Source organism: Gobio gobio (genome assembly GCF_949357685.1).
Source record: "Gobio gobio genome assembly, chromosome: 10".
Lineage (NCBI taxonomy): Eukaryota > Metazoa > Chordata > Actinopteri > Cypriniformes > Gobionidae > Gobio > Gobio gobio.
The window spans coordinates 7,386,517-7,458,605 of NC_137116.1; the positions used below are offsets into that span (position 1 = coordinate 7,386,517).

The following is a 72,089-nucleotide window of genomic DNA, read 5'->3' on the forward strand; positions in this document are numbered from 1 at the left end:
TATTTTAGTTACTGTACATGAAAGAATGGGCTATTTTAAAAGTAAATGACTGTATATAGACAGAGCAGCTTTAATAAAAGCCATACATTTATAGAGAATAATCTGAAAGGTTTTTTTAATGTATTTTGACACAATTTATCTGTTTTTCTATGGTTTAAAATAATCAAATCATGAAAAATAATCAACAGTGGGTAATATACTATAATAAACTGTAATTTCATTAATTGTGACCACAACATGTGGTAATTTTTATAGTTTATTGCATGTCATTTTACAAAACTGTAATTACAGTAATTTACCGGGATCCATTTGGAACCTTTGCTTCTAGACTTTTGTTAATCGTTTGTATCTTTTTTTAATTTCTATTTTCGTTGTTTCAACAGAAGTGATTAAGAATCAACATCACAGTATAATGTTGAGAAATGAGTTGGGAGATTAATTTTTTTAATACCATGGAATTTAATTGTCGACCAGCTTATGTAGTTATGTTTTTATTAAATGTCCCTAGACTTCCTGCTGGCATCTCTAATGTTTCTTTGTCAAGACCAGAGAAAACACCCTGCTTATCTATTGTTGCTTCAAGAGAGAATAGAGGAAAGTTACAGTCACATAAGGAAACTCATAGTGTAAAACTCATGATTACATAATAAAGCAGTGTAATGTTTAATCTCTTAACAGCCTCATGCTTTCTTCTGTGAAATGTTCATTTCATGACAGAGCGCAGGAACAAGGAACAAGGAAGGGCTTATAGGCCCTGTCCAAAATGTCATTGGCGGACTGTGTTTAACTCCACTTTTAGACACACTCTAGCAAACTTCCCTAAGCACTTCCCCTTGCGGGAATCCCCACCGCCATTTTGAAGTGTGTTCAACTTCGTCAAGTGAACGAGGGAAGTTTATATGTACAGACCCTCGACCCCTCGATTTTGAGTCGACTGAATGGCTGCGTCCGAAATCACATACTCTCTTGAGTAGGTACTTAATTTGAATGAGTAATGACTTCACGACCGCTAAAAAAGTATGTCCTATATAGTATAAGTGTGTGGTATGAATGTAATCCAGGCTGCGTTTAACTAGGGCGACCATATTTTGATTACCGAAAACCAGGACACTCGGCCCGGCAATGAGATGCTCAAATGATACTCGAAGTTTACTCAAAGATTCCTTATTAATTTCAATACATTTAAAGTATGCCCCCTCTGTATGGATAGAAAATTGTTATATTATTGCCAGGACAGGACTTGAAAACAGGACATGTCCTGGGAAAACAGGACGTTTGGTCACCCTAGTTTAACTCTCTAGTGTGTCCCTTTAAATGCAAATGAGCTGCTGCTCCCGCCCCTTTCAGGAAGAGGGCGGAGCTTCAAGAGCTCGTGTTAGCAGCTCCGATTACCTCACACAGACACACACTGAAAATGTCAGAAACTGCTCAGCCTTTTGTGTTCAAACCGGAGTCAGACAATGATGGAGAGACTCAAAAAGTGACAGCATGTAGAATGAGACAGAACGTTTCTGAATGGTTAGTTGATGAATTTATGAGTTAACTATCTTCAAGTCATTGATTAGCATATTCTGTCATCATAATCTATAAATCGCTGGTGTGGGAAGACAATATATGCTGCATGAAGAGAGAACAGGGATAGTTTAGTTTAATTTTTGGACCATTATCTTGCTTTTATGACATGCTATTGCATTTGTGTTCGTACCATAGACTGTACAAAAATATGGATGTAGTCTCCGTGACGTCACCCATTGGTTTCTGAAGAGCAGTTTTGAAGTGTAAAGTAGGGTCGAGCTGGCCGTTGCCATTTTGGCAGCGCGTCACTCACGGATAACAGAAAATGGGCAAAGAGGTGGGACGTGGGCGGAGCTGAGGTGACATGATGATTAATACCGCATTCCAGGCAACCTGTAACCCGTGTTTTTCCAACCTTCTACCCATGAAAGTGCACTGGAACGGCAGTCAAACCCGTGACTTCCCACCCGTGAACTCGTACTAGATCGATGTACTCCGAGTTACGCGCTCTGACGTCACATAGCCTGCGAAACAACAACGGCAGCCCCTACAGATGCGGTGTTGATTAAACAAATATACAAATAACGTAAAATTAAAGGTATAACAGCTTCTCTTTCCGTATGTGCCATTTCCCTCAAATAAGCAAGGAGTAAGTAACCTTTATCGATAGAAATGATTGCAAATGAGCATAAGCCCCGCAGAGTCCGCCCTGCTTTGTTTACATCTAGCTACCACAATTCCTTGCGCTCAGGCAGTTTGGCGTAACTTTGCCTGGAACGCTACAAAGCCGTGAGTCGTGGTTTGAAGTTGTAACTCACAGGCTCAAAAACCTGCCTGGAACGCAGCATAACAGACAGCAGACAAACGACAATCCACCTGTCACTCAAAGTGACCACGCCCTTAATTATGCAGAACTATAAGGCTTTATATAATGTTGTCATGAAGGGCAAAATTAGATATATAGACGAAAACCACAATTTGTACCAGGCTGTAAACATGTGTTTTTCTGCTGTAAAGTTGGGCATTTTAACATGGGGCTCAATGAGATTCTGCTCCCTTCTGGAGCCTGTCTCTAGTGGCCAGTCGATGAATTGCAGTTTAAGTCACTTCCGTATTGGCTTCAAGAGAAACTGGGGGAGGTTTCCGCTTGGTTCGTACTGCAGGGCTCGACATTAAAGGGTTAGTTCACCCAAAAATTATGTCATTAATTACTTACCCTCATGTCGTTCGACACCCGTAAAACCTCCGTTCATCTTCGGAACACAAATGAAGATATTTTAGTTGAAATCCGATCGCTCAGAAAGGCCTCCATTGGCACAATGCACGTTACACTCTCAAGACCCTTAAAAGGTACTAAAGACGTTGTTACAAAGTCCATCTCATTACAGTGGTTCTACAATAACTTTATAAAGTGACGAGAATAGTCTTTGTGCGCAAAAAAACCCTAAATAATGACTTATATCATGATGATCGATTTCAAAACAAGGCATCATGAAGCTTCGAAACGTTATGAATCAGTGAGTCGATTCAGCAGTTTGAATCGCCAAAGTCACGTAATTTCAGCAGTTTGGTGGTTTGACATGCGATCCGAATCATGATTCAACTCGCTGATTCATAACGCTTTGAAGCTTCATGATGCATTATTTTGAAATCGGTCATCACTATATAAGTCGTTATTTAGGTTTTTTTTGCGCACAAAAACTATTCTCGTCGCTTTATAAAGTTATTGTAGAACCACTGTAGTGAGATGGACTTTGTAATGACTTCTTTAGTACCTTTTATGGGTCTTGAGAGTGTACCGTGCATTGTGCCAATGGAGGCCTTTCTGAGCGATCGGATTTCAACTAAAATATCTTCCTTTGTGTTCCGAAAATGAACAGAGGTCTTACGGGTGTTGAACGACATGAGGGTAAGTCATTAATGACAGAATTTTCATTTTTGGGTGAACTGACCCTTTAAGCTTGTTCACGTGGACGGGTAAAAAATTGGCTTGTCTGAAAAAAAAAACTTTTTTTGTGTGTGTTGCAAATAAAATTTGTGATATTTTTACCTTTTATAAAGGGCATTTTCCCCCTAATCGTATTAAATATAGGCTATGCTTCAGCTTTCCTTTTATATTCTTAAATTTGATCAATAAATTAAATTAGAAGAAGACACTATAGGGCTGTTACCAATCAAATTACATAATTTACACAGACAAATTACAACTGCATTGAATAATGTTATGAGATTGTTTTAAATATTTTTTTGAATATACAAATAAGAAAAGTTGGAAAGAATGTTTAAACATGAAACTAAAATGGCAGTAGGTGGCGGCAGGTGACCGTCTGAATGAGTGAGTCATTGAGTCGATTCGTTCAAACGGCTTAGTCGTTTACTAATAGTTCATTGAATCTTTGATTCAACCGATCCATTCAAAATCATTCACTGACACACTGTTGCGGTTCTGCTGTGATCTTTGTTTGGAACTATTTTCGCTACTGAAATAGAACAAAAACACTCCATATTGCATCTACAATGTAAGTGACTTGATGTTAATAGAACTGTCATATGAAATCAGTGTCACTTTCAGTCGTGATGGTATTCAGGAAAACAGCACTCTTGGTAATGTGACGTTGCAAATGTATAATGTTATAAATATAAATAAAACTCCACATTTCTACATTTTTACGGTAGTGTGTTAACTGAGTTTCTCTGTGTGAGCGGTGCACATTTGTTTGGATTTCTCCTCGAGAGGCTGTGTGAGCGTCAACAGCACAACCTTGTTACCGTCAGTTCATTATACAACCCCAAATCAGAAAAAGTTGGGACAGTATGGAAAACTCAAATAAATAAAAAAATAAGTGATTTCTAAATTTACTTTGACTTGAATTTCATTGCAGACAATATGAACACAAAATATTTCATGTTTTGTCTGGTCAACTTCATGTCATTTGTAAATATGCATCCTTTCCTGTCATTCAGACCTGCAACACATTTTTAAAAAAGTTGGGACAGGAGCAATTTAGGGCTAGTAATGAGGTAAAATGGTTAAATAATGATGTGATTTGAAACAGGTGATGTCAACAGGTGATTGTAATTATGATTTGGTACAAAAGCAGCATCCAAGAAAGGTCTAATCCTTTAGGAGCAAAGACGGGCCGAGGATCGCCAGTTTGCCAACAAATACGTGAGAAAATTATTGAAATGTTTAAAAACAATGTTCCTTAAAGAAAGATAGGAAGAGATTTGGATATCTCACATTCAACAGTGCATAACATAATTAAAAGATTCAAGGAATCTGGAGGAATTTCAGTGCGTAAAGGACAAGGGCGCAAGTCTAAGCTAAACAACCGTGATCTCCGATCCCTCAGGCGGCACTGCATCAAGAATCGTCATTCATCTAGAAGCGATATCACCACATTGGCTCAGGACTACTTTGGCAAACCTTTGTCAAGTACCACAATACATAGTTACATCCACAAATGCCAGTTAAAACTGTACTGTGCCAAAAGGAAGCCCTATGTTAACAGTGTCCAGAAGCGCCGTCGACTTCTCTGGGCTCGGAGGCATCTGGGATGGACCATCACACAGTGGAAACGTGTACTGTGGTCAGATGAATCAGTATTTGAGGTATTTTTGGGAGGAATGGACGCCGTGTGCTCCGGACCAAAGAAGAAAAGGATCATCCAGACTGTTACCAGCAACAAGTCCAAAAGCCAGGGTCTGTCATGGTATGGGGTTGTGTCAGTGCCCTTGGCAAAGGTAACTTGCACTTCTGTGAAGGCACCATTAATGCTGAAAAGTACATAGAGATTTTGGAGCATAATATGCTGCCTTCAAGAAGACATCTTTTCCAGGGACGTCCATGCATATTTCAACAAGACAATGCAAAACCACATTCTGCACACATTACAAAGTCCTGGCTGCGGAGGAAGAGGGTACGGGTACTTGACTGGCCTGCCTGCAGTCCCGACCTGTCTCCAATAGAGAATGTGTGGCGCATTTTGAAGCGCAAAATGCGACAACGAAGACCCCGTACTGTTGCCCACCTTAAGACTTGTTTGCAGGAAGAATGGGACAAAATTACACCTGAATCACTTCATCACTTGGTGTCTTCAGTCCCTAAACGTCTTTTAAGTGTTGTGAAAAGGAATGGCAACATTACAAAGTGGTAAATGCTTTACTGTCCCAACTTTTTTTGAAATGTGTTGCAGGTCTGAATGACAGGAAAGGATGCATATTTACAAATGACATGAAGTTGACCAGACAAAACATGAAATATTTTGTGTTCATATTGTCTGCAATGAAATACAAGTCAAAGTAAATTTAGAAATCACTTCTTTTTTTTTTTTTTTTGCGTTTTCCATACTGTCCCAACTTTTTCTGATTTGGGGTTGTACATTATATATTATTATACACTATCGATCGTCACTTACACTAATGAATACACAATCATTCTTGCATTTTGGTGATTCCCTAGTTATTTTTTGTAATTGACGTTTTAATCAGCTTGTCCGGTCGGGCAAGTAAAATTCTCTTTCACTTGCCCCTTCAAAAAATCCACTTGTCCCGGTCAAGCGTTAATGTCGAGCCCTGGTGCTGTATTGCAATAATTGTGAAAGACGGATGACAGCTTGAGCGACTCCCAAATGTACTCGACGACGACAACTCTTCCTCTTCTCAAAATGGTCTTTGTTGCGTGTTCCCGGCGCAGTTTATGTCAATTTTAGGGTTAGTGATGTCACTAACCCACAGAAAAGCTTGTTGTAGTCCCTACCAGCCGTTTGCTGTAGTCCTTAAAAAGACATTTCTGTAAAAGAAAATATCTCCCTTTGCTTTGCAAATGTTGTTAATGCTCAAACAGCAACATTACACACTCACTAAAGTTAAAAGTGAAATCAGAATCAACCACTCCTTTAATTGACCACTAAGAGAAAGCCAGTGATAAAGAGTTTTATTGTCTTTGCTATGAATGTAGTCACGTGAAATATAATAATGAAAAATAATGATTCATAAAATAGAATGAGTTTAATGGTGTCATAATAAAACAGCAAAAGAAATCAACCACAATGCATTAGTATTGCTCTAAATTTGTAAAAACAGGAAAGTTTAATATGAATGGATAGAGATGTAGTTATGTCTCAGGTTCATTAAAAATATATTATTGTCAGTTACAAAATGTAATGACAAATACACATTTTGCAGCTATAAAACCAACCTTTGAAAAGAGACGAGAAGGATAAACACTTTTTTTTTTGCTATGAAAATGTTCTTTTTAATAATAAGAAAAAGTTCTGACAGTAAATAAAACCTGGCTTCTGACAGGATGTCATAAAACACAGAAGCAGAGGTCAGATATGATGTAAACCGAGTAAAAGGTCAATGATAAATTTTGAAGCCGTTACAAAATTTTTTATCTCATAAAAAGCTTAAATTTAAAATTGAATAGACTACTGAAGGAGAAAAAAAATGGCAAATATTAACCTGAATGATTTTCAGGTCCCTTGATAAGTATGTGGTTGTCGGTTTGCTTCATTTCATCTTTAAATTCTTTCATAACAGAACTGAAAAAGCACGACTGAACATGTAGTGTTCACTTTTCCTGATAGTTTTTATGAGACTCATAATTAAGACTACAACGGGACAAAATCCAGAGGAAAAAAAGAAAAATATCCAATGAATATTCAAGCTCAGATATGTAAAATATCGATATCCAAGATTTATGATACATTCTAAATATGCCATAAATACATTTCCCCCAAATGACTGACTTTGATGCAATGCTCTATAAGGCACAATATAATCTATTACAATTCAGTTATTGCTTTAAATGACCTTGTCAGCCAAAAACTAACAATACATGATACTTCACACAAAGTTACAATGGAATGAGCCGATTAAAAAAGTCATTTTCACAGAATGCGCCAAGAAAATGTGGCCACACATGTTGGGGTCACCCAAAATTTAAAGAATTCAGAATTTTACACTTTTCCTCAAAAATTCTCAGTACCATAAAGCAAAACAAATTGCTTACCTGTAATGGAAATCACCCCCCAAAAAAGTATTTATACATCATGGCTGTAGTTGTTGTACTCCTTCATTTATGCATAATTAAATAACACAATCATTGTTTTGCAGTCATTTTCTACTTATTACAGTACTGAGAATGACAACTCAGAATAATCTGAATAAATTTTAGGGCAAAAAGTCTTAATGGTCCAAAAATAGTTGTGGTTTTTTTTAAGCAAAATATCATTTTGTGATGAGCTGAAATGAGAGCGGTTTGTTTAATGAGATTCGCTGTTAAAAGTCTGTTAAAAGGACATGTTGAGTGATAGTGTCGGGAATGTGTTCAGAACTCCTCCTCCTCAGAACTCAGATGGCTCTGTCTCTTGCGAACATTCCAGTGTAAACATTGGGCCAGACTCTCGAACCAGTCGTTCACCGGGTCACGGAAACAGATGGAAGGGACAGGGAAACATGACGACGTGATGGTAATACTAGAAAGTAGAGAGGAAAAGCATACGTCATGCATCAAGTCTACAAGAAGGTGCGTGCTTACACCACGTCTTACCATATTTAACCACTTATGTTTTGGGACCATTTTTGGGCCTACCCAAATTGAAGAGATTCCCATACCCACATACAGTGGTCTAAATATACAATTCTGGTGTCATTTTAAAGGAAATTCTTTTGAAGTTACATAAACCACTGCTAAAAGTGATAAACATGTAAGTATATGTTGTCTGAGCTGTAATAACCCCCTCCCCCCAATTGGGAACAACAGCAACTCATCCACGAAGTGGTAGGCCACGTAAAATCACAGAGCGGGGTCAGCACATGCTGAGGCGCACTGCGCAGAACTTTCTGCAGTCAATAGCTACAGACCTCCAAACTTCGTGTGGCCTTCAGATTAGCTCAAGAACAGTGCGTAGAGCTTCATGGAATGGGTTTCCATGGCCGAGCAGCTGCATCCAAGCCTTACATCACCAAGTGCAATGCAAAGCGTGGGATGCAGTGGGGTAAAGAACGCCACCACTGGACTCTAGAGCAGTGGAGACGTGTTCTCTGACCAATCACGCTTCTCTGTCTGGCAATCCCATGGACGAGTCTGGGTTTGGTGGTTGCCAGGAGAACGGTACCTGCCTGACTGCATTGTGCCAAGTGTAAAGTTAGGTGGAGGGGGGATTATGGTGTGGCGGTGTTTTTCAGGGTTTGGGCTTGGCCCCTTTGTTCGAGTGAAAGGAACTCTTAATTCTTCAGCATACCAAGACATTTTGGACAATTTCATGTTCCCAACTTTGGGGATGGCCCCTTCCTGTTCCAACATGACAGCGCACCAGTGCACAAAGCAAGGTCCATAAAGACATGGATGAGCGAGTTTGTGGTGAAGGAACTTGACTGGCCTGCACAGAGTCCTGACCTCAACCCGAAAGAAGACCTTTGGGAATACCCAAAACTTTTGCCAGTATAGAGTATATAATATTTATATATTTGGGATACACCGAATCCATATTTTTGGGGTTCGGCCGAATACCGAATCCACTGGTTAAGATTCTGCCAAATCCGAAACCGAATACCGACTCCCATTAGAGGTGGGAATCTTTTACCATCTCACGATTCAATTCGATTCCGATTCTTGAGGCCACGATTCGATTCATAATCGATTTTCGATTCAAAAAGATTTTCGATTCAAAACGATTCGATTTTATCCATAATGATTTCTCTGATCATGATCTACTCTCATCTGCTTTGCTATACAGAATGACAAACGAAGACATTAAAGTGTCTTTTTCACATTTATTAAGTTCAATTCTCAGGAAAGTGCCTTTTATCAAAAACTTTGTCTGGTTCTCAATTGCTACTCATTAGTAGTAATGATTAGTATTATTAGTAATTAAATATAGATGAATCATCATTAAAGCTACAATTTTCTCTGTTCCCGTTGTTCTTTGATGAACATTAATGACAGGCATCATCAGTGCTCCTGTCACTTTAAGAACAGCCACGGATCTCACGCGCTGTCCCGCCCATCTCATTTCCTCACAACTCTTTAAGTTAATTTAATACGTTATTTAACTAATTTATGACTTCTAATATGAGAATACTCAAAATCCTCTGTGTTATTGTTTGTTCAAGAGCAAAAGAGAACTCGATGTGAGCAAGAAACTGACGCGAGTCTGTCTGTGCGTGGAGTGTGTGTGTGTGTGTTTGTCCCTTGATTAGCTGACATAAGACGCACACACACACACAGGACATTGGCATACAGCGCGTTCTCTTGTGTCTTGTCACGCTTGGAAGTATTTACATGAATAAGAGCGTGATGATCATGTAACGCAAAGCAAAAATGGATATAAAAACGGACGCCGCGTTATTTGCGTTAAATACTTTTAATGCGTTAAGCTGAAACAATTAATCGCCCGCGTTAACGCGTTAATTTGCCCAGCCCTAATTAATTTATTAAATCGATTCTTGGACATTTCAGATCGATTCTGAATCGTTGCAAATGAGAATCTAGATTCTTCTGTGAATCGATTTTTGGCACACCCCTAACTCCCATCCTCAGTCCATTATCACAGTAAACACATTAGTGAAGTAAACAACGTCCACAGCAGTGTACATTTCACTTGATTTTAATTTTAACTGTAAAAAAAAAACGCAACATATATGCAACATTATTCCAAGATGACTGTCCTTCCTTTGCTGTTCCTGAAGTTGCTGCATTTTGGCTGCTGCCTGTAGATTCCCTCATGCACAACTCATATGCTTTTGGATGTTTCATATGCAAATGTTTAAACAATGTGGCTATTGTTAATGGTCCTTGCCACCAAGAGATAAATCGGCATTGCAAATTGAACATGTAGCTCGACTTGAATCGCCTTCTTTTGACTGAAAGTACTGCCAAACAACACGTTTTCTGTTCACGAGTTCCATTTTCACTTTCTCACAGCCGACTAGATTCAAACGGTCCAGTTAAGCCGTGTTTCCACCGCAGGAACTTTCCCCAGGAACTAGAGACTTTGGGCTGGTACTTGGTACCACAGGACCATTAGACATATTGTGCACCTAATGTATCCCAATGTGCATGTTGACAACCTGTGTTGACAGCTTAGCATTTAATGTTAATGATAAAGTCACATACCTGTCCCCATATGCAATCTCCTGCCGTTTCCTGCCATCGAGAGACACCCAGGCCGTGTTTCTGGCATCACGGGTCAGCATAATCTGAAATCATATCAGGGTTCAGTGAACATCCTCATGCAGTCAAAGCCCACGAGCAGAGGCTGTGCAGTTCTTTCACCTTGAGCTGGACCCCAGCAGGCACTACGATGGGTCTGAAGGACAGTGAGTGCGGGCAGATGGGAGTGATCATGATGGCTGGGACGTTTGGATGGATCATTGAGGCACCTGCTGCTACTGCGTATGCGGTGCTTCCAGTGGGAGTGGACACTATCACACCTGAGACGGGGCACAGAGAGCAGGAAGAGAGGGCGGTGATGCTTTTTCTTCTCAAAAGACTGTGCATGTTCAGAAAGGCAAATCTCTGAACATCGGACAGAACACTTCCCTTGAATTTCATTATCAGTATTTTGTCTTTTTTAGTAAAAATAGTCGAACAGATGATGATGGTTTGGTATGTACCTAGGTTTTGAAGTCACTGAGCGCGTGCACGTTCTTTACCTTATTATGCTTAAGCCGACTATGCATGTGGTTATGTAAATGAATCATAAATCACACAGCTAGATATTTGCCCCTATACCCCGATTTCTCCCAGCATGTAAACACATGAACCTACATTATTTGGGCTTATTGAAGCGTGCATGTGTGATATGTGACAGGAACGCGTCATTTTCAGACACTGTGGCCTTGCATGCATGTAAACCTATTGTAGGAGACTCCAAAACAACATTAAGAGCCTTTAAAGTAGCATAATAAAGGCGTTTTAAACAAAAATTAATCAATTAAAGGAACACTGTACTTTTTTTGACAATAGGCCAATTTTCCAACTCCCCTAGAGTTATTACTGTTTTCGAATCCATTCAGTCAATCTTTTAGCATAGCTTAGCATAGATCATTGAATCTAATTAGACCGTTAGCATCTCACTCAAAAATAACCAAAGAGTTTCAATAGCTATTGGGCTTGTTTTGGGCTAGTTTTGAGTAGCAATTGGGCAGGTTTTGTTGTGAAAACTTTGCAACCCTGTCTGCACGCACGCTGGAAGAAGTAGAATCTTTACGATCTTTGCCGGTGTTGTAAAAAAGAATTTAAGGATACACAGAGTACTTACCAACACGATCATCGTTTCTGAGAGAAATAGTGAAGGCGAATGCATATACGAACAAGTTCTCCATTTAGGATTAGAACAAATTCAACCCAAGCGCTCTTTGGTGACGTGGATGATTACGTTACTGCTGATCATCTGTCCATCATCGTCTAAAGCCCGCCCTGACAATTTCATTGGTCCGAACAGCTTCTGTACGTGCATAGTTGCTCCACAACGGATCAAGTCCAGACCGAACTGCCCAACCTCAAATGTTGTGGGCGAGGCTAAGTTCGCTTGGCATCCAGGCTAACGCAGCGCCTGAAAATAGGCTAACTTCCGTCAACATAACCAACATGACAACCTGCTTGCACAGGGAGCTGCTGGGGACTAGCAGTTCCTAGCCATAACAGTCTAGAAAATCGCAACTTTTCATTTTCCGTCAGGCTTAGTACACAATGGCCCTCATTTATCAATCTTGCGTAGAAACGGGCGTATATGTTGGCGTAAGATTATGCTTACACTCCTCTCACCGCCTGATTTATGAAGCTGTTCGCACCTCTGAAATCCAGGCGTACGCAAAACCTGCCCTTGATAAATGCCGCGGCTGAAAACGATCGTCATTAGAATAACACGCCCCTATATATTCAAGTCTCTGCCTCCCCCACGCCCTCATTTTACGCCATGGACACTCGGAAGACGGCAATGAAGCGAAACTTCTCTGACGTGGAGATCGAGACCATCACCAGGGAAGTGGAAAAAAAACTAAATTGTTTTATTTGGGAGTTTAAAGAGTGGGATTAAAGGCGCCCACAAAAAGGTGTACGGTGGAAATCCAGTTTAAATAGCTTTTTGGATGAGAAATTACCTAAAATTACAGCACGTGTTTTGAAATAATTAGCATTTAATTTCGTATCACATCACATGTATTGGGGTGTACAATAGTGATGATGATGTGATGTGGAGTACCATTCATTCACATTAATATAATTGCATGACAATTTGTTAGATTCTTATTATTATTATGATTTGTATTATTAATGACGCTTATTGTTATTTAGAAGAAGAATGTCGTTATTATTATTATTTATTTTATTATTATTTAAAAGAAGAAGAATGTCATTTTTATTGTTTTGTCAGTCTGAATTATGTTCAGTCCCAGTCCGTGCGCAGCTGCCGGGCCTAACCAACGTCAGGTAAAGCGCACAGGCTCGCAACTGGAGGAATACATATCAAATGCTTTGGTAAAGTCACACAAATTAAACTTTGAAGTCCATGTTGCACAAAAATAAACACTGAAGTTTATAATTACTTCTCTATTCGCACGGGATTAGTATATGTGGGGAGCTCTGGTGATTTGTAATAATCGCAGAGAATGTCTGTGATCTTAATCCCGTGCGAATCGGCCATGTCTGTAATATGTAAAGTAAAAATTCCCCCGCAAATGACCTACCATATTTCGCCAAACACCGAGGTCCTGTGATAATATTATAATTTTTGCAAGGTTTTTGTGTCCTGTGCGCATTTCTATCTTTATCTTTCACGAAGAATGGAGCTAGGCTGCATATAATGCACACCGTTATGACTTCCCGTACGGCCGCGCGGATTATAGGCTACTACTTTCACTTTAGAATGAGCACAATTTGGGAGTAAATTGCTTGAATGGTGTGTTTAATATTATTCTTAATGAAAAACACAAAAACAGAACAGTACAATGACAACTCGCTTAAATGGGCACTTTTACATTAGCTTTGAAACTGAATCTTCCGTCGTATATTGTTATTATATTGCTCAGTTACGTTTTTAATTGCGTCTGTTCTCTAACTGAACGAAATTATTTGTATTACTATAAAACAATCAAAATGATATCGATACGACTGTTTATAATTTCATACAGCTATATAACGAAAAAACATTTTCAAGTAACATCATATCCGGGAGATAAGTCAGTAAATTCGAGTAAAATCACAGCTTATCCCGTGTGAATGCGCCACGCAAAATTCAGATGTGGGGGAGTCATTTCTAAATCACATGAGGTCCCCAGATAATACTTATCCCGTGCGAATAGGGCTTTATTTGTTGTTGTTGTTGTTGTTGTTGTTGTTTTTTTTACAGTGGGTCATAATATAGCATATCTTTATCAGTGCGTTTTGTGGTGTTAGGAATTGTTTTTCTGCGCATTTTCGCACTAACTCAAAACGTGCGTACACCACCTCCTGAGCTGGTGTAGGATTTGAGCGTGCCATACGCCAACGGCCATATTGATAAATCTCAAAGTCACCGTGGTTTTGGGTGTACGCCAGGTGTACGCTGGAAAATTGGTGTACGCACTTTTGATAAATGAGGGCCAATGTAACTACAGAAGAGTCAAGTTTTAAATGGGAAAAATATCGAAACTCTGGATGCTAACGGTCTAATCAGATTCAACGATCTATGCTAAACTATGCTAAAAGTGCTACCGCCAGACCCAGAGATCGGCTGAATGGATTCGAAAGCGGTAAAACTCAACTGTTTAACTCTAGGGGAGTTGGAAAATGAGCCTATTTTCAAAATGAGTGCAGTGTTCCTTTAAGGATGTAGGTATTTTTAATAGAAAAGACAAAAGACTGTTTTTTTTGCAGTATAATAGTCACAACATGAGTAATTCACTGGATCGTTTCAGACTAACCGTCTCCCTGAACAGTGGTGATCAGGTGACCATCCAGAAACAAGTCCAAATTAGAGAGGTAGGACGACGGACCTCGGTCTACAACAACTTCATTCAGCACCTGACAGAGGAAGACAGATATATTATTATTACAACAACTTTACATAGAACCTATCTGAAAGCAACAAATAAAACACTATTTAGTAATCGGCAAAAGAAGTAAACATTCTGAAGTGAAGAATATCAGTGTTCAAGTTTTATTAACATGATATCAGATCAAGGATGTACAAAACTATGAACATAGTTTGAACATAAATGTGTCAACAGTGTAAAAAAAACAATCACCCTATAAATGGTAAAAATCCACCCACTCCTTCTTTATATTCCCCATAAATCATAAACCGCGTCTCAAAATGAGTCCTTTGCATTTTCTATAGATTGTGTCGTCACACGATCCTGTATCAATGAACACAGAACACGTTTGTCCATCCCACTACGCTACTTGTCCATTGCTTTTCTTATGGGCTGCCTGTCTCCAGAAAACTCCAGCAAGGTCCATCTAGTGCGCGTTTACAAATGTAAATAATGGAAAGGCAGACAGTGGAATGCAATAATGTGGTCTACGGCCTCATACTTTTGTTCACACTCCTGTTTTGTCATTTGCCAGAGTATCCAAGGCATGAGCTGTAAAGGCCCCGCACTCGTCTGGAAAGGGGGTGGGGAGAAGCAGCTCATTTGCATTTAAAGAGACATACACAAAAACAGCGCATCTTTGCTGTTCACTTACGTGGCAGGCGCAAATGCACGTATCAGATTCATATCAGATTTATCTCCACATATGAATGAGGCCTGAAACCGGTCTGAGAATATCGTTTTTTTTCCTGCTTACACGTTCGTGGGTCATATCCGATCTGTGCCACATGGGTGGAAAGAATCGGAATTGGGTCACTTGAACCATGCAGTGTAAATGCGGCCTTGGTCAGTCAGTTACCTGAAAGATAAGTAATTGCTGAGAAAGCCTTTTATTATTTAGGGTCATCTACACCAGGCATTTCTCAGTGACATTCATGCTTAATGCAGCTCCTCAATAATGGTGACATATAATGAAGTTGTTACACTTCCTTCTGACAGATATTCAACAAGTAAATATGCTAAATAACCTTTCATTGCATGATACTATCAGTCACACACACACTATTTGATTCCACACAAGTCAAATTTCATTAGGAATCTTTTTTTTTTTTTTTTTTTTTTTTAATGATCCAACAGATTAAAACAAATCAGCACATTATTATGGATTATATAGTTCTAAGGGTACAGGAAACATCACCGTTTCCAAATAAACATTCTTCCTATAGTTGCTGAGATTGAGCAGTACTTGGCCAACTGTTTGTCCCCTGTTTTAGAAATCCCCCAATGCAAAGTCCACGGATCGCCAGCCTGTGTACATGACCTAGACTACCAAACACTAGCACAATAAGCTGGCATTTGAACCCAATGTCCTCAATGGTAGATATCATTGACTGATATTTTAGAGTCTTAGAGCAGTAAGAGTTCTCCATAAATAAGTCAAATGCACATGACACCTCAAATAGTTTAATTGTTTTGCCGTTCTGAGATATGTTAACAATATCTGGTGTATTATCAATTCCTAAAAAAAAGTGTTTGCAGGTGAGTTGAACCATTCAGACTGTACAGTAGTGTGTTTAAAAGACACACACACCTCATTTCTGCATAAGAAAAGCTACCGCATTGAATTTTATTTTTAAACAAAAGTACTGCTTTTATGCTCAGAAATGGTTTGACAGCATGCAGTGCTTTATTGCGCTGACAATATGTCTGCAATGTAAGTGTAGCAACATTTCCTGGTTGCAGCGGAGACAGCGTCGCTGATTATTAAAGGAAGCAATTTGTCTTGTTATGAGATGCCATCGAGGAGCACCCCGCCATGTGTTACATGTGGACAGAGAACAGGTTTTGCACATATAGCACACATCATTCTTCACTTGTTTAAATAATTCTTATTAATAATTTCTTATAAATAAATTCGGACCCGCTTTATATTAGGTGGCCTTAACTACTATGTACTAACATTTTAATTAATAATTTGATACAATGCACTTATTGTGTACATAAATGCTTTTACATTGTTTTTACATTTTTCAAATTAGCTGCATATAATTACATCTGTAATTAATTTCTGTAATTACTTTTATAATTACACTGTTGAGTACACCTAAGCCTACCCTTAAACAACTCTAGTTGGGACATTTAAAATGAAACATACTTTATTGAAATTCAATATGTAATGCACGTAGCTACTCAACAGTATGATATCACTGGAAAAGACGTGTAATTCCCTGTTCCGTAGCAGGACATGTGGCACTCACTTGATACTGCATAGTTTTGTGTTTGGGTTCAGCGTCTCCGTTAGTGATGATTAAACTTGTTTCCTCCGCAGGTCCCTTCTCTCTGCACTCTTTCACTACCTTCACCTCCAGACGACTGCGTAAGACGATCGCAGCATTTCCTACAAACAGAGCGATTAGTAGACTGTTAGGTCAGGGTTATGCTTAGAATAAGTTGACATGTAGTTGCAAAGTTACTAATAGTCAGTAGAATGTCTAAAGAGGAAATAAAGTGTAACTGATTGATCTTACATGCTGAAATTCAGTAAAATAGTTTTGCCCCCTCTAAAATCTATTAGATTGCAGGGCTCCAGACTGTCCACAAATCACCAACATTCACCATGGATTTACTGTAGTAACTCCACATGATACTATGGAAGAAATTGTTTTTTTTCAAAGGCTTGCATACTTTTTCAGCATTTAAAAGCGCTAAATATTATCGAATTTCAATGTTATTTTTAATGTGATGATTTGTGAAACTAAAAGTTTGAAAGGTGTAGGCCACTTTGTAGCAAACAAGCACTTTTATTTTGGCTGCGTCCGAACCCTGGAAAATGCTGCCTTCGGAGGACACATTTCAAGGCAGGAAGGCACCAAGGCACGTCCGAATCTAATGTTAGCTTCACTTCCTGTCTCCAGAGAGACCTTCATCTGATCGATTTTTGAAGGCAGCATATTTGTATCCTTCGCTGCCTTTGATATCCCACAATCCTGTGCTTTCCATTCTGTTACAGTTAAAGCTACACTGTGTAACTTTTTTAGTTTATTCTTAGCTAAAAACACTTAAAAATATATGTGCTCATTAATGTATATTTACTTCTTTCAAGTAATAAAGTATTCTCGTAAGTTTATAATATGCCATTGAAAATACATACGGGCAGGTTATAATACCACTATAACCAGTAGATGGCGGCAGAGGAGCACCGATTGATTTATTGACCATTTCCACTCCTTAAAGCTGCACTATGTAACTTTTCCGTCCACTAGAGGTCGCCTGTTCAAAACAAAGGCGTAGTTTGATGACGTCACGTTTGAGCGCAGAATCTTGGGACATGTGGTCTTCACCTCACAGCCGGTGGAAAAGAATCGGGATAGGACTCAGACAGAAATCATGTTCATGGATGCGATTATTAACATTACTGTAGTATGAAGCAGAGCAGGACCGAGTGTTGTGGAGCTGAGCAAGGCCGCAGGAGCGATTGAAGAGCGGGACTGTTATTATGGCATAGTCGCCGGCGGGACTTTTATTATGACACGGTCGCCGGATCCACTTCCTCTTTTCCAGTCATGAGTATGAGGTAACGCAACTCTGTTTATCGTATTAGATATATCTGAGTGTGTTGAAAAGGAAGTTATGCTGTCGTTTGGCGGCTGCTATGACACTTGTTCACACTGCAGTGAGAGTACAGCGTTTCTGCTAAATAAAACCGAGGGTAACCAGTGTTGCCAGCTTAGCGACTTTGTCGCTATATTTAGCGACTTTTCAGACCCCTTTAGCAGCTTTTTTTCAAAAAAGCGACTAGCGACAAATCTAGCAACTTTTTGGACAAACATCAGCTACTTTATTTTACAAATGTCGCCAGTGCTGTTCTGCGAGCGCGAGGTCTTGCTTTCTCCCTGCCGTCACACCTCTCTCGGCGTTTACTCTGTTCAGTGAGTGACTGTGGCTGAGTTGCCGTCGAACACACACACAGCAGCTGACAGACGTGAATGAGCGAGCTACACATGAGCACACAGGGTTGCCACGGACCAATCACTTATCTGCTTCCTTTGTTTTATATTTTAAGAATTTAGTTTGACCCGTTATGATTTCCATTCTTCTCTTGTGCTTATCACTTATATTACTCACTATCACAGAGCTTTAGTTCATCCAGTTTCAGACATCTCTCAATTCAGATTGCTAAAAAAATTTTTTGTCACTAACTATATCGTACTCGTTCTACTGTATGAAAAAATATATAGGAAATGAGAACATATTTATTGGACAGTTGGCTGTATTGTATTATTTTAAAATACAGTATGTGAGCGGATTAGGAGAGAAAGCACATTAGGCAGGCAGAACGCAAGGACGACGCGGTGACGTATGACGTCATCTAGCGACATTTAGCGACTTTTTGGGCAGGCTTTAGCTACTTTCCTTGGAAAATAGTTGGCAACACTGAGGGTGACGCAGATATGACGCAATCGACAGGCGACTCCCTCAAACGCATAGCTCACACGTCCCGGTTCCTTGGTTAAAATAGCAATTTCTCACGATTTACAAATAGTTGGAAACATTTGGGATATTCTAAGTACTCAACTGAACAAAATATATAACACTGGCCTAGTGGTTTCTGGATATTTTACTGCAAAAATCTTACATAGTTCACCTTTAATATATGGGAAAAAAAGTAGGAAGTCACAAAGTCTCAGATTATCAACACACAGATTATCAAGACAAATTGTGACTAATGCTGCGTTCAGACTGCACGATTTTCAAACTCGTCGGATCACTGCTCTTTTCACACTGTACGATGGATCGGCAAAAGGAGGTTTCACACCGCATTACTTTACAATAGGAAGAATTACCGACAATTCTCTCCAGTGCGCAAACTACATTCCACAACCAAACACACGTGAGATGTGACAAGTAAACAACGCAAGATCACGTGTGCGTCAGACCGGGGTTCTCGCGTGAGACATAAACTGCAGAAAGTTTGCAATCCAAATAGTCTGTGCGCTGATTTGCAGTGAAAAGGAAAAACGATTATGGCGGAGGAAATGGTTGAGGAGACGCGAGGAGCAAGGATTGCGTGTTCTGCAAAGAGAGTTTGAGGTAAATCAATATTTTTGCAATGTGCTGCTGTTATGGCTGGTCAAACAAATGTTTGTGCTTTGTTTCTGTTTGACATCATTGTAAATATATCTATTACAATACTGATATTCTGGTCTATAACTCCTTCCTGAACCTCCCGCTGCCCTGTATCTTGCTCTCTAATTGGCTGTAGGTCATCGCAGATGTATTTTTCAGTCAAAACTCATTTCACACAGCACGATTTTGAATCACCGACAGGTCCAGATATTTAGCATGCCAAATATCTCACGGGCATCAGCAACTCGTCTGCGATTCTCTCAGATCGCGTCTTTGATAATTCACACTTGCTGATTGTCACTAACGCCGATTTGCCTATGATTTCGGGCATTTGTCGGCAATTTTGCAAAACCTGTCGTCGAGTCAAAATCGGGGCTTAAATCGGGTAGTGTGAACTCGACATAAGTAAATAGTGCTGCTTTTATAAATCACTAATGGTACATTTAATAAGAGTAGAATATTTAAATGTTCCCTATTTTTAGCTTTTTGCACATTACTGTTGTTAATAAAAGTACATTTTATCTGCATATCAATTCAAGTTCAGTGCTTCACTGTTAAATTTCCAATAAACAAACATGTAATATTATTAGTAACTGCAGTTATTAACAAAACAATAGTCATTTTATAATTAAATTACCTCTGATATATTTCCGCCCAGTGCCACTGCTCTCTAACGTTAGTCTGGAGCCCTGGATTGATCTGATGTCTATTGTTGGTCCCAGGTAAAGCAGTTTTCATAAAGCAATGCCTCAGATTTTTCTGTCTTTTACCTCTCTACTGTGACGCGAGAGCAATAGCATTCCTATACATTGCACATATTTGAAGCACAATAAAGCTGAGGAAGTGTAAAGATTTATGAAAGAAACCAGATGGGAAAGTCCAATATTTCAAACCCTTTAGACAACCTGGAACCTGAGAAAAGTGTCACAAATATAAACTGTGAAAAGTCAGATGTCCTCTCACTATGTAATGACTTACCTTCTATAACCTGGTTGACCTGAGATTGGTATGTGTCGAAGTTAAATGGTGTAAGAAAGCCCAAAGAACCCAAATGGAAGGCCATGACAGGAGGCACACTCCCCTAAACACACACACACACACATTTATATTTATGACAGTTATGATACAGTTACAAAGCATCACGATTCATCTTGACCTTCATTAACCCATAAGAACCCGGACCAATTTATCCTTATAGGAAAATTATGGGGCATATAAAACAGGCTTAATGGACCACTTGTAACATGTTTCTGCAGTTGTTTTTGAAATACAACCCCTCCTTGTGAGAGATCTGTAATGTTACACATATGTGACATTGGGCGTTTATGATACATTTTTTATGTTACATATATGTCACATTGGGCATTTATTTCTCAGTTAAAAAAAAAAACATTTAATATTTTTTTGCTAAATAGCAGTTTTTTTTCTGTTTCTTTTCTTTTCCACAACATTTATCAAAATTATGCATATTATTAAAAAATCATTAACAAAACATATCAAGCCATAGACGGATCTTCCAACACTTATCCCCTGCTTGCTGATTTTAAGAAGTATGCATGATTTCCTGACATTTGGTGCAGATCATGCGCAGATAAATACCAATCAATATTTCAATTATATTAAACAGTGCTGTTAACATTTTTCTGAGTCCCAGATTTTATATAAAACATAGAGAAAATATATAACACTAAAAAAAATATTGAATCTGCTAAATTAATTGAGCAGCTCATTAATATTTTTCTTAATATGACAAATACATAACATCAAAATTCCACCAACTGTTGTAAGGTTAACAGCCCGATGTGACATATATGTCACCACAATAATTTCATAACTTGTTTTATATCAATTTGTTTAAGAAATGTATTAAAATCAGGTTAAGTGTAATCTATGATAAGTTATTAAAATGTTAGAATTGTTGCATGGGTTGAAACATACCTTTAGTAACAAAAACAAGCGTATTAAAAAATTGCTCACACTGCAACATGTGCTAACCAGACAAACCACCATTTTGGAAATGTTGCCATGGCAACAAAAAATGCACAAATTGTCACATGACTGAACCTGGGTGTTCCTTATATGTCACTTAAGGACTTCCTGAGTTGAAATTTAGGGATATTGCTTTAAAAAGACCTTTCCAGATAATCACCAGTGTTTGTGACACCCGTGTCACTGTGGGTTCTTATGGTTAATGCACACTAGGAGTTATCAACATTTCAGTAGCCATCATACATACAGTGAGGAAAATAAGTATTTGAACACCCTGCTATTTTGCAAGTTCTCCCACTTAGAAATCACGGAGGGGTCTGAAATTGTCATCGTTGGTGCATGTCCACTGTGAGAGACATAATCTAAAAAAAAAAAATCCAGAAATCACAATGTATGCTTTTTTTAACTATTTATTTGTATGATACAGCTGCAAATAAGTATTTGAACACCTGAGAAAATCAATGTTAATATTTGGTACAGTAGCCTATGTTTGCAATTACAGAGGTCAAACGTTTCCTGTAGTTTTTCATCAGGTTTGCACACACTGCAGGAGGGATTTTGGCCCACTCCTCCACACAGATCTTCTCTAGATCAGTCAGGTTTCTGGCCTGTCGCTGAGAAACACGGAGTTTGAGCTCCCTCCAAAGATTCTCTATTGGGTTTAGGTCTGGAGACTGGCTAGGCCACGCCAGAACCTTGATATGCTTCTTACAGAGCCACTCCTTGGTTATCCTGGCTGTGTGCTTCGGGTCATTGTCATGTTGGAAGACCCAGCCTCGACCCATCTTCAGTGCTCTAACTGAGGGAAGGAGGTTGTTCCCCAAAATCTCGCAATACATGGCCCCGGTCATCCTCTCCTTAATACAGTGCAGTCGCCCTGTCCCATGTGCAGAAAAACACACCCAAAGCATGATGCTACCAACCCCATGCTTCACAGTAGGGATGGTGTTCTTGGCATGGTACTCATCATTCTTCTTCCTCCAAACACGTTTAGTGGAATTATGACCAAAAAGTTGGATGATCCTCTGGATCATCCAAATGGTCATTGGCAAACTTAAGACGGGCCTGGACATGTGCTGGTTTAAAAGGGGAACCTTCCGTGCCATGCTGCTTGGCCAAGCTGCTTGGCAATTTCCCGTAGCCCTCTCCAGCCTTGTGGAGGTGTACAATTTTGTCTCTAGTGTCTTTGGACAGCTCTTTGGTCTTGGCCATGTTAGTAGTTGGATTCTTACTGATTGTATGGGGTGGACAGGTGTCTTTATGCAGCTAACGACCTCAAACAGGTGCATCTAATTTAGGATAATAAATGGAGTGGAGGTGGACATTTTAAAGGCAGACTAACAGGTATTTGAGGATCAGCTGATAGACAGGTGTTCAAATACTTATTTGCAGCTGTATCATACAAATAAATTGTTAAAAAATCATACATTGTGATTTCTGGATTTTTTTTTTAGATTATGTCTCACACAGTGGACATGCACCTATGATGACAATTTCAGACCCCTCCATGATTTCTAAGTGGGAGAACTTGCAAAATAGCAGAGTGTTCAAATACTTATTTTCCTCACTGTACCAGTAAACTGCAAGTTCTTGACTTTTATATCAAAAATGAAAAATACTATTGAACACTTTCATTTTAAACAATCTAAAATGTAATTTTTAAATGACAAATTAATAATAAATTACAATTGTAAGTGAAGTAATTCTGCTCAATATAGCTTCAAAAATACAAATAGTCAGTAATAAAGAACCAAAAAAAAAAAAACACATTACAAGCAATTAACAAAGAATGCTATTAATATCATAACGTTTCTTGAAAAGAGAAACAAGTGATTTCTCATTATTGCTGTTTGATTAATATGAATGACATCATAGACAGCGGCAGATCTAATAGGTTGCACTTACACTAATGCAGAGCATCTATTTGACAAATCAGATGTTTAACCACTTAAGCACTCTTCAGTTCACACAAAAACAGACACACACACTCGCACACAGACACACACGCTCACACTCACACACATGCTCGCTCACACACATGCTCACTCACGCGCACACATACTCGCGCATACACTCGCGCACACACACAGACACACACACACTCGCACAGGCTTGCACACACACACACTCGCACACACACACCCACACACTCGCGCACACACACACAGACATTCGCGCACACACTCGCACACACAGACACTCGCACACACACACACAGACACTCGCGCACACACACTCGCGCACACACACTCATACACACATTCTAGCACAGACACTCGCACACACAGACACTCGCACACACACACTCGCACAGACAGACACACACAGACACTCGCGCTCGCACACACACACACACTTGCACACACACACACACACACACACACACACACTCACGCACACATTTACTCACGCACACACTCACTCACGCACACACTCACTCACGCACACACTCACTCACGCACACACACAGACACACACACACTCGCACAGGCTTGCACACACACACACTCACACACACACACACACTCGCGCACACACACACACTCGCGCACACACACACACTCGCGCAGACACACGCACACAGACATTCGCGCACACACTCGCACACACAGACACTCGCACACACAGACATAGACACTCGCGCACACACACACACTCGCGCACACACACACACTCGCGCAGACACACGCACACAGACATTCGCGCACACACTCGCACACACAGACACTCGCACACACAGACACAGACACTCGCGCACACACACTCGCGCACAGACACTCATGCACACATTCTAGCACAGACACTCGCACACACAGACACTCACACAGACAGACACACACAGACACTCGCGCTCGCACACACTCGCACACACACTCGCACACACACACACACACACACACACACACTCACGCACACATTTACTCACGCACACACTCACTCACGCACACACTCACTCACGCACACACGCACACACGCACACACTCACGCACACACTCACTCACGCACACACTCACTCACGCACACACTCAGTCAGGGATTCTTGTGTATCAAAATATACTGCATAACAAATTTCATAAATGATGCTTCTGCGAGGCATTTGTAAAGCAAAACACTAAAATATTGCGACGACCACACATAATAAACATTGCAACATCGAGCTAAAGCCCGGGATCACTTCACCTGGACCTTTACCAACATTATGGAAGTAATTTTTTGTGAGGAATTCACATGGCTTTCTAACAATAATACTACAGAAAACGTAACAAAACAGATCTGATATTGTTATTTCTCAGTGCACTTAGATTTTCATTATTCTGTCGATATTAAATCAGTTTAGAAAAGATGTTCAAACCTGGAAGAGTGAGGAAGCATACAGCAGAGTCCCATCTCCTCCCAAGCAAATGATGAAGTCGACACAATTGGAAATATCATCATAATCTATGAAACACATGTCAACATGTCAGTTTTACACATTTCATCTTTACTAAGTCCTAATCAGATTTTATAAATCACTGCAATAGTTTCCCTAAAATATTCAGTGTATCCATGATTTCTGTCATTCCAAGGTCGATAGTTTAACTACTCTAAATTAACAGGGTTGTGTAAAAGTCATGGAAATACATTCAACACAGCACACAATTTGATAATATTCTGTTACGTATTCATCAATGCACACACACACACATACAAACAACACATTACAAGGCGCTTTTGAACAATGCCTCACCTTCTCTAAAAGTGCAAAAGTTCTTCTTGACGGAGACAAAGCTCTCATTAGCAATGGCTGGATCTTCAATGACTTTTCTCTCCACATAAACAATCATATTTTTTTGCTAGAAGTCATTGATGCAGAGAACAAACACAACATGAAAAAAAGAGCAAATATGAACAGATCACAGGAAACATTATGCTTTGATATCACTAAACTGATTAGAATTAAAGAACACTTACAAAAGCATTTTATAAAAGGAAGCATGTTAATGTAATAAGTGATTCACAAACTGATGTGGCCTTTAAGAATGTGCACATTACACATTATACTTGTTCGTCCAGTATACTGGTCTTTAGTACCACTGTTTGAAGAATTCATCTTCCAGAATCTGGCAGTACGTTTTGGGAGTTCATTTTTAGTCCATCTCTGCAAAACGGACTTCAGGATGGACTAAAATGAACTCCCAAAACGTACTGCCAGATTCTGGAAGATGAATTCTTCAAACAGTGGTACTAGAGGATGTGGTGCTGGTCCTTCAAGAGTCATTCTCAACCTATCTGTCCATAAAGTCTATAAAAAAAAACCTTCTTCATGTATTTTACAACACTTCAGCTTATGATTCTTATTTAGTGGGGGTCATTTTTTAGGATTCTTTACCTAACTGAAGTCTCTGAGATCCTGACACCTTGCACTTCTGGAGACTCCAGGTAGGTTGCAGCTTTGGAAAATGGTGGCGCTGGAGACTAAAGGGTTCCTGATGGTTTCACCCTTAATTCTTCACCTTAATTCTTAATTCTTTTGCAATTAACAGGTGTCTTTTCTTCACCACCTGTTTTTGTCTGACCCTGCTGACCCAACGAGCATTTCACTGTCCAATGGTCACGCCTTAACTGCAATGTCTAGTATTGCATTAGTATTGCATCCTTCTCATGGGCATTTAATACTTTTTGACTTTTCAGTCTGAGTTAAATCTCTTTTTTGGCTCAATTTATCTGTAAAAGAAAACATGCCTAATAATTCTGCACACCTGAATATAAGGTGTTTTTCATTTCCAGCCTTCATGAACAATTATATATCACTTATACATTATTAAATACTAAATCAATAGTAGTTATTAGGATTACTGTGGTTTGGAATTGATCAAATGTGCCTGGAAAAAAAATATGATCAGAAAATCAACGTGCCTAATAATTCTGCACTCCCTGTATGTATATAAGGACATCTGACAAATTGGTTTGTCCGTCAAGAACAAGGAAAAAAAATCGACTGAAAAACTGAAAAAACTGAAAGACTGAAAAAAAAAAAGACTGTGAAATCACTTTTACCATAATGTACAACATTACAACTTCACTTCTCTGTCTTTCACTGCTCTTACAAGAACATCAGTCTCCTCGGCTGTGAACCGCTCCTGGCGTGCGCCTGGTAAATACGCCATAATAATAGCAATCCATAATGGAACTTGCGCACCTGCTTTTACAGGGAATGTTGGATGACACTCGGATTGGTTTATTCACGTTACGCCCAAACCACACCTATGAATAATGAAGCTACTTCAGACCAACCCATTTTAGATTTGCGCCGGGCGCAAGAGCCATTTATCCCGCCGGGAAAATAGCAACAGCGCCGAGACCCGCCCACAAAGTTACTTACGCTTTGCGCTTTGACACTTGCGTTTCAGATCGTTAAAATAGGGCCCAGAATGCGTTTTTCAGGTTTGAAAACCAGAGGTCTTTTTTTGGTTGACTTTTTTTAATTTATAAAAGAGCAGTGTGCTGCGTTTTTTTTATGTTGCTAGGAAATGAATCAGCTGTGCTGTCAGTCTAATTAAGTGCTGCGTCCCAATTCGCCTACTTATACTACGACCTAAAAGTATGTACTCTTTTTGTGAAGAAAAAGTACATACTTTTGAGTGTGTAGCAGAAGAGTATGCAAGCTTTGGGACATACTATTTTGTCATCTTTAACGGACTCTGACGCTTAGTTACGTGCATCCCGTCACCGTTTAAACCATAGATATGTATACGTAGATGCCCCATTAGCGACTGTTTCTATGTGCCGCTATACGTTAGCCGTCCGCCATTTTCGAACGGTCAAATCGTGAACACGCTTTGTGAATATTCAAATGTTGCCTGTGCGTCTGCAACCGTAGTTATACACAAGCATGTATGAAATGAATATCTATACATCAATAAACTGAATAGACTGCAAGGACAGCAATAGACTGTTAGGATTTTGTTTATCATTAATGGTCGATAATTCTGCATATTCTAAAAAATATTGGTTAAAGATCTTTTATTTTCTTAATATCATTTTATTTTGACCATCAGAGAACCCTACAGACACATTGCTCAGCTTTTAATGAACGCAGTGAACTCATGATAAACAAGTTCATTGGAAAGAAATCATAAACCATCAACCAGTCAGCCATCAAAGTAAATAAATGATAAAAATAGTAATAAATTAGCTAGTAATGTGTTTAATAAACATCAATATAGCCTATTTATTCAACCCATGTTTTAAGTAATCATCATAGGTATTATCTGAAAGCTTAAATTCTCAAAAATCATCCTAAAAAAACGTCATAAAATTATCAACATCACAAATTTAAACCATTTTTAAGAACAGGGAAAATGATAAATTATGAGTCAAAATGATAAATTATTATACATTTATTTAAAATATGAAAACACAAACCAACACATTGTCACCTGTGAAAGGTGATCCGATTTCTTTGGGAATTTAAATCGCGCTGGGCTTTACAGAGGCTGTTGTTTTTTATGCGAGTGATGATTGACAGCATCTGAAGTGTTGACGTTTGTTGACCGTTCCAAAATGGCGGTGCCTGGCGAGGTCGAATGGGGCATCTACGTATACATATCTATGGTTTAAACTGCCCTGTCAATCATCCTCACAGTTCAAATCCATCACATTCAATTTAATTTTCTACCGTATCGGAGAGAAATGTCTGATAATACTGATAATTGCTCACTCAAACCCCTTTATCTAACCCGTTAACTGTCGGACTCGCATAACCGTCATGTTTGTAGTTTTTCAAAACTTTTTATCCGCGTTTGTAGTTCTAATCGAATCCTCGTCCATCTCGCAATGGGGTTGTGGGCAATATCAGCCATTAGAGTGCGCATCGATCTGCACTTCGAATTCTGACCGGAAGTAGTAGACCAACCGGGAATCTTTGGAATACTATTTTCAACATTCTACGATTTGGGACATACAAATTCTTTTTTCGAATACTATTTAATACGGATAGCATGCGAATTGGGACGCTGCGAAGGTAACGGTCACCACAACGGAAGGCCCGCCTCTCCATTCATCCGATTGGACAATAGAAAAAAAACACAATAATGTCAGGCTTTTCTACTCAGAGTTGATTTTTTTTCAATTTCACGCACTCAGACCACTCCTCGGGGCGCATAAACAGCGCGCATAACGCTCTCTGCCAACAGAAAACGATTTAAAAATGGCGCCTCTCACTGCAAAAACGCGTTCTGTCGGATCGGGGCCTGAATCAAAAGTAGGGCTGTAGAATGAATCAATTGGCGATATGGACTAGCATCTGTGAATATTAACAGGGTTCACACTCTTTTTCAACGATCATTTTCCAGTACTTTTCCAGGGCATTTTCAATTTTACTACAGCGAGAATAAAACACACCTAATTCGCATTTGTTTTTTTCTTTTTTGCAAAGTTTGAAAAGATTTACTTCACGTTTGGATGGAAACCCAGCTAATGACACATGACAAACATGAAAATGCTATTAATGACTGAATCATGGATATTTCAATTGTCATTTGTACATATACACACGTAATGAGCTTGAATATAGTTTGCTCATGTTTAATGTGCTCGCCGTTTGATGTGAGGCTCACAGTTCTGAGAGAGGTTTACAGATTCACTGGCCAAACAGATCATTAGCACTGCTTTCCATTGCACGATCCTTTTCCCTTTGATGCACATTCTCAACGGCCACATCTGCATTTCTTCTTTTATAGTCTGTATTCTCACCTGTGTCAGAAAAATGCAGAGTTCTTTGAAAGGCTGTAGCAGACTGGCGTCTCTGATTTTCTTTATAATAAGGACACTTTTGGGTGGCTTGTTCCATGTCAACCTCTGACTCGCTGGATCTTGTATATGCCTGAATGCACACAAAAAAAGTCAAATGAATCAAGCATTCTGCGTAGGGCTGGGCGATTTGGCCAAAAAAATTATCACAATATAATTTTCCACATCAGTCGATATCGATAATTTGCACGATAAATGTCAAATCTTTATTTCTTTAAAGTTTAAAGGCATATTTTTGCTCCTGAGTGAAGGATGTAGAAAACAGACAGTTAACTGTGGTTTTAAACTATCCTTTATTGTCAAAACATGACAAACACTTCCCAAACAAGTGAACAATTGATCAAAACTGAGGTAGATTTATTTATTACTAATAAAATCAATATTAATAAAGTAGAATATATAAATAAATATCTATAGTAAATCTAGAACTGTACTGATGTAACATTTGGCTCTGCTGACTGCAATGCAAAAGTTAAAGTGCTTTAAAGATAATGTTTGTCAAAAAACTAAAATATAATAAAAACAATCTTTCTGGTCAGCATGCCAAACCTTTAAATAAATGACATTGACAGTATAAATAAAATAAATAAATAAAATAAAAATCTTAACAGTGGTCAGCATTTTTTTTACTCTACACTCTATATTTCAATAATATAGTTATAAATACTTAATTAAAATAATTGTGTAAGTAGTAAAACAGGCAAAAAATGCGTTTTAAGTTTAGAAACATTTTGAGTTCCCCCTCTCTTGCCTTACAGTGAGACACACGCATTTCAACTCGTTCACACACTCACACGCCACACCGAGAAATTTCCAATGATAATGCCCACCGAAAAGCCAATCAGAAAATAGCATTGCTGTATCCGGGTAAGATTTAGATGTTCCAGCAACAACAACGTTTACATTCTGCCACCTACTATTTGTTTAGTTTAATGTTTTCTTTCCAACATTTCTTAATTGTATATTCAAAAATATTTAAAACAATCTCATAAAATGTTTCAGTGTAAATTATTTAATTTGATTGGCAACAGCCCTACAGTGTCTTATTCTAATTTAATTTATAGATCAAATTTAAGAATATAAAATGAAAGCTGAAGCATAGCCTATATTTAATAAGATTATGGGGAAATGCCCTTCATAAAAAGGTAAAAATATCAAAGATATGCAGATTTAAATATCTCAAAGCTGAATGAACACTGGTGAGACTATTGCTTCAGAATAAATTATATTTACAACTAGGGGTGTAACGGTACACACAACTGACGGTTCGGTACGTACCTCGGTTTTGAAGTCACGGTTCGGTACGGATTCGGTACAGCAGTTTTACAAAATTGCTTTTTATTAATTTTTATTCAACAGTGGTTTAATGGAAAAAAAATTGTGTCTGTCCTTAAATTAATTTAGTTATAACTAAAAGTTTCTTAAAGATAATGCTGTAAACTATATAGGGAGCCCTTACTTACATATTGCTATTAAAGATTAACAACAGAGCCCAAACTATTAGCCTTCTAAATCTAATTAATATTTTTTTCTCCAATTTGTTGTTGAAATATAATAATTTAGTGGCTGTAATTTTCATGACAGGTTTATTTAAACACACATTAAATAAACAAGACATCACTAACAGGCTAAGTAGTATATAATGAATATATATAGGCTAATATAATGAATATATAGGCTAATATAGTGCATGTATTCAGTGAAAGAGTTAATCTCTCTAGTGAACTAACAGCTGTGGACACTGAATGACTTCTGAGGTAAACGTGATTCTAACGTTCCACGACCTTGTTTACAAGCTGTTTTATTGTCTTTCCGCGGTTGAAACACAGATGGAGCGATTACACAACATATGATACGTTTCAGTAAGTTGTAATCAACATTCCTTAAGATATTCATTTATATTTATTATTTTCTCAAGTGGCAGCGCGCGGAAAATCTCAATCTGAACTCAATTCAAAACTTGAGAGCCCTGCAGTGGATTGGTCCACCGTGCACCTCACACACTCACACACACACACACACGCACACACACCCCTCACCGACACACAACTGCGGTGGGCTGGGAGAGAGCACAAAGTTCAGTAGTTGATGAACTCCAGTAAGGGCTGTCAAGTCTATTTTATTCACTTTAAACATCGGAAATTATTTGATTTCTCTTTTAATACAGGCGATGCTGAGTTTTTAATAAATCACTGAAGACAAACATTTTTGATACCGATGTATTTTTCCATAAGTCCGATGATTTAGTGATTATAGTTTGGTCACCCACTAAACTAACAAGGTGATAAGCCTATGCGTGAACTGATATTAGGCTAATGTAGATTTACTGCTGTGTTGGGCTCAATGCTACATGGAAGAACTTCGAAGAAGCAAGATAATTGAATAATTATATAATTACCGTGTGGTGAACCTATAAGCAGTGCACGTCGCTCTGTTTTATGTCGGATTGAAAATAGCCAAAATATCTCCAAAGTCAAACCACTGAAGTTGAGTGACCTTTCTTGTTAACGAGATCTGTGTCCTCCGAGCTGGTCTTGAGCGCTGAATTTTCTTCACGATCGCTCATTTTTCTTGCTCCACTTCACTCTAATCCTCCAAGCCTGTCGGCCACTGTGACTGTCAACAACACTGCATGCGGCACCCAGAAGCCCGGTCTGCAAAACGCATGCGCAGCATTACGCATAGCACGTAAGCATTATATTGAGAATTTATCGAACTGTTGTTATCGTTTTATCGCCCAGCCCTAATTCTGCGTTAGTTCAGGCAGGCCACATACAGTTTGGGCAAAAAATAATTTAGTCAGCCACCAATTGTGCAAGTTCTCCCACTTAAAAAGATGAGAGAGGCCTGTAATTTTCATCATAGGTACACTTCAACTATGAGAGACAGAATGAGAGAAAAAATCCAGAAAATTACATTGTCATTGGCCAAAGAACACCATACCTACTGTAAAGCATGGGGGTGGAAACATCATGCTGTGGGGCTGTTTTTCTGCAAAGGGACCAGGACGACTGATCCGTGTAAAGGAAAGAATGAATGGGGCCATGTATCGTGAGATTTTGAGTAAAAACCTCCTTCCATCAGCAAGGGCATTGAAGATGAAACGTGGCTGGGTCTTTCAGCATGACAATGATCCCCAAACACACCGTCCGGGCAACGAAGGAGTGGCTTCTTAAGAAGCATTTCAAGGTCCTGGAGTGGCCTAGCCAGTCTCCAGATCTCAACCCCATAGAAAATCTTTGGAGGGAGTTGAAAATCCGTGTTGCCCCAAAACATCACTGCTCTAGAGGAGATCTGCATGGAGGAATGGGCCAAACTACCAGCAACAGTGTTTAAAAACCTTGTGGAGACTTACAGAAAACGTTTGACCTCTGTCATTGCCAACAAAGGGTATATAACAAAGTATTGAGATGAACTTTTGTTATTGACCAAATACTTATTTTACACCATTATTTGCAAATAAATTCTTTAAAAATCAGACAATGTGATTTTTCTGGATTTTTTTTCTCATTCTGTCTCTCATAGTTGACGTTTACCTATGATGAAAATTTACTTTTTAAGTGGGAGAACTTGCACAATTTGTGGCTGACTAAATACTTTTTTGCCCCACTGTAGTCAAGCTCCGCTATCAGCTGATTGGAAAAATTCGAACTCCGCCCATTTCAGCTGATCCGATTCCTATGCACTCAATTGGCAACTCTCAAACAGGGCGCCTTTCTTAAGCGTAGCTTCAGTTCAGTCTGCCTGCTTGGCTGCTTCTGCTGCACACTGCTTTGCAACCCACCTCCTCCCCAGCTCCTCCTTAAACTTGTGTTTAACTTAATCATTCTGTTGTCATTGAGGCATGCTCTGTTCTCAATGAGGGATTTACGCTGCCCTCCCAGTTAAAAAAAATGGGAGGTTGTCCCCAGAAGCTGCTGCTGTTCCCTGTCTTGGCTTTTCATGGAGCTCATAATAAGGATGGGGAATTTAGAACAGAGCCATATTGCCAAATGTACATTTGGCAAAATATGCCAATAAAAAGTTGACTAAAAGTTTGTCTATGGTGTTTTTGACTTAAGTGGAATTGACTGAAGTGTTACATTTGATATTTGAGTTCATTGGGTGAGGAAAGAATAACTAAACATGTTGAGAAATCACATTTTCCTTGATCTTTAGACATGCAACTGGTCATTGTGTTGTAAAACAAACAAAAACTATAAAAACGGACTTCCTTGTAAGTCCAACAAGAGCTTTTATTGTATCCAAGCCGACTCGTTTTTGTACTTCCTTGTCTTTTAATAACGTAATAATGATCCGCCTGCACAGTAACAGAGTGAGTAACAACAGCTACATCATCGCATTATAAGTGCAGTAATAAAGAAAAATAGGGGAGTTACTCAATCTAAATCACTGCCATTACTATGACATTAAGGATCCTGAGGAATTACAAAAGTTGCTGTTTAATTTTCAACTATGTAATGTCTCAGTAGAGTATATTTGTTCTGTTCATTTCACTGTGGATTCTTTGGTAAGCCAGTCACTATCTGGCACAGGCTTTGCAAACAGACTCTTACAGAAAGATGGTCCTGATAGTAATGCTGCATGTAAGAAACAATGTTAACACTAATGTGTAATCTCAGTGATTTTTGATACGCAAAGACTGCACAGTCAGACGCTCTTAGTAAAAAAATGCTGGTGAAGCATCACTATGACCTGGTTACACACACAAGGCTTAGATAGATTATGCCAGGATTAGGCCTTAGTTAAATTAGGACATTTAAGTAGCTTTTATAAACATGCCCAAAACATTTCCATTACAAACAAACATTATCGGTGCATCCACTGATCAGACATAACATTATGACCACTGACAGGTGAAGTGAATAACACTGATTATCTCTTCATCACGGCACCTTTTAGAGGGTGGGATATATTAGGCAGCAAGTGAACATTTTGTCCTCAAAGTTGATGTGTTAACTTAGAAGTAGAAAAAATGGGCAAGTGTAAGGATTTAAGCGAGTTTGACAAGGGCCAAATTGTGATGCCTAGACAACTGAGTCAGAGCATCTCCAAAACTGCAGCTCTTGTGGGGTGTTCCCGGTCTGCAGTGGTCAGTATCTATCAAAAGTGCTCCAAGGAAGGAACAGTGGTGAACCGGCGACAGGGTCATGGGCGGCCAAGGCTCATTTATGCACATGGGGAACGAAGGCTGGCCCGTGTGGTCCGATCAAACAGACAAGCTACTGTAGCTCAAATTGTTAGGGTTAGGGCTGGTTCTGATAGAAAGGTGTCAGAATACACAGTGCATCACAGTTTGTTGCGTATGGGGCTGCATAGCCACAGACCAGTCAGGGTGCCCATGCTGACCCCTGTTCACCACTGAAAGCACCAACAGTGGGCACATGAGCATCAGAACTGGACCACGGAGCAATGGAAGAAGGTGGCCTGGTCTGAGGAATCACGTTTTCTTTTACATCACACGGATGGCCGGGTGTGTTTGTGTGGCTTACCTGGGGAACACACGGCACCAGGATGCACTATGGGAAGAAGGCAAGCCGGCGGAGGAAGTGTGATACTTTGGCCAATATTCTGCTGGGAAACCTTGGGTCCTGCCATTATGTGGCCTCCAAATTCCCAAGATCCCAATCCAATAAAGCATCTGTGGGATGTACAGATCAAACAAGTCCGATCCATGGACGGCCCCACCTCACAACTTACAGGACTTAAAGGATCTGCTGCTAACATCTTGGTGCCAGATACCACAGAACACCTTCAGGGGTCTAGTGGAGTCCATGCCTCAAGGGGTCAGGGCTGTTTTGGCAGCAAAATGGGGACCAACACAATATTAGGAAGGTGGTCATAATGTTATGCCTAATCTGTGTATGTTGCTTTCCGTTAAAACGCCTCAAACACGCATTTTAGTCTGGAACTAGCTTAAGCCTTGTCTGCGGAACCAGGCATACATCAAGCCAGTGACTAAACCGTCAACTTGTTCCTCTTAGTAGAAATGAGCACTTCAGTTCAGTGCGAGCTCTCGCCAAAACCCCCATTTTAATCAATGATGCGGTCTGAACTTCACAATGAATCTCTTATTCACACTCGGTTCGTTATGATGAAAGCATTAGTGATATCGTGTGAGATCATTGCATTGGTGCTGTGCTGGGCTACAGTCTCAGTGCTGCAACATTTCATGCTCACTATATAAACACTCTTCACAATTATTTAACCTCAGCATCTGTTGTAAAAGGAAACCATAGTAAAATGACTCACATGACACCTTTAGGGTTCTTCAGCATGCAGGCTTTGGGCCCAAATGTGGTGACAGGGCTTGGTCCATGAAGAGACTGTGTCCTCCTTTAAAACAACAGAGAGAAGACAATTAGATTGACCTCTAATTTTAAGTATATATAATATATATGGCGATGACGGGCCCAAGCACTATGGCACCATCACAGAAAAACTCAAGAAAAACAGTGCACAAAGAGTATATGCATTTAAATGGATAAAAATAAGAGGACTATGTCAATATCTCGTTTTATTTTACAGAACATTAGTAAAATTACAACATTTATGGTTGTCTTAATTTCTTTGCTTTCAGATTTTAAACCATTGAGTTTTTTGGGGGGCGGGAAACCACAGGAAAACCATAATGCTAATTTATAACAGATTTATAAACGCTTCTCGTTGCGAATTCAGGAAAATGGTTGGAGCATGTTGCGTTCCCAAATACAAATAATAAGCAACTGCATACTCATGCCATTGAGAATTCTCAATGAATATTCTGTTGAAATACTGCGCTTTACAACGATACCAAACTTGCGCAATTTTACATCAGCCCTGTCTCAATATTATTCTGACAATGTGCACAGGGCAATGTGCTTGGGCCCTAATAGATCAGTAGTATAAAAACATAAACAAAGTTTTTTGCTGACAGCAAGTCATTGACCAAATAACAAACCACAAACTCAACAAAAACTATGAATTTCAATGGCAATGACGATAGAAAATAGGGTGGTTATACTAGGGGCAATATATTTATGGCAATATAATATAATTATACATTATTTTAGTGATTGAGTAACATACTCACAATGACAACATATTGGCAAGTAGTTCACCATTTGAAGCTGCTCAAACTAAAGTGTGGCTTTCCAGAAAACATACTGTCATTTAATCTCACAACACAACATCTCTCACATATAAATCAAAATCAGCCACTAAAAAAAACATGAACTGATCAGTAATTTATTTTACATTATAATATGAGGTAAACGTACATTATTCAAAAGCAGGCCAGAAGATTTATTAACTGCAATGTAAAAAAAACGGTAAAATTTACAGTAAAAACCCAGAAGTTGTGGTTGCCAGTATTTTACAGTGTAAAAATATGGTAGTAACCTTTTAGGTTTTACAGGACTTAAATTTACGGTTAAAAAAAGTAATTAAATGATAAAATGTTAATATTCCATTTCACTAAAGAACTAAAATCTGCTTAATACCATTAAAATATACCGTTAACAACCATAATAACACAGGTGGTTACAAAAGAAAACCACATGATGATGATTCAAAGTTCATCACAATTCGTTTTTCACAAGCTGAGGCACATCTTCATATTAAGAAGGTCCACAGGGTAATACAAATACAAAACACCACCATGACTCTAAAATCATGCAATAAACATTCATTAAACAACATGTAACAAACCCCAAATGCACATAACTGATAACAAAATATAAGAAACATAACTATTCAAATGAAATAACATCAAATGTGAAGTGCCAGACAGGGAACGTCAATTTTAGAGGAACAACAAAAACAGAAAAAAAGAGAAGAGACGAGCAGAAACACAAGAACTACAACTGACTACAGCCACAGATAAAATAAACTGAAGATAAACAACATTAAATCTCTCAAGATCTCTAATTTTTTTGTCTTATGTCTACAGAAGTTCTTATTGAGAATCAACAGGTTTAGTTGTTGACGTTTTATTGAAAATAAAGTTTGAAAATCAAATCAGTGTTTGCTTTAATTGGGCTCTTGGGACTTTTTAACATCCGTTTTTCCTCTGGCTGCTGTCACGGTTTATAAAGCACATTTGTTATGGCAAGAAAAGCCAAGAGGAAATGAATCGGGTGATATTGGTTATGTAATGATGATGATGACATCTTGTAGTGGCCTGATTCACTGATAGAGTCTTATCTTTGGTTATACAGGTCATTAATTTTACATTATTAATTATTAAGATCTAACAGCATTATGATAATCTGAAGAATTTTAAAAAACATTGTGCACAAATAAAGTTGAGCTACTGTATCTTTCAGACACACAGACATCAAGAATCAGCGTATAAATCTCAACAATGTTGACGATAAAAAGTGCTGCAGTGCATGAAGGGAGCCACCAATCAAAACTCATCCATCGCTCCCCTCCCAGCATGCATTGTTTGTCTAAAATGATGCTGTAGTTCAAAACTTTTTCATATACATCATATTTTCTTCAGATTATCTGTTCGTAACTGCTGGCTCTCATACTCAATAATATGAAACTTATTAAACATTCTTCATACAATCAAAGATTAGATGCTATATGAGATCCGTGAATCAGGCCACTATATTATGATTATGCCATTATCATTACATAGCCAACATCACCTGATCACATTTTCTTTTGGCTTTTCTTGCCATGTGCTTTATAAACACACTGTTACAGCTGCCAGGGAAAACGAATGTTAAAAAGTCAAACACTAAATCAAACACTGTACCATTATGGTACTGGTATTATTTTAAATAAAACATCTAAACCTCTATTAATTATCAATGTATACGTATGAAAGAAATAACAATTTGGTTTTGAACTCATTTGAACTCATGTGGTACTGGGAACCACAGCTGCAGTTTTTTTACCGTAAACTTTAGCTTAGTGTTGTAAAACCTAAAATATTACTATAATTGTTTTTACAGTAAAGTACTTCAACCACAGCTGCCAGTTTTTACTGTAAATTTAAGTTCAATGTATATTAAGTTCAATATATATGTAAAACATATATATTAATTACTACCGTATTTTGTACGGGTTGTGTTTGAGTCCCTCAATCGTCCTCAGTGTAAAAAGATGGATCTCAAAATCATACAGTCACATTTGCAAAAGATACTGGAAAACTGAAGAGTTAGCAGGATCTGGAGGATTTGAACTTTGGGCAGTTTAACTGATCAGGACAAACAAGGGCTCGAGAAAAACCATCACAAAACACCAAAACAGTCATGGATAATCCAGGGAACGACACACAGTATTAAAGGGATAGTTCACCCAAAAATTAAAATTCTGTCATCATTTACTCACCCTCAAGTTGTTCCAAACCTGTATGAGTTTCTTTGTTCTGCTGAACACAAAAGAAGATATTTTGAAGAATGTTTGTAACCAAGCAGATAGAGCAACCATTGACTACCATAGTATTTTTTCCCTACTATGGTAGTAAATGGTTGCTCTTTCTGCTTGGTTACAAACATTCTTCTAAATATCTTCTTTTGCGTTCAGCAGAACAAAGAAACTCATACAGGTTTGGTAGAATTTTAATTTTTCGGTGAACTATCTCTTTAAGAATCAAGGGTTGGTAAACTTTTGAACAGGGTGATTTTTATGAATTCAGCTGTTTTTTTGTCTTGTGGACTATATGTAAACATCTTTTATGAACATTATCTTATTCAGGACAGTACTAAATAAAGAATAACATGCATTTTGTATGATCCCTCTTATTTTGTTCAAATTATTCACATTTTCAGATTCTGCAAGGGGTTCACATACTTTCAAGCAGCACTGTATAACTAGTAACGCAATGAACTTTTAAAATGGTGCATTCATCTGTTGGAAGACTGCAGTGGTACATATGGTATAGTGTGTGGGAAAGTAAAAAAGAAAAACCTATCTTCCCCTTTACCCATATGACATTCAATGTCACCGAACAGAACTAGTACAACATTTTGTAAAGCAGAAGTGTTGCAAGTGTGGAAAGACTGATGCAGTTGTGTAAACTATGTGGTAAGACAAGGCAATCGTGTGTTTCATGTGTAGATCATGAAACTATATAAAATTAGTGACATCAGGCTATTATATTATATTGTAATACAACATCCACTGTCATAGCTATAAGTGTTGTGTATTTTGGAAAGCTGTACACTGTAGTACAACAAACAGCATCCAAGAACGGAACCATCTATCAGTCTAACACCAGGGTGTCCAAATTCGGTCCTGGAGGGCCACTGTCCTGCAGAGTTTAGCTCCAACTTGCCTCAACACGCCTGTCTGGAAGTTTCTAGTATGCCTAATAAGACCTTGATTAGCTGGTACAGGTGAGTTTAATTGGGGTTGGAGCTAAACTCTGCGGGACAGTGGCCCTCCAGGAGCATGATTGGACACCCCTGGTCTAACATGTCCTAAATTTTGTCTAAAGTAACATGCAGTTGAATCAGTACAGGACCATGTTTCTTCTCTAATAAAACAGGACATAAACCTTCTCAACTGAAACACATATTAACAGACAAGATTAAAGGCACTTTACATCCAAAGGCCCCAATATACTTCAAGCGGAACTGAAGAGCAGATTACGTCATTTCGGACATATTCAGATTCAAGTTCTGTTTCTGGCATTCGAAACAGCTTTCCAAATCAAACTTTCCGGAAAAGTCTGCTCTGGCTGATAAACACCTTCAAACTACCATTGGTCCGTGGTGATGATGTAATAGGGGTGCGTCTTTGAGGTGTGGCTTTTGAGGTGTTGAGGTCAGACACGAGTGAAAACATGAACACACAGATGAGCTGCTTTATAGTAAAAACTGAAGCTGTATTCCGAAGTGAAAGACACTGACACTGTTTTTCTGTTTCACTGTTTTAAACAATCTATTATATAAAGTGCTATAACAAATCCACATCGCTAGGATCAGATGCTTTCGTAGTGGCGGTTTTCTTAAACAATCTGCAATTTATGACATTTTGGCTGCGTGACTGACATTAGTGCTGGGCGGTATGACCAAAAAAATATCACTGTATTTTTCTAAATTATAGCGGTTTCGCGGTATATGATGGCATTTTTTCCCCCCTATGCATGACAGGGTGTTAACCACATTTTCTACTGATTGAGAGAGGAAGGAAGGAGCAGGAGATTGACTAGAATGCCCTATTTTACTGTCATGACGAGTGAATATTGTAGAAAAATCCCACACTAGAATTAATACAGGTTTGCAAAGCCCCACAAAATGATGCTGTGCAGAGGCAACAACCAATAAAACACAGACCTGCAACACATGCATTACAGACACCTGAATATTAAAATATGACCACGGTATATGCACATACACGCTTTTGGTTCGTGTTTAGAGCACTAGAGTACATGATATACAGGTGCTGGTCATGTAATTAGAATATCATCAAAAAGTTGATTTATTTCACCAATTCCATTCAAAAAGTGAAACTTGTATATTATATTCATTCATTATACACATACTGATATATTTCAAATGTTTATTTATTTTAATTTTGTTGATTATAACCGACAGCTAAGGAAAATCCCAAATTCAGTATCTCAGAAAATTTGAATATTGTTAAAAGGTTCCATATTGAAGACACCTGTGCCACACTCTAATCAGCTAATTAACTCAAAACACCTGCACAAGGAGGGCAAGGCACAAAAGGTCATTGCAAAAGAGGCTGGCTGTTCACAGAGCTCTGTGTCCAAGCAAATTAATAGAGAGGCGAAGGGAAGGAAAAGATGTGGCAGAAAAAAAGTGTACAAGCAATAGGGATAACCGCTCCCTGGAGAGTATTGTGAAACAAAACCCATTCAAAAATGTGGGGGAGATTCACAAAGAGTGGACTGGAGCTGGAGTCTGTGCTTCAAGAACCACTACGCACAGACGTATGCAAGACATGGGTTTCAGCTGTCGCATTCCTTGTGTCAAGCCACTCTTGAACAACAGACAGCGTCAGAAGCGTCTCGCCTTGGCTAAAGACAAAAAGGACTGGACTGCTGCCGAGTGGTCCAAAGTTATGTTCTCTGATGAAAGTCAATTTTGCATTTCCTTTGGAAATCAGGGTCCCAGAGTCTGGAGGAAGAGAGGAGAGGCATTGCTTGAGGTCCAGTGTAAAGTTTCCACAGTCAGTGAGGGTTTGGGGTGCCATGTCATCTGCTGGTGTTAGTCCACTGTGTTTTCTGAGGTCCAAGGTAAACGCAGCCATATACTAGGAAGTTTTAGAGCACTTCATGCTTCCTGCTGCTGACCAACTTTATGAAGATGCAGATTTCATTTTCCAACAGGACTTGGCACCTGCACACAGTGCCTAAGCAACCAGTACCTGGTTTAAGGACCATGGTATCCCTGTTCTTAATTGGCCAGCAAACTCGCCTGACTATAACCCCATAGAAAATCTATGGGGTATTGTGAAGAGGAAGATGTGATATGCCAGACCCAACAATGCAGAAGAGCTGAAGGCCACTATCAGAGCAACCTGGGCTCTCATAACACCTGAGCAGTGCCACAGACTGATCGACTCCATGCCACGCCGCATTGCTGCAGTAATTCAGGCAAAAGGAGCCCCAACTAAGTATTGAGTGCTGTACATGCTCATACTTTTCAAGTTCATACTTTTCAGTTGGCCAATATTTCTAAAAATCCTTTCTTTGTATTGGTCTTAAGTAATATTCAAATTTTAAGTTGTCAGTTATAATCATCAAAATTAAAAGAAATAAACATTTGAATTTTGAAATATATCAGTCTGTGTGTAATGAATGAAAATAATAAACAAGTTTCACTTTTTGAATGGAATTAGTGAAATAAATCAACTTTTTGATGATATTCTAATTATATAACCAGCACCTGTATATGTCCATAAAAAACTTAAATGCTCTCGCTCTGGTCTATATCTGTGCTATATAATCCATGTGGTGGGCGTTGTTAGTTTCAAAACGGCACTCGGTGCAGAAACCGATCTCTTGCGCGCGCCCCGTGTTTGAATTCTGCGCAGTACTTATAGGCTGACTCCAAAATCGTCCCCTATACACTCAAATAGGGCATTATTTGCCTTTTTGCCATTAGTAGTGGTGTCCGAAACCATGGTGGACATTATTGAGTGCACCATTCAATCCACACAGCCGTACACACAACGGCTGTCCGGAATCACTCACTCGTTTTCATTCACTCCTTCAAGTGAACTATATTGGATAATGTAGGGAATAGTTAATGAGGGTTTAGGGGGCGATTTCGGATTCAGCCATAGGCTGTACTGCGATCTCAGCTGTGTCTTCACTACAGTGCAAAAGTAAAAACGTGACCCCTCTCAAACAGTGTCGCGCTGCGCCGCATTCTGAACGTTGTTTAAGCGGCATATACCGGTATTGTGGTATCATCAAAATTCATATCATAAAAAAAATAAACACCGGTAATCGGTATGAACCGGTATACCGCCCAGCACTACGTGACATTCTCTAGTTTTGTTGTAGCCAGAGTATCCGAAGCACGAGCTGTAAAGGCACCGCCCTCTTCTGGAAAGTGGGACGGGGAACAGCAGCTCATTTGCATTTAAAGGGACACACACACACACACACAACAACGCAGTGTTTTTGCCAAATAGGGGCAAATTTGAAATGCTATAATAAATTATGTGTGGGGTATTTCGAGCTGAAACTTCATAGACACTTTCTGGGGATACATGAGACTTATAGTACATCTTGTGAAAAGGGGCAAAATACTGCAGGTCCCCTTTAAGTCTTTACCCTGACAGACAGTCTTGTTTTACCTGAACTTAGCAGAGCAAGGTGCTGATGGCATAGACATACTCCTGGCTTTAGTTCTGTTCCGGAACACTTTTCCACGGAAAGGCTCCTCACTGCTATCACAGGCTGGGCAACAGTAGGAAAAAGACTCTGAGCTTGCATCTGACTTAAGAGTCCATTTAGACTCTCCAGAATTCTCCATCTGGATGCCAAAGTTGGAACAAAAAAAGCAAAATATGAGTGTCAGTTCACAATTACACTGGATACACTCAGAAAGACAAAGTCTGGCAAGTTTCTTCCAGACCTACACACAATAACATGCAACAAGCCACATTCAACAAAAAAACCCAAAACACTTAACAGAGAGCAACAATGTTCCACTTCTTGAAATGTCCTGCATACCTGCAAGGATGTTGACACTGTCTATAGGCAAACTCCAGGTCAAATAGTTGCTCTCATTGTGGTATTTTAAGTAAGGGTGTACTCACACTAGGCGCTCTGAACTGTACCAGAGCGCGTTTGACCCCCAAAGACCGGTTCGTTTGACAAGTGTGAGCGCTCCATTACGTGCCCCTGCTTGGTTCGTTTGGCCGGCCCTGGCCCGCTTGGAAGAGGTGGGCCAGAGCGCAGTTCGGTTGGGCTTGAGCATGGTTCGTATGCTCAGTGTGAACGCTAACCACAGCTGTGCGCTACTGTCCTCATTACGACAGCAAACACCAAACTATTACTACTTGATACACTTTTTGATTAAATCAAGTATATTTAGGTTTATAACGGTCCTGGTTATCACCTTATTGATGAACATGAATTGTACAATTGGACAATCGCACTCGGGCACGGTACAAGGCAACTGTGCCTAGTGTGAGTACATCCTAAGGATGCTTTCACACTGGCCATGTTTGCTGTTGGGTTTCCGCAGGTTTTATGAAGGTAAATTTAAGACCTTTTTAAGACCAATTAAAGAAAATTGAAGGAATAAATTGAAGGGAACATAACACGTCAAAATGTTCTCTAAGTGTAAATGTATAAGCACACAATGAGTTGCATTAGTCACGCTTCAGAGTTTTAAAATACAATATCCAAAGGATCTCCATAACTCTTTAATTAATTTGGCAAAAAATAGCTGAAAGATTGAGAAGAAACCTTGGCAAATCTTGTGAAAGTGATATATATATATATATATTCCTTGATCTGAGTGGTACAAGACTTGGCTACTTTTCCTAAATTTGCCACCTGAACACACAACATTTTTTTTACTCGATTCTACAATGTTAAGTGCTTGGGAAAAAAAACCCTCCTTAATCCCGCCTTTGTGGACAAAAATGGGCACCCATAGGAATGAATGGGAAAAACTGTAATTCAGAGCATTTTTTTATTTTTATTTGTCCAATAAAAATCAATAAATCCAACAAAATGCAGACCATACATACACACAAATGAAGGAGTAGTAAGCCTAAACAACACTCTCAATGTGGCAAACACTCACACTCGTGCACACACACACACACACAAACACACACATCCACAAAATCATTGGATTGAAAGCCATTGAATGAGTCACCACATTTTTAGGTTTTGGCTCTCTGGACTTACTGGAATTATTTTTTTCACTGAAGTTAAAGAAATATTAAATATAACATAAAAATAAGCATATTTTACATAAAAAAAATATGGTACTTTTAGAGGTTAATAAATTCATTAATACCCCAAAAATCACAAAAAAAAAGGCATAAATTGATAGAATTTATTTTATCGAAGATGATGATATAACATTTATTTAAAAAAAAAAAATTGGGATCACACCTGAGACCTTCGTGCCCAAATTTGTCCACGAAGGCGGGATTAAGGGCTGTTATACGAAGGGGGCTTGGGGGTTAAAACAAGAACAAATATTTGCCAATGGGTTCATAAAAATCAACTCCATTCCATTGTAAGCAATTTCATACCCATTGACAGGTATTTGGTCTTGTTTTAAGCATAAACTCACTTAATTTTGTTCAATTTCTTAGAAAACAAGACTTTGTTTCTTCATACAAGTAAATGTCTCTTGATTTAAGGATGTTTGGAATTTGAACTGGAAAACACAAATCCTGAGGAAGAACATCATTTTTTGCAGTGCATTAAATTTAATTTTGGTGAGGTCCTTATGAAATCGGTTATATTTTATTTTTTTATTTTATAGTTTATTGTTATTGACTCTGCTTTAATGGTTAAATTAAATGTGACTGACTTTCATTCATCTTCAGAACACAAATGAAGATATTTTAAATGAAATCTGAGAGATTTCTGTCCCTCCATTGACAGTCTAAGCAACTTCCACTGACGCTTCAAAAAGTTCATATAGAGATCCTAAAACTAATCGATACGAATTGAGCGACTTATTCCAAATTTTCTGAAGAGACTCGATGGCTTTATATGATGAAGGAAAGTCTTATGGGTTTGGAACAACATTAGGGTGAGTAAATGATGACAGGATGGTCATTTTGGGGTGAACCAGCATACCTCGAGTAAGCAAGGTTTGGGTTAATCAACCGAGAGTTCAGGGTATATGGGATGCTTTCTGGAATACCCCCCTGAACATGCATCTTGAGTGTTTTAGCTTTCAAATGATGCATAGTTTGTGATAGTTGATTGAATATTTTTCATAAAACAAAAGTAAATAAAAGTACAAACACGCCCACTCCCGTCAACTCCCGGCTAAGAGGTTAACTCTATACAACTAGCCACTGTAAAGTTTATCGTTACATGTTATATTGTTATATTACAATGGTATTATATTTTGTGCAGGAAATTAACTTATTTTGTTGTAAATTAAAAAAAAGGCCTGACAATGTCACTGCTGAATACCTATAAATACATCAAACAAACAGAAGTTTCTCTCATCTTTTCTTCCCTATTGTGCCGTATATCTGAGTGAAACTGCTTCACAAACAAGAACAAATGTAATGTGAAGTAATGCGAAGCGTTCATAAACCTGTAGTCCAACAAAATACAACGTTTAATAACAGGTTTAATAACGTTTAATAAGTGGTTTTAACTCACTTCATACAGTCAGTCGAGCTGATGTGGCTTCTTATCACAGAATGTCAATCAGCACTGCATACTTTATTATTATGAAAATACCCGAGAAGGCTTGAAGAACTCAATACACCATATCTTGTCGCAGAAGTATTATCTTCATGTTTAATCAGTCAAAGCGTTTCTATCTTTGTTTTATTCAGCCTATAGCACGAGCTTCACATTAGGGATTTCCCATAGGGATTTCCTGAAAACGAACAATTTCTGCTCGAGGGCGCCCTCTAGCCTCAGGTATGAACATAGACTGTAAAAAAATATGGACGTAGTGTCCGTGACGTCACCCATAGGATTCTGATGAGCCGTTCTGAAGCGCAAAGTATGGACGAGCTGGCCGTTGCCATCTTGGCAGCGCGTCATCGCGCGTCACTCCAGGATATCAGAAAATGGGCAAAAAGGCGGGACGTGGGCGGAGCTTAAGTGACGCGATGACTAACAGACAGCAGATAAATGGCTATCCACCTGTCACTCGAAGTGGCCACGCCCTTAATTATGGAGAACTTTAATGCTTTATATAATGTAAACGAATGAGTTATAAAAAAATTCACCCCCTCACAGTCGTCATGAAGGGCAAAATTAGCCGTATAGACCAAAACCACAGTTTGTACCAGGCTGTAAACATGTTTTTTTTCTGCTGTAAAGTTGGGCATTTTAACATGGGGCTCAATAAGATTCTGCTCCCTTCTGAAGCCTGTCCCTAGCGGCCAGTCGATGAATTGCAGTTTAACTGTGGAAGGTTGCCGCTTGGGTATGAGTGAAAATTTTGGGTAGAAAATAAGAAAAATAATACTTCTAAATAAATTTATATGACAATCCATATGTTTTTCTTTTAATGTACAGGAGTTTTAATCCCCACAGTGGATGCATAAGAGGCTCATATTTCATTTTAAAAACATAGACTTTAAGAAATTAATATCACAGCTAAAAAGATTTTTATAATAATATTTTTATATAATAGACCTTTCTAATGATTTTTAGTCATAGAAAAAAATGCAGATTTAGTCTGCATATTAACAGGTAACCCATAATTTTTTAGTTTTCTATAAAATATAAATATTATTATTATTATACTGTTATATTTATTCTTAAATACTCTATTTTAATTTTTTAATAATGAATGTTATTGTAATAGTAATATTTCTTATTTTTATTTAGCAACAATAATAATCATAATAATTATTATTAGTCATATTAATACATAAACACAAAATGTTATATACACACTTTTAATTTGTAAATAATAATAATATTAAATCACATTTTAAATCGCAATCGCAATTTTAACCAGAATAATCGCAATTAGATATTTTCCCCAAATCGTGCAGCCCTAAACAATAATGATGATTATTTTAAAACAAATAATTTAAATAATTAAATACTGCAATATTTTGATTTCATGGTGACTTTAACAGTTTTGATCCACCATATACAAGGAGTACATATATCAAATGACAGAGGGATACACAAGAGCTGTCTGTAGTCAATTTTCTTTCGTTTTCAGAGGAACCCATGACAGGAATAGACCCCCGGCAGAACTAAAAGATCTCATAAGACATTGTGTTTTTTTTCAAGAAGAACAAAAGTTTGTCAAAAAAAATAATAATTTGTGAGCATTTTGATTTTTACTGATGAAATTTGGCACATTGTGTGGCACATTTTACATTGACCCTCTGTATTATCACTATGCATTGTCCTTGATTAAATAAATAAAGAATGGCATGAATCTGCAACATTTGTAAATATGAAGTTTATGAAATTAAATTAACTCATACTCTACTGAAAAAAAGTGACGCCCCTGTGTACCATATCAATGCAAAAAACGAAGGTCTATAGAGTGAGCATTCAATACACTAATATACACAAAGCCTGAAAGTTTACACACTTATTTACACACTGGACAGTCTTGTTTGTAAGCTTGTCGAGACAGCATTTTTGTCGTGATCCTACTGCAGTACAACACTAAATACACCTGCGATAGCCACAATCCAGCCACAAAACTCTATCGTTATAAACGGTTCAGTTTGACAAAAGTGTTAGGAAATAAAATAATTTAAACACAGGTTTAATGAGTTAGCCGCTAGTGTGCTGGTTGATTAACAGTACTGTACCTCACACCGGCTCGATCCCGATCCTTTCCGAAAACAAACACAACAGCTGATGTTTAGCCCACTATATGGCTAGGAACACAGCAGGCGTTATCCTCGTTGACTCTGAATGAAGAATATTAGATATTCCATCGCTATATGTTTCGGGGAGGATACAGGGCTAAACGGGTTCAACAGTCTCTCTTCAGCTGTCATACACGAACACTTCCTCGAGATGACATCAAACCTCTGCGCCCATTGGCTCATCCTGATAGGCGGGGCTTGGCTTGGCTAATGAATATTCATTACTTAAAGGCACAATATGTAATATTTTTTTATTAAAATCTCCAAAAACCACTAGAACAATGTTATATATATATATATATATATATATATATATATATATATATATATATATATATATATATATATATATATATATATATATATATATATATATATATATATATATATATATAATGTTGACTTTTGTACCTACACTATCCCAAATGTTTTCTAGAATGTTTAAATCCAGAGAAATAAGCAATTTTAAGCTATCAATGACATCATACCTGACTTACAACTGAGGAATAAAGGAAGCGATCCGTCATGAAGAGGTGAAAAATCACACATTGGCTCATCCTGATAGGCGGGGCTTGGCTTGGCTAATGAATATTCATTACTTAAAGGCACAATATGTAATATTTTTTGATTCAAATCTCCAAAAACCACTAGAACAATGATATATATATATATATATATATATATATATATATATATATATATATATATATATATATATATATATATATATATATATATATATATATATATATATAATGTTGACTTTTGTACCTACACTATCCCAAATGTTTTCTAGAATGTTTAAATCCAGAGAAATAAGCAATTTTAAGCTATCAATGACATCATACCTGACTTACAACTGAGGAATAAAGGAAGCGATCCGTCATGAAGAGGTGAAAAATCACACATTGGCTCATCCTGATAGGCGGGGCTTGGCTTGGCTAATGAATATTCATTACTTAAAGGCACAATATGTAATATTTTTTGATTCAAATCTCCAAAAACCACTAGAACAATGATATATATATATATATATATATATATATATATATATATATATATATATAATGTTGACTTTTGTACCTACACTATCCCAAATGTTTTCTAGAATGTTTAAATCCAGAGAAATAAGCAATTTTAAGCTATCAATGACATCATACCTGACTTACAACTGATGAATAAAGGAAGCGATCCGTCATGAAGAGGTGAAAAATCACAAAAAGTGCTCAAAATATTAAGTATCGGACATTGCTTTGAGTAGCAAAAGCTAGAATAGGGAGGGAATACAGTTATTTTTTTTAAAGATGAGGTTAAGTGCTCACGGAAGAGATGAGTTTTCACCTGTCTTTTGAATGTTGTCAGTGATTCTGCTTTCCGGATGGAGGTGGGGAGATCGTTCCACCAGCAACGAACAGGGAACGAAAATATTCGGGATTTCATGCCTCTCTGTGGTGGTACCACGAGCCGTCGCTCCTTTGCAGAGCGAAGGCATCTGGTGGGGATGTAGACTCGTGGGAGCGAGTGGAAATATGCGGGTGCTGAGCTTGTGGTGGATCTGTAAGCAAGCGAGATGAAGAGAGGTGTGACATGGGCCCTGAAGACAAGACGTGCCACTGCTTTCTGAATCATTTGAAGCATCTTGATCGCACACGATGGAAGTCCAGCCAGAAGCGCATTGCAGTAGTCAAGCCTAGAAATGACCAGATCCTGGACGAGAAGCTGTGCTGCGTGCTCTGTTAGGAATGGTCTGATCTTCCTGATGTTGTGCAGCGCAAACCTGTATGAGCAAGCTGTCTTTGAAATGTGGTCTTTGAAGGACAGCTGGTCATTTTATTTTGTAGAAACCATGGAAACGCCAAAGAGGCTTTAATATGATGTGTTTTATTAGACAGGTGAGCAACTGTTTGGATCATTCATCCACTGAAAACTGGTCATTGTTCTACAGCTCAACACAGTTAGTCTTATTGTTTAAATGTGTTCTTCCTTCTGGTAAATCAAGAAACATTGCAGGTGTGTGTGTTGTTCATGGTAGGATCGCGACAAAAATGCTGTCCAGACAAGATTAGAAACAAGATTGTCCAGTGTATAAATCAGTGTGTAAAGATTCAGGCTTTGTGTATGGAATGCTCACTCTATAGACCTTTGTTTTGTGCTTTGATATGGTACAAGGGCATCACTTTTTTCCAATAGTAACACATTTAATTTCATAAACTTCATATTTACAAATGTTGCTCATTCATACAATTCTTTATTTATTTAATCAGGGACAATGTTTTACCATGCCTAATATGGATCGAGCTCACTGCAGAGTGAACAACACTGCATGAAAACACTGAAATCCGGCACTATCCGGGCATGGTATACTCCTGTGTAATTTGATGTTTACCGGATGTATGTGGGAAAAAGCGGATCAGAGTAACACGGAACAGTATATTTCCAGAAAAACCCGGAAACCTCACGTATGCGGACGTATACAGGAATCCGTGAAATTTCACGGACATATACAGCTGAAACACTGCTGGGTGTGCTAGGACTGAGGACTGTTAGGTGTGAAGAAGACCTTTCATATGTTAATGACTGACACTTGTGCTGGCTGTTCTCAGAGGGAGGGGGGGCAGGGGACGACTTCAGGATTGAGAATTATCTCTGGTCTACTGTAGGCTACAGCAAACAAGCTTTTTGCACAGAAAAAAGAATTCTTAAGGCCCTGAAACACTAAACTGAACTAGCAATGACTAAAGCCGACTGTGCGGTTGGTTCACGTTGCCTGGGTCTGGGCCAAACCATCAGAATGGTGTGTCAGGGCCTTAAAACCACTGCATGAAAAGAGTCTCTTAATCAAATATTTTTTATAAAAACAGTACAAAATAAAAACCCTGTCTGAACATATACGTTCACAAAAAAATCTGAATATGTAATGAAATAAACAAAGAAATGTAATGGAATTAACAAAAGATAATTAACCAAACATTTTAGACTATCCCCAAACAATTTTTGCAAAGTTTTACAAATTGTAGGCAATAATAGAATTAAATAAAAAGGAGATGAAATGTGGAAAATGAAAAAGTTTGTTTTAAAAACACCAAAAACTGATATGCTCAAAATAAAAATATGGAATAAAAAAGAGCATGGGATTCACTTGCTCAAGAAACACAGAAACACAAGCAGACCTTTCAGCTCTGCAACTGTTCACAAAAAGTGTCACTCTAAGATTCTTAACTTTAACACGCTGCAAAAGAGGGGCGTTTTGAGGTTTGAAATCCACCACTCACAATAGATGTAGGTGCAACCAATAAGGTTACCAATAAAAATAAGGCAACCAATAAAAAGAATCCTAATTTTACAGAAAAAAACTAATTTTGAATTACGTTTAAAACGATGTAAAATTACAAACAATATCTAAATAAACAACTTGACTGTTATTTTAAGGATTATATCATTAATGACAAACTACAGTAATTCTCATTTTTTACAGGAACATCACTGTATTATTTTTCTGTTTTCATAAATAACAAATTCATGCAAAATTACAAACAATATCTGTAAATTAACAACGGTAATACAATATTTAGCTCATTATATTAAAGGTTTATGTTTATGTCCATACTAACAATTTAACATTATTCTTTGTCATTTTAAAGTAAATCTTATTAGTTTTATATTTACACTGTAAAAATAAAAACCTAAAAAAAACAGCAGCTACAGCTGCAAAACAAAAACCGTAAAATTAAAGTCAAATATCTTAAGTCAAATAAAGTTAAAAAACTTCACAGAAATTTACATTAAACGTTTTAGAGAAAACACTATTAGTTTACAGATTTTTCCTTATTTAAATTAAGATATTTTACTTTAATTTTCTGTTTTACAGTGAAGGTGTATTTTTACATTCAATGCTGGATACAAATATAACAAAATATATAGCAAACTAAATATCAAACAATAATTGTTTTTAAAGAGTACAAATCTGCACTGCTCTCCAGGTTGAAACTTCCAGGCCTCTGCCCACACCACAAAACACCATTTGACCGATTAATTAAATATAACAGCAAATAAAAATAAATATACACATTTTCTAACTGTTGTTTAAAACAAGTTTTTTTCTATATTTGCAAGGCTATTTGCTGCCTTTCCGTGTTCTTTTGAGCGTGATTGGTCAATCTGAACGTCATCCAGAAATCTGGCCAATGACAGTGCCCGCCTTCAGTTTGAATTATACACCCGTTGCCGTTGCTCGTGGCTCGCGGGGACGCGACGCGATCGCGGCTTCTAATCTTCACGTCGGTCTATTAATGGCATTGCATGGACCATTTAAACCTGTTAAAATCTTATTTTGGACGAATTTTGATGGTGGGATGTCGACTGAGAACGAAAAAACATGAATACGAACAGACTAAGTTTCCAATGGCGGACAGCAGACGGCAGAAGGTAACGTAAATCCCTTTATATTGGTTCTACTGCTCATCAAGATATAACGTTAGTGCATTAAAGTCATATGCTAATCGTGATTAACTTACATATTCTGTTTCTGTGTTTTGTTGTGTTGTAATATTGTTAAGATAGGGCTGGGTGTTATGGCGATCTGATGATACTGACTATTGTTAGTGATTTTGCTGTAAACGATAACATTACCGTTTTATATTGCGGAATGTGAATATAGCGTATATAACGCAGCACTGACTGTACTAAAACTTTTTGACATTTTGACAAGGAAACATGCATGAATGTAGAATAATGAACGGGACATGCATGTGTTAAAATAAGCCTCTCTCAGACAGCATGCGATCCCGAAATCAATTATCTTTCTGTAAAATGCACACAATTATCTCAGAAACCTTGTCATGTGAGGTATTCACTTGATTTAAACAGTCAGTTATGTCTTAAGTAAAGTCAAACAGTTCAAGTTAACGTGGGGAATCCCGGATGCGTGTCATTCTGTGCATCCGTTCTTAAAGGGGCTGCAGCTTTGTCATCATTTTAATAAAACAAAAGAATAGAGAAGACCTTCTGCTTCTTTAAGAATCATGTGATATTAATTAATTGAATATCATACAGTGAAGACTTTTAAAGCAGTATTATTCTGTAGCATTTTAATAAAATATCCATCAAAATAAATATATTGTGATATCGTTATTGTAAAATATAATTTCTCATGTATGTATAATTATATGGTCATAATGCCCATCCCTACTGTCAGCTAGTTTTAAGATCAAGCTTGTCATAAGATGTAACAGAGCTTTGGAATGAGTAATCAGAGAACACTGTCATGTACACTTGTTCAACAGAGAGGACAGGAAACCACCATACTTGGACTCTGAAAAATTATAGGCAAACCAGGATTTTGGATCTACTGTGAATTTTTTGTATGGGCCTGGTGAGTATGTTTTGCAAGTCCTTGTCCGTAAGTTGATAATTAATATTAATGTTTTATCAAACAAATTAATATTCATTTGTGTGTGTGCATGTTTCTTCCCCCCTCATGATCCAGAAGTTTTGGATCCATGATCCTGAAGAACTTTTACAGATGTTGACCCTGAATGTGTAAAAGGTAATCTTAAAAATTATTTTAATGTTCTCTGTTTTTTTTCTGTAATGTAGACACATGCATTTTCTGTGAAGTTGCTTTGAAACAATATCAGGGTTTTTCCTACATTGAAATTTTTTTGCCGGCCGCCAAAACAAATTTTTGTCCCGCCAAAGCCTTATTTGATCAGTTATTGTGATTTATGAGTGATGTAGAATAGATGACTGCTGCACTTGAGTTAACTGAGTGACAGAGAGAACGACCAGTGAGCTCATCCCTCGCTCGCACGCTCTCTGTCTTCAAAATAAGCATTCTTAGCTTTCTAATGTTTCACATATTACGTTAATCAAAATCAAAAGGTCGGAAGACCGAATCCATGTTGCACGTGGCGCTATCAGACGTCTTCCTTTAATTACTGCTGGGTGTGAAATGCGCTCAAAAAACATTGACTGATTCTCTGACCAGCTGACATAAAGCATACTTTAAATAAACAGGAAACAAATCCTATCCGGTTATGAAGTGTTTTCTGTGTGTTGACAAATCTTTCGCGATGTTCTAAAGACGGGATTCACACACAACGCGTCTGCTAATGTCTGATTCGCCACCTAATGACTCCTTTGAACTGAATCATTTTAACGACTGGTTCCCAGAACAAAGTTGTTGTTAGCTAGCTGATTGTATATGGCAGAAAATTAGGCTATTTGTTCATATTTTTAATATTGATATGATTACCAAAACAAACAATTATCAGTAAATAGTGTAAAAATGAGGGAAAAAAACAAACATCAAGGTATCAAAATAAGATAAGCAAAAGTTACAAACTTTCTTTGAATTTATTTCAAATTTATTGTCAGTTTTGCGCTTGCAGATCAAGTGGGTAGGGTATTTTTTTTTTTACCGTGTGTGTGTGTGTGTGTGTGTGTGTGTGTGTATGTATGTGTGGATGACCATGTCTGTCAGCCACCACCGAAGACCATTTTTGACCCAGGAAAAACCCTGAATATGTATTGTGAAAAGCGCTATACAAATACATTTTAATTGAATTGTTTTACTTACTTTTATTGGCATTAACTATATATTATTAATGTATTATTTGGCAGGTCGCAAGATGTATTTTATTTTGTGAGACTTTGCTGAGGAAGTATTCTTTGGCTCAGTCTGAAAAGGCCCAGAAAAGAAACACTATGAAGAACATCACACAGAACCGTCAGAGAAAGAGACGGGTAAGTTAAGAAACCGGTTAAGCTTTTTCCCCCCCAGAATGTTACTATACTCCTCTCTGAGTTTTAGTGGTTCATTTACTGTCATGTTTTGCAGTTGCTGGAGACCAGGGGCCCGTTTCAGAAAGGAGGTTAAGTGAAAACTCTGAGTAGGTTAACCCTGAAATAAGGGAAACTCTGGGTTTTCTGTTTCAGAATGGGAGGTATGTCAAACCCGAGAAAGCAGGGTAAGTCAAGCCCGTTTCTGAAAGAGAGGTAACTTATACTCAGAGTCAGTTACCAGGGTAACTTACTCTGTGAACCTAACCTGGTCAGAAGCAGGTTTTCTTTGGTAAACCCAGAGTTTCTTTCGTTCTCCTCCCCCTTTTCAAAGCACCAGCAGTGTTTAAATACTTTATTCATTCATTCAAACGCCACAAATGCTTTTCTTACTGAGTATTTTGGTCGTATTTCAAGTATAAATATAAAAAAAATTATAAATTTAATCTAAATCTAAAGTAAGCAAAGTTTACTTAAAACAAATTACATTTTCTGCCACTTGACAAAAATACAAAGTAAGAAAAGCATTCTTTGCAGGAACATTCATTGCTCATATTTTCATCATGAGGACACTGTCAAACTGACAAAAATGGCATGTCCTTTTATACAGGATCCTGACGTTCACTTGATAATCCTCTAGAAGTAACCTAATAATTCGAATTTCCTTTAGGATTTCCAGTGGTTGGACGCATTTATGACACTCATATACCCATCATCACACTTTCTGAAAACGGATTATTGTATGGAATGGAAGGATGCTGCCAGATGGTAGTACAAGATATATGGCATAACCACCACCACAGCTGTTAAATACATTTATTTACATTTTTATAGTCATCTTTATTTCCTACAAATACTTTATTCTTTTTCCTGTTGGGTGTTAATATTCTTCCTCCATCTCGTCTTCATCTGTCAGTGGTGCTGGTGTTTGGCTGGCCTGAGTAGAAGTCAATAATGTTATTACCCTGATTAATAAATGTAACCGGTGGGATCAGAGAACATTTCATTATGTGAAAAGAGCATAGACCCTTTTCACATTTCTGGGTTTCCGAAGCTGAAGTCGTCATAGTTGGGTTAACTCTTATAGCGGTGAATGAGAGAATACATTAAATATATATTTCTGTGTCTCCATTTGCTCAAATAGCAAAAGAAAAACTCCACAATAGTGATTTCACAACTTTCAAAAAGATGGAAAAATTAAAGTGAGATTGATAACTCCAGTGAAAAGAGAGAAAGATGTTAATTTTAACTATCACTCCCATAGACGCTGTATTAGAAACACTCTCACAGCAGCGGTAACTTGATTTTTGTAATTTGATGCAAAAGTAATATAATACAAAGTATTAGTGTTATAAATGTACATACATAAAAAAATAATAATACAAAAAACGTTGCAGGATTTACGATATTGATGACCATTAAAACACGTCATCACAGTCTGTGAAAAGGGTCTATGTGGGAAAAGCTGCTGCACATTGGACACTGAATGATATTTATTTAATATGTCAAATGTTTGTAAAGTCATTAAACCAACACCCATGATCATTTTATGCTTAAAGCTTTTCCTGATTGAATTATGTTTTTTTTAATTTATTTTTTTAGCTGCTGCCACATTCTTTGTTTGCCTTTTGGATACCATGAAAATTAAACTTAATTAAAATAATTAAGAATTAAACTTGTGTATTGACCCAGAGGTATGCAAAAGTCTTTTTGTTGGGTGCTGTTGCCATGGTGAATCGTAATTTCGGAGCTCCATTGATCGTGGCTTTTCATAGTTGGAATGCATGAGCTTAACTCAGAGTCAGTCTACTCAGAGTTGATTGAACTACCTCAATTCAGCTGCTCTGAAACCCAAAACTCAGAGTTTCCCATCTCAGAGTAAGTCAACTCAGAGTTCAGGTTTAAACTCAGAGTTGGTTGAACCTCCTTTCTGAAACAGGCCCCAGGTCCAGGGTTGCACAAACCAACACAGAACCTGTGGAAGACCGCAACTATAGACCTGATGAAGATGAAGATGATGCTGTTGTTGATGGAAGGCCAGTGTGGATGGTTTGGCTAGCTCAAACAACATTGTGTTAGAGTTGGTCACAATTATTTTATAATTATAATTTTAATATTCAATTGTTCCATTTTATATTTTCTTTATTCCTATGTTTATATACTTATACTTTTATTGGTTCCCATATATAGAACATTTACATATATTTTATATACACTTTTTAATTTATAGATTTCTTTGTCTCGTTTTATATTGTATACTTTGTATGTTTGTTCCTTTTTAGATGTCCATGTTGCTTTTGATCTCCACATTTTGTATTGTTGTTCCTCTTACGTCGCCTTCCTTTAGAAACATTTTGTTCACTTATCTTTTCCCCCATTCATTTGAATGTATGTTTATAATGCTCTTTGTTCTTTTTATTTGGTTATATTGTTTACTTGGAATATTTATGTGTATTTTATATACACTTTTTTTTGTCTTATAAATTTATTGTTCTCATTTTATATTGTTTAATTTGTATATTTATTCTTTTCCTTTTTATGTTCACTGTGTATTTTATTCCTTTACATCTGTCTTTTAAATGCATTTTGTTAATTTTTTTTCCCTTTTTGTTTCTTTACCAATTCAATTTAACGTATATTTATGTTCTTTGGACTGTTTATATTTTTACATTTGTTCCTTTACATTTTCATCCCTTTTAAATACATTTAGTTCACTTGTTTTTGTTTCACCATTGTTTTAATGTTCGTTTATAATGCTGTTAAGAATGTTTTTTTTTTTTTATACCTTTTTAATAAATATTTCAGACTTTCTCAAATTGTTTTGTGTGTATTTTTCTTTTGGGAGGGAGAGGGGATTATTTTTTATATATATATATATATTATATATTAATGAGCAAAATCTGCATAGCTGGCCTATAACCAATCAAGTCCCTATGCTACAAAACCTAGCCCACCCTTAGCCTTAGAAGTAACCAATAAAGTCACTTGACTGGGTTTTCAATGCGTCCTGTCCTCCAATAGCAGTCTGGGTTTTGGGAGTGGTTTTAAAAAAAACAACCAATCCAGTATGAGATGAAGGACCAATAGGGGATGGAAGGCAAAGCTGTTTAGAGGTGTGAAAATGTCTCCTGGGAAAAACTTGATGGGATTATTTGCCATGGCAACAAATGGCTGTAGCATGGGAGTATACGGCCACAACATACATCCGATTTGGTACCATTTCGGATGAATACGGACATATACGGATCCATGGAATTTGACCTATCCGGCCAGTATACTCCTGGATTCTTCCGAATTTCAGCAGTGTATACAGGAGTATCCTGGTCCGGATACACCTTTTTTCATGCAGTGCAAGCGTCTCATAGTAGTGCCGCGCGAACGCACAGAGTAGCATTATAACATTCAACTCACTCAAATGTGTGTAATATGATAAAACAGGACTGCGTTACTCCACATACACATGAGCGGAAGAAGCAGAAGCAGTCTGCAGCAAGCCTGCAGCCCTCCTCTCTGAAACTGAAGCCTCCATGTCTCGATCACCCCCAGGTGGTTGGTCCCAGTATAGCTCATAAGCCCCGCCCCTCCTTGTTTTCTAATGGACATGAGATAAACTAAACAATCAAATTACACTTCAAATAATTTTTTCCAAAAGTTGGTTTCTGTCATTGTAGGCAGTTTTTATCATGATGATTTCTTTTCAAGTGTTCGTTTTTTAAATAAGTTTAGTTTTTGTTAGTTATTTGATACTATAAAAATGGGGGGTGTGACGTCATGATTGACAGCTGAGATTGATGGCTTCGCTGAGTGAAGTTGTCACTGAGGCACTAACAAACTTTTTTCTGGATTTTTGGGAGGAGATTGGAGCTTTAGCTTTAATTTCTACATTTCCATAACTGTTTATTTCACACCAACATAAGCCGCGTTTCCACCGCAGGAACTTTCCCCAGGAACTAGGAACTTTTGGGGTGGTGTGTTTCGACCGCAGGAACCAGGGTCTAAATGAAGTTCCGGGTAAATATTTCCCCCTCCGAACGGCCCTGCTCCCGAGGTAGTTCTTTTTCAAAGTTCCGGAACTTTCGGGGGTGGGACTTGGGCGCTGAACATGCTGATTGGTTGAGCTCACGAAGCATTTTGTTTCAACCGACATTTTTAAAAGTCTTGCGAGGTTCGTTCTGCGTTCAGTAAATATCAGTCTTGCTCTTTCTGTCCGATGGCGCACATTGTCTCAGCCATCTCACGGTCAATGTCCATAATAGCTGATAATAACATTGAATCTAGCTTTACGAGCTTTCAGAATACGCTTTAGTATCAGTGCTCGTCTCTTTTCCACCGTTTTGCTAATGACCTCTTTATTAAACCAATACATAACTACCAAAAGCAGCGCTGCTCCTCGTTATTGTTGCAGACAATCGCGCAAAAATGATTACTGTCCGTCTCTAATTAGGAGGAGCAGCCGCGCGCAGTCCTACATCACCGGTCTAATTTGCCTAATCCTGATGTTGAATCCATTATAGTGTAATGTTGATTCAATAGCATTACCATTACCATTTTTATTTCACCATTGATTCAACATTAAATGCGGGTGAAAATGTGATATTGAACTAACATCTGTTCATAATGTTGATACAATAATATTACAATGTTTTTTTTTTTTGTTGAAATCTCAACATTGTTTCAACCGTAACTGAGGGTGCGAAAGTGATGTTTAAAAAATATTCTGTAATGTTGAATCAATGATATTATCATTGATTTGTGATTGAAATCTCTCCATTGTTTCGATATAATCTGAGGATGCAAAAGTGATGTTGTAAAAATATCACTTTGTAATGTTGAATCAATGCTATTACTGTTGATTTATGATTGAAATCTCAACATTATTTCAATATTATCTGAGGGTGCAAAAGTGATGTTGAAAAAATATAACTTTGTAATGTTGAATCAATATTATTACCATTGATTTGTGGTTAAAATATCAGTATTGCTTCAACATTAACTGAGGGTGCAAGTGTGATGCTAAAGCAACATCGCTTTGTAACGTTATTTCAATGTAATTGGCGTTGACTCATCAACACTGACTCAACATTGTTTCAATGATTACATGCTATCTGGGAATGTCATCACATTTACCTCATGAGTCATTTAGTGTCCACAGAATTTTATTCACTATAGAGAAATCGTCTCGGGTTATGACTATAACCCTTGTTCCCCGAGAAGGGAACGAGACACTGCGTCGTCAAGTGACGACACTCTGGGGAACGCCCACAGCGTTACGCATCTGAAGTATGAATGAAATCAAGCCAATCTGATTGGTGGTGCATCGTGACGTAGTAGATGACGGCATACCCGGAAGATACAAAAAGGAAGCTGATGCAAACACACACTAGCTCTTTTGCGATGAAGCAAGCGCTCTAACCGTGATAGGTGTGGCGACGAGACGCAGTGTCTCGTTCCCTTCTCGGGGAACAAGGGTTATAGTCATAACCCGAGACGTTCCCCTTTGAGGGAACTCGCACTGCGTCGTCGAGTGACGACACTCTGGGGAACTTTAATACCCACTAGGCCACACCAAATCACCCCCACGTCCCAGTGTGAAGCTGGAAACCCAGGCACACTCAGGACGCAAGAACTCGAGCACCAGGCGTCACCGGGAGGTGCAGACTGTAAAAACGTATGAAGGTGTGCGGGGTGGCCCACCCCGCCGCCTCGCATACCTCTTGAAGCGAGACGCCAGAAAGGAGGGCCACTGAAGAAGCCATGCTCCTGGTGGAATGGGCCCTCACGGCCATGGGTGAAGGCAAATTGCGCACCCTATAAGCCGTGGCTATAGCCTGGACGATCCAGTTACAGATCGTCTGAGTTGACGCAGGCAGCCCCTTCTTGGGTGAGCCAAAGCACACCAACAACTGGTCTGACCTCCTCCAATGGGAAGACTTCTCTAGATAAACACTCAGAGCTCTGACCGGGCAGAGCAGATGAAGTCTCCCCTCTTCCGCCGTCAGGTGGGGAGGGGGATGGAAAGCCTGAAGAACCAGAGACCAGGCTCCCTGAGATGGAACCTTGGGAATGTAACCCGGTCTAGGGTGAAGGATGGCCCTTACTCCGCCGGGGGCAAACTCCAGGCAGGTTGGCGTGATCGCCAAAGCCTGGAGATCTCCCACTCTCCTCAGAGAGGTAATGGCGAGGAGAAAGGCCACCTTCAGAGTCAGGTTCTTAGGCTCAGCCAGCTCCAGTGGCTCGAAGGGGGCCTCAGCCAGCCCTTCCAGAACCACCGCCAGGTCCCAGGTTGGGACTCTGGAGCGAGCTACCGGCCTCATCCTCCGAGCCCCACGGAGGAACTGTACAACCAGGTGGTGCAAAACCCCTTGGCCCTCAGCCACCACTGTAGGGGTCTCATATGCAGCAGGCCAAAAGGTATCACGTTGGACGCTGCTGCTATGAGCCCCAGCAGTCTCTGGAACTGCTTCACAGTGAGGCTGCGGCCTGGCTTCACTCTGGAGACCTTCGCCAGTATGGATTCCACGCGTGCGGGAGACATACGTTCCCGCATCGACGTGGAATCCCATACGACTCCCAGGAACGTGGTCCTCTGGGAGGGCGTCAACACGCTTTTCTTCGTGTTGAGTCTCAGCCCCAAGCACCTTATGTGGGCCAGAACGACATCTCGATGCCGAACCGCCATCTCGCGCGATCTGGCCAGTATGAGCCAGTCGTCGATGTAATTTAGTATACGGATGCCCTAGAGTCTCAGCGGAGCCAGTGCTGCATCCATACACTTGGTGAAGGTGCGAGGGGAGAGTGCCAGGCCGAAGGGAAGAACCCGATATTGGTACGCTTCGTCCCCGAAAGCGAACCTCAGGAACCTCCTGTGGGTTGGAAGGATGGAAATATGGAAGTATAAGTCCTTTAGATCTATCGTGACGAACCAGTCCTCGGACTGGATCTGACTCACGATGGCTGGAATTGTGAGCATCCTGAACCTGAATCTCCTCAGAGACCGATTCAGGAGCCTGAGATCTATTATCGGACGCAACCCACCATCCTTCTTGGGAACTATAAAGTACCGGCTGTAGAACCCGGAGTCCCTGTTCGCCAACGGAACCCGCTCTATGGCTTCGTTGGCTATTCGATTTACCTGTACTTCTTGTTCCATAACCCGAACCTGCTCTGGACCGACCACAGTCCGGACCACCCCGTTGAACTTCGGGGGAGGAGAACCGAACTGTAGTCTGTAACCCAGCTCTACAGTCTGCAGGACCCATGTAGATACACTCGGAAGGCATGTCCACGCGCCAAGATAATCTACTAAGGGAACCAGCCTCTCGAGGCTGGCCTCGGGTGTCAACCGAGCCTCGTTCCCGATCCCCTGAAGCGGCTGACCGGCAGGGAGAAGTCGAGAACGATTTTCGGTGGGTGCACACGTTTGCTGTCCAGCCGCAAGTCCTGTTGGAGGCAGCGAAGACAGCACGCGTGGGCTGGGAGATCAGTGAGGCCCGAAGCGTCTGTGACGGCGGGAACACAGCACTGATCTCCCGAGAGCTCCGGGGGGAAGACGACCTTGGTCGTTCCGTCCCGGGGGACGTACCTCTCAGCGATCCAGCCGCAGCTAGGACCGCTTAGTGGCAGCCTTCTTCGCCTGAAGGACGGTCCTCAGATCGACCTTAGGCTCGGAAGGCTTGCCACGAGAGCGCCGCCTCTTTTGCCAGGCTCCCTCAGGAGGGGCGCGAGAAGCAACGCTCTCTTTCTGCACCTGCCGGTGCGAGGAGCTAGTAGACGGCCGAGGCTGTCCCTTTGAGACAGCCTTCCCTGAGGAGCTGGATCGACGAGGGAGATACTGCTGGAAGGCCGCCGGCTGCTTTCTCACCTTCTGGAACCTCTCGACGACGGTGTTAACCGCGCCGCCGAAAAGCCCAGAAGACGAGACCGGGGAATCTAGGAGAAAGTGTTTCTCTCTCTCCTTCATCCCCGACAGGTTTAACCATAAATGCCTCTCCACACACACCATACCCGCCGTGGAGCGGCCGATGGAACGGGCCGTCTCCTTGGCGATGCGGAGAGACAAATCGGTGGCCTTCCTGAGTTCGAGGACATCGTCCGGAGACGGGCCCCCGCCCTCGTCGAGCTCCTTGAGGAGGTCGGCCTGGTAGGCCTGCAACACCGCCATTGTGTGCAGGCAATTACCAGCCCGCCCAGCCGCCATATATGTCCTCCCTACCAGCGCTGATGTATCGCGCGCTGGTTTGGTGGGCAATACCGGGGTCTTCAGGGACGAAGCGGCCTCGGGAGAGAGGTAGCTCGCGAGAGCCTCCTCTACCCTCGGCAGTGTCCCATAACCCTGTTCGGCCGCCCCCAGTACGTTACCGAAGTCAAGTACTGGAGGGCTGGTGAGTCTGGCCGAATAGGGTTTATCCCAGGACCAACACAACTCATTGTGTAGGTCCGGAAAAAAAGGCAGACCCCGGCGTGGAGGTTGAGGCTTGCGCCTGAAGAACTGTTCATCCTGCTTACAGGGCGGCTGGATTTCCGGTTCTTCCTGTGGCCAATGGATGTTTAACTTGGCCACGGCGCAGGTCAAAACCTCCACTAGCTCCTCTGGAGCGGGTGCGTGAAGCGATGGCTCAGGCTCCACTGCACCCGCCTCGACGCTCAGCACATCCGACACATCCGCTTTCGAGCCAGACAGCTGAAACGTCGGGTTCTCCGCCCCGCGGGAAGAAGCCGCATCGCGGGCTTCCGCACAGGCCGGGAGAACATCGGAATCCTCGGACGAGGATAGGGAAAGTGCCTCAGCAGTCCCACATCCTGTCACGAGGTCCCGCTGCGAGCCCCATGATCTACGGCGCCGCCGTGCCTCAGCAACAGCGGGCCCAGAACCCTGGGGCTCGCGGGCTTGGCCGGTCTCACTGAACACAGCCAGCCGTGAGCGCAACACCCTGAGCGGCAGCTTTTCACACTCGCTACAGGCAGCTCCCTCGAGAGCCGCCTTAGCGTGCTGCACGCCCAGGCATTGTACACACAAAAGGTGTGTGTCCGTGCCCGAAATGAATCGCGGACACGGGTACACACACCTTGTGAACTGTTGCTCACTAGCCATCTTATTTAGGGAATATTTGTGACAAAACAACACCAAATAGACAGACAAATTCACATATAGCGCTTCGCTGAAGAGCAAAAAAGCTAGTGTGTGTTTGCATCAGCTTCCTTTTTGTATCTTCCGGGTATGCCGTCATCTACTACGTCACGACGCACCACCAATCAGATTGGCTTGATTTCATTCATACTTCAGATGCGTAACGCTGTGGGCGTTCCCCAGAGTGTCGTCACTCGACGACGCAGTGCGAGTTCCCTCGAAGGGGAACAACTCTTTCACTAAATATATGCACTATATTAGCCTATATTCATTATATTCTACTTAACCTGTTAATGATGTCTTGATTATTTCATGTTTAAATAAACCTGTCATGAAATATATATATATATATATATATATATATATATATATATATATATATATATATATATATATATATATATATATATATATATATATATATATATATATGTATATATATATATGTATATATATATATATATATATATATATATATATATATATATATATATATATATATATATATATATATATATACTTAAACGGTTTAACTAAGAACAACTTAATGCAATTAAGTAATGCTTACTTAATTGAATTAAGGCAACAAGTTTGCACAATTTAATTAAGTAAACTGAACTAATTTGTTTTTACAGTGCTGTTACATTTATTAATCAGGGTAATGACATTATTATCATTTGACTTCTACTCAGGCCAGCTAAACACCAGCACCACTGACAGATGAAGAGGAGATGGAGGAAGAATATTAACACCCAACAGGAAAAAGAATAAAGTAATTGTAGGAAATAAAGATGACTATAAAAATGTAAATAAATGTATTTAACAGCTTCCAGGTTTCCCACTGAAGCTAAGCAGGGCTGAGCCTGGTTAGTACCTGGATGGGAGACCAACTGGGAAAACCAGGTAGCTGCTGGTAGAGGTGTTAGTGAGGCCAGCAGGGGGCGCTCACCCTGTGGTCTGTGTGGGTCCTAACACCCCAGTATAGTGATTGGGACACTATACTGTAACAAGCACCGTCCTTCGGATGAGAAGTTAAACCGAGGTCCTGACTCTCTGTGGTCATTAAAAATCCCAGGATCTCCTTCGATAAAGAGTAGGGGTGTAACCCTGGCATCCTGGCCAAATTTGCCCATTGGTCCCTCTCCATCATGGCCTCCTAATCATCCCCATATATACAGATTGGCTTCATCACTCTATTTCCTCTCCACCAATAAGCTGGTGTGTGGTGGGCGTTCTGGCGCAATATGGCTGCCGTCGCATCATCCAGGTGGATGCTGCACATTGGTGGTGGTTGAGGAGATTCCCCCTTCTATATGTAAAGCGCTTTGAGTGCCTATAAAGTGCTATATAAATGTAACAAATTATTATTATTATTATTTAGCTGTGGTGGTGGTTATGCCATATATCTCGTATTACCATCTGGCAGCATCCTTCCATTCCATACAATAATCAGTTTTCAGAAAGTGTGATGATGGGTATATGAGTGTCATCAATGCGTCCAACCAGGTTACTTCTAGAGGATTATCAAGTGAACGTCAGGATCCTGTATAAAACAGGCCATTTTTGTCACTTTGACAGTGTCCTCATGATGAAAATATGAGCAATGAATGTTCCTGCAAAGAATGCTTTTCTTACTTTGTATTTTTGTCAAGTGGCAGATATTTTAATTTGTTTTAAGTAAACTTTGCTTACTTTAGATTTAGATAAAAATTTATAATTTTTTTGAATGAATAAAGTATTTAAACACTGCTGGTGCTTTAAAAAGGGGGAGGAGAACGAAACAAACTCTGGGTTACCAAAGAAAACCTGCTCCTGACCAGGTTAGGTTCACAGAGTAAGTTACCCTGGTAACTGACTCTGAGCATAAGTTACCTTTCTTTCAGAAACGGGCTTGACTTACCCTGCTTTCTCGGGTTTGACATACCTCCCATTCTGAAACAGAAAACCCAGAGTTTCCCTTATTTCAGGGTTAACCTACTCAGAGTTTTCACTTAACCTCCTTTCTGAAACAGGCCCCAGATGTACGAAACAGCTTCAATACTTTCAATAAGTAAAGTAGCGAGAACTGCTTATTTTTATAAAAGCTTCCAGAGCAGCCCTTATTGAGTCCTTTGTGGACAAATTTGGGCACAAATGTCTCAGGTTCCAAAAAATGCCCAAAGATTGTTTTAAATAAATGTCATATTTATCTTCCATAAAATAAAAACAATCAATTTATGCACTTATTTTGTGATTTTTTTTGTTTTGTTGGTATTTTTTATTTATTTACCTCTAAAGGTACCATCATTTTCATGTAAAATATGCTTACTTTTATGTTATATTAGATTTTTTTTTAACTTCATTAAACATAGTCAAGTTGATACAGCCAACCCTCAAAATCTGGCATACTTTGGTGACATCTGGTGACATATGTTGGTATAAAAATAGCAATTACATGAAATATCAATAGCCACTATGGCTGTTCACTGGCTGGATATCTGTGAACCCATGTTTAAAAGAACTTAACCTCCTACGTTTTAGATTTTATCACAAGTTAAAATTGTACAATGATTTAAAAACCATTTGTGTTGGGTGAGACTATACAAAGATGCCACAATATGCTTACAGACGAATATGACCATGCAAAGACAAAACAGGAGACTAATAATTTATTTCTAAAAAAAACATCAAATTCAAACATCAAACATCAATACTTTTAACAATGTTCCTAAACTCTTAACACACCAACACACCTGCAACACACAATTGTCAAAATGGTTAATTTCATGCTCAAAATCACACATTGTAAACTAAACTGCAACACTAATTTTCAAAATACAATAATACACTAACACAATACACTATATGTCTACCAAAACCCTAACACATGTTCTCTTCCAACAGGAGCATTTAGTCAATCATAGCACAATGTTATAAAAACACTAACACTATGGAATTACAGAAACTGCATTATTTTATGTGTCAGGTCTGCCCTTATACAAAAGACAGTATATGTTATTGATCATAGATTGTGTGTCTTTTGAAGAATCTCCACATTTGTGTTTTGTTGGGTTTAGTAAATGCATGCATTTTGTTTCTTTTGCTGCAGAAATTCAATACAAAAAATGAATGACCCATCTCAGAGTAGCTTTATAGAATGCCCTTCAGTTTTATTTCATTATCAGCAATCACCGTGTTGACAATAGCAAGTTCCTGTTCTTCATTTCGGAGCTTTCCTCTGCTCCCTGAAGGAGGTATGTTAAATCCTTAGATAGACAAAATACAGTTAGGGACCAGAGGCACAGTCACTGTAAAACATGGTAAAAGTATTTACACTTTGCAGAAGGAGAAGCCCTTATACAATATCCTGTTGGTTTCTTGAAAAAATGAAACGCCAATAATGGATGCCACTGTGTCCTGGCTGAGATTTGGCTATACTCATTCACCAGCCCCTCTGTACGATAGCCTGTGGTTTATGACATGGTCTATGATAGTAGGTCTTATTTCATCAGTTACCCTAATTCTGGCCCTTCTTTGAATGTCCCCATGCATTCACCCTCCTCAATCTCTACCTTGCCCTTGTCCAGGCAATCCTCTCCCTTGCTCTTGTCCTTGAAAGAACATCAACACCTGCACAATTCCTAGATGGGAATCAGCTGGGATTTATATATTTGCATAACTTCACTCGGCTGTTTATCAGTACCAATGGAATAAAATACAGGGGATATATTTGTGTTTCAATTCTCAATATGAACAGCTGTTTACCTTGACTTTAGCCTGAAGGTTAGTGTGTAGAACAAGGTGTTATCTGTTCTGACATACAGTGTTAAAGCATTGGTAAATTTGGCAGTAAAAATCCATTGTTTTGGTCTTGGTTGAGCTTGTGTGTAAAATAAGATTTTGTTTTTTTTTGTGTAAAAGCGACAATAAATGGGTTACTTGTATAGCCTACAAAGACAGATGTTGTGCTAACTGCGTTAAGAGTTTAGGAAAATTGTTAAAAGTATTGAAAAAATTGTCATAGCTAATGTAAAAAACTGTAAACACACGCCCATCTCTGCTAAGCAGCGTGTAGTTCTGGTACGTCACTCATGGGCGGCGGTGATTGGACGCGGAGCTCAGATAACCACGCCCACGCGGCACGCTTTGAGAACGGAGGAAACAGCAGGAATGATGGAAGTTTGATCTGATCCTGGCAACGGCGAACTTGTTCATTTTATAACACCTGAGAGCGATTCAAGAGATATGGTGGACAAAACACACGGGATTGAGTTCTCTGAGAAACATTGTTCGACGACAGGCAATGGTGAGACTATTATTTGTTATGTCATTTGATTAATTCCGTGCAATGCACATATTAGATAACTTAAGACTTCCTTAAGTGGGCTTTTCCCTTCGCCACTGATTAAAAAACAACATTAGCAGTGATATTGCATGTTCAGCGAACCACTTACAGTATTTACAGTAGGCACATGTCTTCTGTGAGATGTAAATACAGGAGAGATTTAATTTGGACATGGGTCACTGGTCTTTAAGTGCTTGTAAAATGTGAACTTTTGAACTTGGAGAAACCTGCACCCCATCCAGCAGATTCTGGGACCAGTCAGGAATCTGTGGCCACATTGCAGCTTTATCTAAACTGCCTCTTTATCTGTACCACACCGCCAGAAAATCACAATGAAGCCTTAAAACTAATCTTTCATTTGTTTTCATTGAAGTTGCTTTGAAAGGAAATGGCTGGATTGCACCATTACATGCCTGACAGTAACAATTTCACAAAAGAGGAAATCATTTACTTACCGCCATGTCTTTCTAAATAATCTGATGTCACAGCATTCATGTTATATTTGAATGCATGTGGACATGGATGAAATTTCAGAGTTAATTATGATTTTTTTACTTGAATTATGACTTGAATTCTCACAAAGCCATGACTTCATATCAATTGGTGCACTTTTATGGAAAAGAGCAGCTTGGACATTCTGCGGAAGTTCTTTTGTGTTCAGCGAATGAAATCAGATGAGTTTGGAATGACATAAGCCTGAAGATTTTTTTTTTTTTTTTTAACTGAATTATAGTCCGATCAATGCTTTTCTGTCAATCCTGACTTGATAATTAGTGATTTCAGATAATCCATTTGCATATGTTATGCCAAATTACATTGAGATTTGTCTGTGATTTCCAAAACATGCCGACAAGCACAGCAGGTGATTTCCACCTTTCTTTCCTTTTCTGGGAATGAAGCTGAAAACTAGCCTGTGTGAAGTGAATTCGGTTTCTCTCTTTGTCCTTCATAACCCCAAAGTCCTTCTTCCTAGTTGTAACTGTATTAAACGTCCCAGGAGAGCCTAGATGTCAAATACAGTCACATGTTCCTAAACAGCCAATCAAAAGGCCTAGAGCCATTCAAAGCTGGTATCTATAAATTAGGGCCAATATTGCTTTTATATAATAAATATCTTTGTCATTGTTTGACAAAATGTACATTTACTCGTAATCTAGAGCCAAGGGGTTCATGATGTAACTGTTCTCAGCGTAACCGGTCGGCACATGCCTATGAAATTCGTTTTATTTTTTCTCAAATTAGTTTTTTCCATTTATATTTTTATGGATTCCGATAAAAAACATTTTGGACTCCATTTTAATGGCTAAATAAAATTTTAGTAATCAAAAACCATGTCTTATTAATTGAAATCATCTTACATAAACACTTAAGTGTTTAAATCGTCGGCATACAGGGCAATCTAATGTTGGTTATTTGCTACCGTTAACCCACAAATATTAATATTCGTTCTTATAGTTTCTGCCAATGGTTTATTCACTAGGGCGATTTAAAAGAAGTATAAAACATTAATTTAATTGATCTTTTAATCATATGAAATATGAAATGACATATCTTTACTGTCAAAGAAAAATTGATTATTCCTTAAAAATAAAGTTTTAATAATAATTTATTATTATTATTATCATTAATATTGTCACAATTTCTTCAAGTTAAACCGAACTTTTATTTTGACAGTTTGCCATTAATATTCACTAGTAGACACTAGTCTATGGGTGCGTCTCAATCAGCTCCCTAGTTCAGTAGTCAGGGCACTTTTCAGGGAGTCGGCCATTTTAAGGGCTGTCTCAATTGCAGAATCCTTCCAGTGCAGAGTGCACTGAAATGTTCGCTTCCTAAAAAGTCCCACAATGCACCGCAAAACACAGGGTGCTCGGCTGTTGTTCATAAATACCAATGATGTTGTACAATGAGGATGTTGTCACGTCGCCGGAAATAGTTATCAGTGTCCCAATGTGTAGTGAGCCAGCGTCTTTTACTGTCCTTACAAGTGCCCGACCTCGTGTAACGTTACACGATATACTGATTCACGAGCACGGGAGCTAGGGAACTGAATGATACACACCCAGAATCACGATTTGATTTAAATGTACTGACCTGCTGTTTATTTATTCATCAAAATTTTTACAAATTAGGTTAAATTCTGCGTTATACAGTAAATTGTGTTTTAATGACTGGATCATAGGGCCCTATTAAAGGGATAGGTCACCCAAAAATGAAAATTAGCCCATGATTTACTCACCCTCAAGTCATCTTTGGTGTATATGACATTCTTCTTTCAGACGAATACAATCTGAGTTATATTACAAAAGTCCAGGCTAATCCAAGCATTATAATGGCAGTAATTGTTGCTCTGTTTTTGAAGTCCATAAAAAATGCATCTGTCCTTCAAATAACATGCTCCACACGGCTCCGGGAGGTTAATAAAGGCCCTCTGAAGTGAATCGATGCGTTTGTGTAAGAAAAATATCCAAATTTAAAACTTTATAATGTAAATCCGTATTCAATTCCTGGAAAAAGTGTTGAAAGTGCCTCTGCCGTTCAAAAGGCTTCCGTTACCAGGGCTGCGTCCGAAATCGCGTACTATGTGAGTAGGTACTACATTTGAATTTGAACTAACTTTGCGACTGTTAAAAAACTATGTTCTATATAGTATGAATGAATGTAGTATGAATGTAATCCGGACGTACTACATCCGCAATTTTGTCATGATCATGTGACCTAGCAGCATCAGTTGCGTCCCATCACGTCCCATCATAAATCGTCTCCCGTGGCCTCATGGGATTGTAAAGTGTCCATGGTATGCGCACTTCAGAATCTCATCGGAAGTAGTAGGTCATCCGGGTACTTTTCGCCTACTGTTTTTCCGAATACTATGAATTCGGACATGCTACTCTGTTGGCGTACTGTTTTTCCGCATACTATATAGTAGAGAAGTATTCAATTTCGGACGCAGCTTAGGTACGCTTGTCAGACGTCTTGAATTGCGAGAAGGCACTTTCAAAACTTTTTATAAAGCTTGGATTAGCCAGGACTTTTTTAATATAACTCCGATTTTATTGGTCTGAAAGAAGAATGTCATATACACCTAGGATGACTTGAGGGTGAATAAATCATGGGCTACTTTTCATTTTTGGGTGAACTATCCCTTTAAAATCTCTGTGCCCCTGTCTGTGTTTGTTTTACTTCCAAAATATAGAGCAAGTGAGTGTTTTACCCCGTGACCCAGCCACCGCGGTGTGAGTTGAGATGAGACGTGTTACTTATCGCCTTGGCATAATTGACACAGATAGGGGAGATTAGAGTTGTAAAATCCAGGCTGTTTGCCCACAGGCAGAAGAAAAGCACTTCTTCCTGGCTCATGTTGTGAAGACTCACCGCCGCCTGAAGTTGAGGTTATATGCAGATGTGTGCGTATGAGGCACA

General features: G+C 38.9%; 2 protein-coding genes across 3 annotated transcripts in view; one reads left to right on the forward strand and one right to left on the reverse strand.

The window, feature by feature from the left end:
* Positions 1-6,433: 6,433 nt before the first annotated feature.
* On the reverse strand, positions 6,434-48,628 carry nadka (NAD kinase a). 2 transcript variants are annotated; one of them, XM_079827176.1, is made up of 12 exons: positions 48,376-48,628; positions 43,216-43,394; positions 35,698-35,781; positions 29,389-29,518; positions 25,382-25,487; positions 25,007-25,092; positions 20,644-20,746; positions 16,797-16,936; positions 14,428-14,527; positions 10,799-10,956; positions 10,640-10,722; positions 6,434-7,997 (listed from the first exon to the last, which is right to left on the reverse strand). In XM_079827176.1, the coding sequence occupies exons 2-12, from the start codon at positions 43,392-43,394 to the stop codon at positions 7,850-7,852; spliced, it is 1,317 nt and encodes a 438-aa protein (XP_079683302.1). In that variant the 5' UTR covers positions 48,376-48,628; the 3' UTR covers positions 6,434-7,849. The 2 variants fall into 2 exon arrangements, with proteins under 2 accessions (XP_079683302.1, XP_079683303.1); XM_079827177.1 differs by lacking the exon at positions 43,216-43,394 and having other exon boundaries at positions 48,376-48,594.
* Positions 48,629-68,469: 19,841 nt separating this feature from the next.
* nr6a1a (nuclear receptor subfamily 6, group A, member 1a) overlaps positions 68,470-72,089 on the forward strand; it is a 229,221-nt gene continuing 225,601 nt past the window's right edge. The window contains exon 1 of the mRNA XM_079827178.1: positions 68,470-68,627. Within this exon, the coding sequence (XP_079683304.1) occupies positions 68,567-68,627 (61 nt within the window). The 5' untranslated portion in view covers positions 68,470-68,566. The remainder of the gene's footprint in view (positions 68,628-72,089) is intronic.

Bases quoted from the DNA above. Each gene is read 5' to 3' on its own strand.
- nadka (XM_079827176.1), bottom strand. From the start codon at position 43,394: ATGGAGAATTCTGGAGAGTCTAAATGGACTCTTAAGTCAGATGCAAGC. The intron at 25,488-29,388 runs GTGAGAATACAG...AATGACTTCTAG, and splicing joins TCTGCATTTTTCTGACACAG to CAAAAAAATATGATTGTTTA. The intron at 10,723-10,798 runs GTGAAAGAACTG...ATATGATTTCAG, and splicing joins CTGCTGGGGTCCAGCTCAAG to ATTATGCTGACCCGTGATGC.